Source organism: Arvicola amphibius, chromosome 3 (genome assembly GCF_903992535.2).
Source record: "Arvicola amphibius chromosome 3, mArvAmp1.2, whole genome shotgun sequence".
Classification (NCBI taxonomy): Eukaryota; Metazoa; Chordata; class Mammalia; order Rodentia; family Cricetidae; genus Arvicola; species Arvicola amphibius.
The window spans coordinates 4,254,000-4,324,651 of NC_052049.1; the positions used below are offsets into that span (position 1 = coordinate 4,254,000).

The window sequence follows — 70,652 nt, forward strand, 5'->3', positions numbered from 1 at the left end:
GGATTTGAAATCCCCGCGCGTGCGCACTGCGCCGCGGCCCGCCAGGGAGGCCGCGCCTCCGCCCCGCCGCCCCCGCCGCGCCGCCTCCCCGCCCCTCATTGGAGCGGAGGCGGCGGCCCCCGTCCCTCCCCGCGCCCGGCCGCCGCCGAGGGCGTCTTTCCGCCGCCGCGCCGCGCCGCAGGAGCCCCGTGACGGACTGACGGCCCGGCGCGCTGGGCCCGCCCCCTCGGCCGGTCGCCGCCCCTCCGATGGCCTCTCCCCGCCGCCCGCACGCAACGCCGCCGCCGCCACGGCCCCCTCGCCCTCCCCGCGCCTCCTGAGCCGCCCGGACCGCAGCCGCGCCGCGCGCCCCACCGAGCGCCGCCCGCGCCCGCCCACCCGCGCGCGCACCGGAGCCGCGCGCCTCAGGCCCGTCCGTCCGTCCGTCTCGGTCCGTCTCCGTCCGTCCGTCCGCGCGGCCGGCCCGGGGCGCGGCGGGGGCGGGGCGGGGCGCGGCGGGCGGCGCGGGCCCCGCGGGGGCGGCGCGTGGATGGATCCGCGCGTGGCCTGGATCCAGCCCGAGCAGAAGGGGCCGGCCAATGCCCTGTGGATGCAGATCTGGGAGACCTCGCAGGGCGTGGGCCGCGGCGGCTCCGGCTTCGCGTCCTACTTCTGCCTCAATTCGCCGGCTCTGGACACGGCGGCCGCGCCCGGGGCTGCGGGACGCGCAGCGGCAGCAGCGGCAGCCACCACCGCGGGAGGCCCGGGGCCGGCGCCCGCCGCGTCGCCTCCACCGCCCGCGCCCGGCCCCTCCGCGCTGCCCCCGGCTCTGCTGACGGCGCTCGGGCCCGCGGCGGACGGCGCGCGGCGCCTGCACAAGTCCCCGTCGCTGTCGTCGTCGTCTTCGTCGTCTTCCAACGCCGAGTCGGGCACCGAGAGCCCCGGCTGCTCGTCGTCGTCGTCCTCCGGCAGCACTTCGCTCAGCCGCGCCAGCGCCGGCCGCACCTTCTTCAGCTTCGCCGACGGCGCGGCCCACGCGCATCCCGGCCCACGGGGTCCCACGCCCGCCGGCTCGCCGCCGCAGCACCAGTTCCACCCGGGCCGGCGGAAACGCGAGAACAAGGCTAGCACGTACGGCCTCAACTACCTGCTGTCGGGCAGCCGCGCGGCCACGCTGAGCGGAGGGGGCGGCCCCGGGGCTCAGGCGGCGAGGCCCGGCACGCCGTGGAAGAGCCGCGCGTACAGCCCGGGCATCCAGGGGTGAGTGCGCCCGCCCGCCCCGCGGGGCCGCCGAGGAAGCGGGCACTTTAAAAACTCCGTTAGGACCAGACCTACCGGACCGGGGATTGACAGTTCGGGATGGAGGCCCGGGGGTAGATGGGGAAGCCATTCTCGGCTTCCTCCCCCTCCGGGGTAGGGAAGCCAGGGGAGCTTGCTGGGGAGCTCGTTCTTTCCTGTGAGTTAAATCGTGTATTTTAGATTTTGGTGTAGTCAGGTTGAAGGTGATGTGTTTCTTCCATTTCTTTCTTTTTCTTTTTTCTTTTCTTCTTTGGTAGCGATGGAGCTTAACCATCGGTGGACATTTAGAAGTGGGGTGTTATGTGTGCTGAGGTTACGAGCTACGTATTCTGGGCAGACATTAACAGAAAGCATCACCTGGGGAGCCTAAAAGCTGCCTAATAGCTCTCAGAATTTTTTTCCCTGTGTACTCACAGGAAGGTATCATTTTCATTTAAAAAATTTCCACACGTCCCAGAAGACCTTTAGGGTTTAGTGTCCCCAGTGACAGCAAGGTGGGGGGTGCTGGATTGGAATTGCCCCAGGTGAGACTGCTCTTGTGAAGCTATTCATTCAACCCATTGGCATTTCTGAGCGTCTAGAACAAAATATTCGTGTATACTTTGTGCGTTTCAAGGCTGGTGAGCGTGGCTTGCCTCAGTTCCTGCAGATCTAAAAGGCATCGAGCCCCCACCCTTACCGGTAACCTCAGTCCCAGGCCTTCTCAGGGAGCCAGATCTGCCCGAATGATTGCTAGACCCTGAGACTCCTTTGAGGTAACTGCTTAGGGGGCGGTTTGCGGTTTGTGTGTGTGTGTGTGTGTGTGTGTGTGTGTGTGTGTGTGTGTGTATGTGGGCATACCGATGCCCTTTAATGGGTGTGTGTTACAGTGTAACAGTTGCCCATCCTGCAACGTGTTTCACCTGGTATAGCATGCACTTCAGACTAGGAGTCGTCTGGTTTCTTCTGCCCTCTCTCCACAGTGCCAGCTTGTAGAACTTTCTGAGGCAGGTGTCAGGGACCAGATTGTGTGTGTGGTGGTGAACCTGAGGGAGGTTTCTAGACTGTTACATAACTCATGGAAATGGTGTTTCTCCTGGAAGATGGCTTGACCCCCGACACTTCTGCTTGTGTGCTTCTTAAGTACCAGCAGTGTTGTCTGTTCCTCAGCGATAGCTGTGGCTCTTGAAGTGGCCCACGTGGTGGTTTGTAAGCTGGTGGGCCTCTGTATGTTCTTCTGGGTGGGCCAGGTGTTTTTAGAGTCTGGGGTGGAGTTGAACTGGGTGACATGTAGTCTTACTGATCCCCAGACCCGGGCCCTCCTTTGAGTACCCCTTCCTGGTATACTGGTATACTGGTGTTTAATGGTATACATTGCTACCTAGGTGTTTATTCTTGGCTCCTGTCACCCTTTCTCTCAAGTCCAGTCATTGAGCAGATGCTGTCCCCTGGACCTGTGTGTCTCTTTATACCTCAAGCACATTGGAATCATCCCTGGTGGAGGCTGCCTGAGCAGTCCTAGCCTGGTGTCTTCTGTAACTGTGGCCTGGATGTGTCATTGGTCAGCATTGTCAGTGGGATGAGGTGCTGCCAGCTCCCAACTCCAAGAAGACTATCATCCCGTACCCTCCCCTCCCCCATGGGCCCCCATCTCCAAGAGAGATGAAGGCCTGAACTCAGGGGTGCTTGGGCTCTGTTACTCCGTCGCCCTGGACTCTGCCTCAGTTGGTCACTATGGTATAGAGGTCTTAAGAGGACTCTGAGCCAGCTAAGAGGTTCGCCTTGGTCCTCACTGGACCAGGAGATGCTAACCACATCTCTTTCCCGTGCCTGGTGACTCTTCCTTGTCTGTTTCAGGTGCATGTGTCCTGACTTTGTTGGGTGGTGAATCCTGGAGGAGGAGCTCTCTAGCTAGCTTGACCTGCCTGGGAGGGCAGGGTACCTCTGTCAGGTTCCTCCTGTGGGGAGGAACTAGAGAACCAGGGCAGCAGTAGAGCTGAGCCTGTGTGTTAGGACTAAAGGTGGCCCCAGTGACTGCTTCCATGTGGCTGATTGGTCGTATGTGAACCGACCTTGGGATGGCGTGAAAGAGACCTCTCTGAATCTTGTCTCGTCCACCAGCTTGTCTAGAGTGATGTGTGGGTCAGCACCAAGTCTTTGTGCTTAGCAAGAGACCGAACTAAGGTCAAGTGCTAGCTGAAGTGTGGCCCAGTTAACGGTTGGTGAGGGGCTGCCGAGTAGTGTTCTTTCTAGTCTTGGGGTGTGCCTTCCCTAGGAGACTCTGCAGACCTCCGGAAAGGAGGATGAGTGCTTTCACGGTGGGTGAGAGTCTGCAGCTCTTGCTGACCCCAGCTGCTTCTCCGGCTGGTGGGCACATAGCACCTGCGACATCCCTCAGCTCTGGGAGGAGCCTGCCCTTGGAAACTGCTTGCTGGCCTGGGTTCGTGGGACTGCTAGATTGCTTCCCACCTCGAGCTGGATGAAGAAAGAGGACGGCTTAGTGCATGAGCTTGGGGAGTAGAGAAGGTGGATCCCAGTGTGCGAACTGCTCCGGGCACAGGTTTAAGTTGAACCGTGAGACCTTTGTTTAGGACATGGCATACGTAAAGTCAGACATGCCCTCTGCATGATCTCTCCTAGAGATGGAGGCAAGTGTGGATGAGCTCTCTGGGTCCTCTTTCCCTTTTTAACCTGCTTTGCCCTGAGTGCTCACCTCTGACCCACAGTTTTATTCCTTTGCCATGGTCAGCCTCAGTGACTTTAGAAGTTGCCTCAGGTTAAAGGTAAAGCAAAGCCCTCTAAGTGTAGTGGGAGTGTGGTCCTCATGCATTTAGTCAAATCCTCACAGGTGTCTTCCAGCAGGAGTGCAGTTGGACATGGAAGGCCTTTGCATACCCATGACCTGAGTTGACTCTGTGAAGGTTGTGTCCTTCCAGGTGTGCCTGAAGTGACAACAGCCATGTGCAGCTCCTTTGAAGCTCTCCTCACCATGGTTAGTCTTTCAATGTGCTCTGCACTTGGTGATGGGGACTCATTGTCTTTGTTGAGCCTGAGAAGCCTCCAGATCAGCAGTTACAATGCAGTTGTGGTTGGTGATGCTCACAGGGCTCCATGCATGTTCTTTTTGCTGTACTCTTGGGAGAGTCAGAGCTTGACGGAGCAGCCAGGTTCCTTCTCTTCCTGCAGGGTTCCTCCTGCTTGACAGAATTAGCGGGCCTGGGAAGAAGGCAGGTGAGGGCCAGCGGGGTGTACTGTGGAGCACGGGTGCAGTCACCTTTGCCTTCGTCTCTGTCTTCCTGGGAGCTTGGGGGGGGGGGATGCTGATGCCTGGAAAGTTGGGAGCACGCCCTCTGCAGGTGACGGTGGCACAAGTGGGCATGCTTTATGGATTTCTTGCGCAGAGATCTGCCTTGGGTTGGAGAGGGAGGTGAGAATGGTCATGCTGACACATTAGCTCCTGTGCAACACTTCTCCAGCTGCCCCCATGCCAGTCTGCTAGGGTGGCTGCTAGGGTGGCTGAGGGGGTCCTGGAGAACCGCTGAGCCACTCGCCTCTCTAGTGCACCGTGGCTTGCTCGGGTTGGCTACCCAGGAGGACAAAGCCAGTATATTTTTTGGACAAGAATATTAAACAAGCTGGCACGGTGCTTTGGAAAAATGAGAGGCCTTATGGTTGGGGAGGCTCTGGGTTTGGTTCCTAACATCAAGGAGAAAAAGAATAGAAGGGAGGGGGAGACAAAAATAAAACCAGAAGCCGTGAGCGATTTTTAAACAGAAGTGGCTTAGTGCCCATGCTGTGGAAGGTGGGTCCTGGGGTCTTGCTGCCGTGGTCTTTGGATGAAAAACAGTGCTGTTTTCACTAGAAACAGCATGCTTACAACTTAAAGTATTTTTAAGTAAACTTTATAATTTTTATCTTGTTACTATATATTTTTAGTTTTGATTTTTGTGTACGTGTCTGAGTTTTTGTGCATCATATGTGCGAGCATCCACATGTCCACATTCGCTGGAGAAGGCCGCTGGGTTCCCCTGGCACTGTAGTTACAAGCAATTGTGAGCAAACACATGTGGCTATTGGGACAACCTGGGTTCTCTGGAAGAGGAGCACATACTCTTAACCAGTGGGCTGTCCATCTGGCTCCTTAAGTAGACTTTTAAAAGAAAAAAAATACATAATTTTAAGGCTTGTGCTTCAGTGTCTTGGATAGTTTTTGATCACAAATGTGAGCTTTTAGGTGTCATCTTTAAAAAAATTCATACAGAAGTGGCCTTTGGGAGCAGGGGTCCCAGTGCCCCTTGGAGTAAGAGGCTGCACCTTGGTGAGGTGGTTTGGGTCATCTTCAGGTTGTACAGGAAGAGAGCTGTACTTAGAAGGTTATCCAAGATGATCAAGTTCACACAGTTGATTTGATGGTGCAGCAAGAGTTGAAGCAGCTGGATGATCACCTTCCTGGGAGCCCTGAGGCCAAGTCCGTCAGTGTTGCATTTCCTTTAAGCACAGCTGGATGGCACGCTAACCCCAAAGGCTGCTCAGGAGGCGCAGCCTGCCCCAGTGGGGCAGCCATGTCTTTTTCCCACCTGGCGTGTGCACTGACCGCCCCACTTTTCTGTGGTCGGGTAGCAAAGTGCTGGGAACGGTTGTCTCACTAGGCACGGTCTTTGAGTCACATTGGGATAGGTTGGGTAGGCTTTCCACTCAGCTCTTACAAGGCAGGGGTCTAAGTATCAGGTGGCATGTGTCCTTAAAGCATACTCAGAAGCACATTTCTGTCCTTGTGGTACTTAGGCTCTCTCCTTTTCTAGGGGCTCCCTGTATTTTGGGCTTTTGGTCCCTTCCATCTTAAAGCCCACAAGATGCCTTAACCCTGATGTCTCCTGCAAGTTAGAGGAGACCCCTTCCTTCCAAGGGCTCACATGACTGGGTAGACCCATCCAGACACCCTGTCTTCAGACTAATGCAGTGTGATTCAAGGACTGTTTCCTAAGAACCACAAGTTCAGTGATTGGGCACTGACTGCCACATATGTAGGCATTGTTTAGTGAGGAGACAGCGCTGCTGTGGGAAGAGGAGGCCAGGGTTTGTCTTTTCCAATGTTCTGTACTTGGCTTGGACATCAGCCCATTGCAACGACTCTTGCATATTGCCTGTCCTCTGGATTGATCGTTACTCCTAGGAGATGACAAGAGCAGTGTGGTCTTCTGTGCCTTTTGCAGAAGGATCATTCTTTAGTTTCTTATTTTAAAAAAGTTTACAGAAGAACCATGTGATTGCAAAGAAACTGTATCTGAAAAGTGCCAGCCCTAAATGTCCTGCATTAGTCAGGTTGTCTTGGTGACCCACTTAAGTTGCCACTCGATAATTACAAAGTAGCCCATCATTGTTTAGTTTAAGATGTGGGCAGCACCTGATCTGCAAGCAGGTTGATGGGAATTGTGGTTCACCTATGGCCTCAGTTGCAGAATATGTGCCATGTCCTGGAGGAGCAAGAAGACCCCTCACAATTCTTTCCTTGTCCCTTCCTGACCCCACCTCTGCATGTTTAGTTCCTGTGGAGTTAGCTCCCACTGCCCCAGCCTACACTCTGTGGAGTTAGCTCCCACTGCCCCAGCCTACACTCTGTGGAGTTAGCTCTCCCTGCCCCCAGCCTGCACTCTGTGGAGTTAGCTCCCACTGCCCCCAGCCTACACTCTATGGAGTTAGCTCCCCCTGCCCCCAGCCTACACTCTGTGGAGTTAGCTCTCCCTGCCCCCAGTGTGGAGTTAGCTCCCACTGCCCCTAGCCTACACTCTATGGAGTTAGCTCCCCCTGCCCCCAGCCTACACTCTTTGGAGTTAGCTCCCCCTGCCCCAGCCTACACTCTGTGGAGTTAGCTCCCCCTGCCCCTAGCCTGCACTCTGTAGAGTTAGCTTCCACTACACTAGCTTGCACTCTCAGCACCAAAGACATACTAAGAAAGAGGCAAAGGACAAATAGACTTTGTGTGCAGAAGTGAAGGAAACTTTAGTTTTTGTCTTAGGCATTTTAAAGATTTGCCTGTGAATTCTGCAGTGGATTTAACTGCTGGACTGTTTTAGTTGATGCAGGAAAGCATGGCTAAGACCTGCAGAGCAGGATAAAAACATTGCAAGCACACAGGATGGAAAGCAAGTTGCAGAGTCGCAGGTCGCATCCAAAAGGCTTCCCACTTGGTTGTAACATTTTCCTTTTTTAAAAAATAGATACCAACAGAAAAGTTACAAAACTTGGGTAAGTTTGGAGATTAACTGGGGACCTGCTGAGTGTCCCTAGTCACCTGTGCTGTTTGTTGGCAGCCAGTGTGGGCTGGGCTACACCGAGGCTTGACACATGGGTTTCTGCACAACCCTTATCACTCGCCTTTCTCGCGTGGGTCGTGACACTCCTTTGCATTTCCACAGATGCTGCTTCACACAGCTCTGGGTTTGGCCAGTGTTTGTTTCCTGGGGGACAGCGTGGGCATAACCTTCCAGTTCGGGTCCTGGGAATGCTGAGGTCGGTTAAGGGAAACACAGAGTCAAGTTATTACTGTTTTTTCCTGAATTTGTTTCCTGTATTGGGAAGCATGCACTTGGCTTTGAGAACCTGCTGTGTCTGTCCTTTAGTTTCACCTGGGATCTCATTCCCAACTCAGCTTCTCCACCTGAAAAGTAGACCCTGTGACATCTACCTCATAGCAGTCGAAGACTTGAGTCAGCTTGTGAGCTGGTCTGCATGTGTGAGAAAGGCTGCTCCTTCCCCTGTTCTCCCCTCAGGAAATAGAAACCCAAAATGCGCTTTGTGTTGCCAACAGGAAAAGCCTTCCTCTTTTTTTTTTTTTTTTTAATAGGCAAAACTACAGACCCAAAGTTCCACGTCTTAGGGAGGGGAGGAGGATGTAGACTCAGCTGAGACCAGTGTTGACACTGGGCAGTTCTGGGATAGCTCCACCCCCCAGAAATCTGCAGTTGTATTTTAACTGCAGACAGCACCTTAGTGAGTCTGTTCTGTGTTGTGTGCATGTGTGGTATAACTGGTGGTCGGTGGGTTATGAGATCTCAATCTTGTGCTCAGAGTGTGTGTGGCAGGATATGTCCCTCTTCAGTGGGTTTGTAGGGAAGACACAGCAGGGGCTGAAGTCCTGGGCAGAGGACGGCACACTGTCTCTTGTGGGTTATGGGCACTGGCTGGGTGTGCTGGCCAGCACCAAGAGAGTGGCCAGTGCAGGTGAAAAACTGAGTTGAAATTTAATTTATTGATTGTTTTGTGTAGTGGCGAATCAAGCTGAGCACCTTGAGCATGCCAGGCAGATACTCCGCTAGTGAGCACCCTCCTGAGCCCTTATTTAATTTTAGTTAAAATTTAAATGGCCTTGTGTTTGGACAGTGCTGACTTTGTGCAGCTCGACGTTCCGTTTGAAATAGTGTGATTCAGTCAGTTGCTGAAATAAATTGAAACTCAACAGCAGTAAAAACTGTGTTGCTCAGCAAGTTGCTATGGAGAAAGCGCTAGAATCCATGTTTCTGAGTTTCCAGTGCAAATCTTTTATGAAAGGCTGATGATTTCATGACTCGAGCAGCGTGGAGTTGGAGAGTGTGATGGAGCGACTCTGAGGGTTGGAGCACTGCTGGTTCAGCATGCAAAAGATGTGATGCCTGTTGGTATTTTACCCCGGGGTCACCGATAGCCTTTGTGGTCTTTCCCTGTCTCAGCTTCCCAGTCCCATCTCCCAGCAGCTCGTGTGCACAGCATTCTTGGAGGCTAGTGAGCCCTGCACTTTCCTCTTTCACTTTCTGGATCACAACCAAAAATGGGCACCATTTCTTGTGTTTTACAGTCACGGGCACAGCCTAGACTGGCCAACATGGTCTGACAGAGAGCTCTGCACGTGGACATACAGGTCAGTGCTCTTGATGAGGGAGTTAGCTTCCTCCAGGCTAAGGATTTAACAAGACACTAGGCAAACCCGAAGATAAGTTCATAAGGGACCGTGACTGTTCCGAGGAGTCCCTTTCCTAATGAAAATGGACGTGTTCAGACCCTGCCTGTGGCTCCTCTTGTGTGGGTACTTGACTGCAGGGGACAGAGGAAGCACTTCAGGACTGGATCTTGCTTCCCAGGCTGTCTTAGGGTTGATGTAAGGTGCTGACTTGCAGACTTGACTTCCACTGGAAAAGCCGGGTATTCTGCACTCCTCCTCAACAGCTCGTTTTAACGAGATGAGAGAAAGTTTTGAGAGACTGTTAGATCTTGTCCAAGGATCACCTAAGAAGTGGTAGAACTGGGCTCAGGCTCCTTGCCTGGCAAGTCCATATACTTCATCAGTGCTTCCCAGAGAGGGTGTGGGAGCATTTGACTGCAGAGCCAGAGGCATGATTTGGTGACATGGCAGAGGCAAGAGGTATGGTGAAGTGTAAGAAGAGTATTTTGGTCACAGGCATCTTCTCTAATCTAAGCAGCATTTTAAGAAGTGAGAGACAACTACGATGTGGCGTCCAGACGTGAAACAGGCACTTGGCATGGTCCGGGAAATAGAAGGAATTCTGAGTGTAGCTACCAGTTTCCTCACGCGTCAGTCACCAGAGACTAGTGCGCACACAGAAGCAGGGTGGCTAGAAGGAATTGTTACTGGCCCTGCTGACCTACACCTGGGTCAGGCCTGTTGTCCATGCCTTTATTCAGTGTTTCCTGCTGTCCTTCAAGATGCTCCCAGGAGGCATGGCGCTAAGCAAAGCAGTCCACCCAGAGTGGCACAGCTAGTGCAGCAGGCTGTCAGGGCAGCCCGGGCCCACTTGACAGCTAGGGTTGCCAGAGAGGTGAGGCTGACAGGGGCAGTACCTGTGAGTCCTGGGCTCTGGCTCCTTGGAGAGAGGCCAGATGCGGCCATGACTGCTGGGCTTAGAGGGCAGGACTCTGAATGCAACTTCTCACAGATCCAGTGCACGACTTGGCGCTGTGCTTTGCTACTAGAGTGGCCTCCTTCCTTGCTGCCCAGGTTACGGATGGCCCTTCAGAGCATTTATGCCCATTCATTTAGTCATTGCTTTTTAAGAGTGGACCTCAAACTTGGGGCTGTTCTCCTGCCTCAGCCTCCAGTCCGCTGGAATTACAAATCTGAGTCACCATATCTGGCACCAATTTTAAAATAATGATGTTATTTGTGAAGTTGATTCATTTTCTTAAACGTGGGAGCTTTGAAGTTAGTCCCATCACCCAGAAATCACCAGGTGACCACAAGTATAGATGGCATTCTCTCAGATCCTGTAGATGACACTTGGCGCCATCAACAGCAGATTCACTAGAGCCATCTTTATTTAAACTTTGGTGAATTGTTTCTCTTGCTTCAGTAAGAGCTGGTCAGTTTCAGATAGAAACACAGGTTTCTAAGAGCTACTGCCAAAGCTCAGAATGTAAACTGAAGAAACAAGGCACTGATTTGCTCTCTTTGTGGACTGAGACTTCTGGGTCTTCCTGCCTACTGACGGTACACAAGGCATTGCTGTGAGTTTGGTACATCTACTAGCATTTGTTGAGCTCTCACTGAGCCAGCATCCCAGGCCCTGTTCTCAGGACTACCTGTGTGGATTCTGTGCAGATTCCAAGTTGCTGTCCTCTGTTGCTTTCATTAGCTTGGCAGGGTCTGCCCTGCTTCCCCGAGGCATCCATGTATTCTGGCTGGGTTCTGGGTTACCATGCTCTGACCGTGTCTGGTTTTCGCCTGCTGTGTGGCCTGGTGGTACTGCACAGCGGCCACTGCCAGTACTTTTTTGTGTAGGGACTAGATGGAGCATTTTTGAAGAGCGGGTAAGGGCTGCTGCACTGCCTGATGGGTCGCTTGGCTGGCTTTCCATCTCAGAACAGTGCCACCACCACCAGGACCTTGTCTTCTCTGGTCTGAAGATAGATACTAATTGCTCACCTGTCCAGAACACCTCTGTCCAGTGAGGCAGATTTTTCTGGACTCAGATGCTGTGCGCTGCAGACTGAAGTTGCCCTGCAGAGTAGGGAGGGGCTCTATCATGTTGCTGACACTACCTTTCTGGGGTGGCAGTATCTGATGTCTGTTCATCCTTGGGTGCCTTGTTTTGACCCCTGACTTTCCCCTACATTAGTGATAGGTTCTTTCTGGTTTTTCTGTGGAGCTGGCAATGAGGTGGTTTTCTCTGTCTTTAATTTTTTCCCCTTCGGGGTTGACTGTTTTTATGATACCATTCATCTTTCCCTGCCTGTGCACAGCGTACTTTCCCCCACTGCTCATCTTGATACTGCCTTGCTGTGGATCCTGTGGGAGTAGCTCCCATCCTTAGTCCACCTGCAGTTCTGAAAGTCTGCCTGTGCCCGGAGGATGATCGTTCTGTGGCCTGCAGGGCCCAGATACTGGGCGGCAGAGGTGCAGACTGAGCTTTTTCCTGGGACCTGAACTTGGCTTTGAGTTGTTTCCGCTTTCCAGGGCTCAGTGCTCTTGGCTTCTCCCTGGACTTCCTAGAAGGCCTGGTGGCCTCTTGTTTACAGTCAGCCCCTGGGGACAGAGGCTGCTCCAGGGCTCCTGCACTCAGACTGTGATGTAGGGATGCTCCTCCCGGCAGGGTTTCCTTGCCTGGGGCTGCTGTTCCTGTCTGACTGCTGCTTCTCCTTCCAGCCCCAGCCTCAGCAGCAGCTCCTTGGAAGGAGGGCCCTGGCAACTCATCCTGAGCCACACAGCACATTTTGTGTTTGTTTTTTATTCGTTACCCCTCTCCACGAGGAAGCCCCTTCCAGGAGAGCAGAGTGAGAGCAAGGGTCTGGTTTGTCCTCTGCGGTACCTGCCACAGAGTAGGTCCTCACTAAGTAACTGGAGCATACAGGTTGCTTCTGCTTTTGGTTCTGAATATTGGCAGAAATCTTTGGGCCTCTTGGGTTATTTTCTTTTCCCCTCTCTTAATCCCTGCTCTTTCTATAGTTTTGGTAATTTTCCACCCTGATAGGGTCCCCTTTTTTCTTACAAGCTTCATCTTGTCATCTTGCATCTCGGCTAGGGGCATGGCTGCAGTGGGGCTGGTGCAGAGTGGATGCCAGTGATGCCAAGTGCTCCACGACCAGTGTCGCTCACACTGGCGAGAGCAGCGCTCATGTTCAACCAACATGCTTCTTTCCTCAAGTCTGGATGCAGCTGCAGCGCTAGCTAGTCTGCAGTTTCTGGTCTTACGCCTCTAAGGAGGTTGGGCAGCTGGGCTGTTGGGGTGCAGTCTGATCAGCTCAGTGCATGGAATTGTGGGATAGGTTTTTAGGGCCCTGGCTTTGCAAGTGGGATGGGGACCATCTGGAATGACTTCCTATAGTAGTGACCTGCAGAAAGTGTCTGCCAAGTCAGAAGGAACACCACCAGCCAGCTTTAAGGTAGTGGCTACGAAAGGTGGGGTGTTGGTGGAGATGCAGGCCTAAGGGTGCCTTCTGCTTGATTTTGGTGTGCCACTGGCAAGAGTGGTAAAGCGAGGGTTCTATTAGTGTTTGAGGGGATCAGGATCATAAAGCAGGAACTTACTGAAAAAAATTTAAAAGAAACTACCCATCATTCCCCTACTGTTGACCCAAGTGTGTTTGTTTCTATTTTATAGTAGGGCTACTCTGGTAAGTAGGGCTACTCTTGTAACAAATGTGTCATTCTGTGCTTGCTTCTTACAGTCTAGTTCTAGGTCAACATTTCTTACCGTCATAATTGTAAGCTGTTTTTCTTAACTATTGGGAATCAATATCCCTTTGTGTGGAAGGGTTGCTCTGAGGTGGTATTTCTCAGTGAGGTGGGTGCTTGTTTCTGTGTTTGCTCCAGTAGCCATGACATGAAGTGGAACTGAGCTGTGTCCTCAGATTTAGTGCAGTGGCTCAGTTGTCATCTGAGTGCCAGTACCACTGCTGCGTTTCCGTGTGCTCTGGGCCTGAGCACTGGGGCTGATTTCAACTGGTCCTTCTGTAGGGACTGAGGGGCTGTAGCCGTGGCAGCTCTGCCAGCACTGGCAGATTCTCCATGATGTGCCTGCTGTTGAAGCTAAGTTCTTGCTTTGCATTATAAGAAAGAAGCCCGCTGAGTGGCTTTAGGACTTTTGCAGTGTCCTTGGGTTTTCTCTGCCTGGGGTACAGTCTTGGGTCACCAAGGGTACACATGGGCACCTCTCAAACCCTTGGTTAGACTATGGAAAGTTCTTGGACATCGGTTTGTTTAAAGTCAGACTGACAACATTGGTCACAAAGCTGCAGAGCCCTCCCTCTCCATCCCCTGTGTATACTAGTTGGTATTAACAGGTTAGAGCCTAGAATCTCCTGATGTGGGAATTGCCCAGATCAGATTAGCCTGTGTGCATGCTGGTGGAAGATTGTTTCCTAGTTAATTATGTGGGAGAGGTGCCCACTGTGGACAAGCCGTTTCCTGGGCAGGTATTCCTGGGCTATATGAGAAGTCTAGCTAAGCATGATCCTGAGTAAACCAGCAAGCTCCCCTCCCTCTGGCTGCTGAGTTCTGGCTTGATGTCCCTCACTGATAGGCTATGACCTGGAAGGAGGGCCACATAAACCCTTTGTTTTGACTTAGAGTGTTTTATCACAGCAACACTTGACCCTGGCCTCTCTTGGTGCCCACAGGGAGTAGCTGTTGCCTGGAGAGACCTTCCTTCTCTCCTGAGCTTCCCGAGGTCAAGCCCTCACACACCTGTAGTACAGCTGTCATCCTTCCCGCTGCTTGTGCCTTCCCCTTCCTTTCAGAGCCCCCTGTAGAAGATAGGTACCAGCAGCAAGTGGGAGTTCTCTAAACACCCATGGGCCCAGTTCCAGGCGACTTCCTTCTACTTGTTTTGAGCCTGCAGTTAAAAAAAGGTGTTTGATAGTATGAGTCAAGATTTCCTAATTTGTTTCTGATTCAAAGTTTACCAAATTTGTCCAGATACTAGTTGTCTTGTGTCATAATTAAATAAGTGATTTATAATTAATTCATTAACTATGCTAGTTAATGATGCTTTAAAGAAGATTATCTGCTCTCAGAATAGTGGAAGTGATTCATTCATTCTCTCATGGATACTTGTACTTCCTATTTTCTTAGCAGTCCATTTCTTCTGGTTAGTAAGGAGGTAACTGCAGGTCAGTACTATGTGAATCAAAGAAAGCTGCAAGACCTGTCCTATCTGGCTGCTCTGTGTACACCAGTCGGTGTTAACCTACTGTAGTCAACTTTAATTGTTAGCTTCACAGGGTGTGTGTATCAGTTAATTCCAAATATTTTTACCAAGGTGCTGTTTCCTGGCTAAAGTGGTGCCTAAAGGAAAGGGTTTTGGTTTCTCAGAAGCTACTGATTTTAAAGGTTTTTGAGATTGGGCATGGTGGTGCACACCGTTAAGGTCAGCACTTGGGAGACAAAGGCAGGTGGATCTGTGTGAGCTTGAGGCCAGCTTGGTTGGCATAGCAAATTTCAGGTCAACCAGAGCTATGTAATGAGGCCATGTCTGAAACCAACAAGAACAAACCCCTAAACAAAAGCTTTTGAAGACTAAAGTTGGAGGAAGGGAGAGAATAATTGATAATTGAGGACTGTTGCCAGTGTTTTGTGTTGGAAAAGACCGGGAAGGGAAATCAGCACTTGAAGTCAAGTACGGTCCTAACATCACTTTCCAGCAGAGCTGGGAGCTGATGACTGATGGGCTCTCTAGGTAAAGGAGGCAAGCGTTAACAGTTGTAGAGCTTTGGACCTTTGGGGCCCAAGAGCTGTGTCTAGGCAAGTTGAGAAGCCATGGTGCTAGCAGCTCACAGTTTGTGTGTTAAATGCTGTGGACACATCCAGGGAGGGTCACCCATTAATCTGTGTGTGTTCTTTCTCATTTGCACACACTTTCTTTCTCTTTTCTCTCAGATTTACCTTATGTCTTATGTATATGAGTATCTTGCCTACATGGTCTGTACACCATATGGGTCCAGAAGAAGGCATCGAATTTCCTGGACCTGGAGTCCAAATGTTTAGAAGCCTCCGTGTGGTGCCGGGGACAGAACCTGGGTCCTCTGCAAAAAGCAACAGATGTTCTTCACCCTTGAACCGTATCTTCAGTTCCAACCCTATTTTTGTTTTGGTAAAGGCACTGCTGTCACTCAGCATTTGGGTGTTTTCTTTGTCCCTTCTTCCTGTGGCTGTGGTGTCTAAGCCACCCTTGTTGCATGCCGTGACTGCCTCTGCTGCACATTTCCTTGTGTCCTTTACTCGATGCAGTGCAGCTGCCGGCCTAGGCTTGAGAAGAAGAGCGGCACCTTAGGACAGCTTAGATGTTGTGCTGGTTGGGGGTGGAGAGCCCAAGTCAGAAGCTCTGGGACTTGCGGAGCAGAGAAGGAACCAGCTTTGCTAGGGAGGAGCAGGAGGAAGGCATAGGAATCAGGAGCCCAAGGTACCTGCTTCACCTGGCTTGGATTTGCGAAGATTGTTTGGATGTGGCACTTCCATAGTTGAAGCTGTCCTCCCAGGGTGGCCATTGCTTTCCTCAGTAGCTGGGTTTGATTTGGTTTGGCTTTGTAGCTGTGGTTGCCTCTTCTTACAAACAGCTCAGTAATCTAGGCTCCATGTCCTGATTTGGGTATTAACGGCAGAAACCGATAGAGCATACAGAAGAGACGTGAGAAAATCTGTTATGTTTTCCCTCCGTGTTCTAAGGTGGTGTCATGTAGTCCAGGCTCGATTCGACTCTCCATTCTCATGCTCTGTCTCCAAGTGCTGGGATTATAGATGTGGGCTGTTGGAGGGGGGCTGCTTGTTGGTTCTCAACTGCTCAACCCTGAAATAATCACACAGAAACTATATTATTTAAATCACTGCTTGACCCATTCGCTTTAGCTTCTTATTTTCTTACTCTTTCATCTTGATTTAACCCATTTTCACTAATCTGTGCATCACCACAAGGTCATGGCCTACCAGCAAAATTTCAGCGTGTCTCTCTCCGGTGGCAGCTCCATGGCTTCTCCTGACTTCTCCCTGACTCTACCCTTCTTTCTCCCAACATTCAGTTTAGCTTTCCCCGCCTAGCTCTGTTCTCTTATAGCTCTGCTGTAGGCCCAAAGCAGTTCCTTTATTAACCAATGATATCCACAGCATACAGAGGGGAATCTCACATCAGTAGGCCACCACACTTAGCCTGCCATTATTATTGAATGGATTTGGACTTTCAGGAAATTGATTATAGACAAAAACTATTTTTTTTAATGAACTTTAATTTTCAGTAGAAAATACACAACAAAAGTCTGCTCTCTAGTATTCCCATGATAACTAAAAGCTCACCAAGAAGCCTTTGGTCTGGCCATTTCTGCCCTCTTAAGAACAGCCACAGAGTGCCCAGTTCAGGCACTGCAATGCTCAGTGCAGTCCCTGTCCTCGGTGGACCTGGAGCTGTGCCTGGCCTGTGGGCCAGATGTCATGGTTGGTATCTCAGAGACAAGCATGGTCCCCCTGGTTACAGTGCTCCTTTTCTACACTGTAACAAGAGCAAATGGAGTACAAAAGTCAAGATGCTCAGGGAACCCAGCAGGTGTAGTGGTGGCAGTCACTTCCCAGGCACTGGTGAAGAGGACTGAGACCTGCTGACCTGCTTTCCCAGGTCACGCAGCCTGGCAGTTGGCGAGTGGCAGACCCAGTGTATGAAGGTGAGGTTCTGACACAGTGAATACACAGACCTCTAGCACACCGCTTTGCATTCTTCCTTCTCTGCAACTGGGGAGGCTCCAGGATCTAGGAGTGGAAGTAGAGTCCCACCAGGCTTCCAGGCCATCTGAAACCAAGAGGTTTCTCAGCGCTGTCCCTTAGGTGGCAGCTGCTCACCTACCTGCACAGGGGTGACTTTTCTCACTGGGCAGTGCTGACCACAGGCCTGCTGGACAGCAGAGGATTAGTATTGACTCCCACTGGCTGTGGGATGCTACCTCCATAGCCCAGGAGGGCTGGAACAGATCCGTTTTTCCATGTCTGTTAACAGCTGCTGTCAGTCATCAGGTGTCCTGCCCTCACTGACTCATTGGTGGTGCTGTGGTGACCCTGCTTCCTTCCAGGAAAGGCCAACAGGAGTCTTGGCTTTTGTTGGACTCCTTTGTCTTAGTTACTGTTTCTTTTGCTTTGCAGACCATGACCAAGGCAACTCTTATAAAGGAAAACATTTAACTGGGGCTGGTTTACAGTTTCAGAGGTTGGTCTAGTCTGTTGTTGTCATGGCAGGAAGCATGGCAGTTTGTAGGCAGATATGGTGCTGGAGAACGAACTGAGAGTTCTACATATGGATCAGTAGGCAGCCAGAGGTGAATTGGCTTGAACTCCTGAGACCTCAAAGCCACCCCTTAGTGGCACACTTCTCCTAACAAGGCTAAACCTCTTAATAGAGCCACTTCCTATGGGCCAAGTATTCAAACCCATGAGTCTATGGGGGATTTCTCTTTAGACCACCACACCTTCATCTCAGAGGAGCTGAGGCAGTTCAGCGGCAGTGTCCTGTTCTGAGAACAGAGCTCACATTCTTTTTTTTAAAGATTTATTTAGGCCCAGAAGAGGGCACCAGATCTCATTACAGATGGTTGTAAGCCACCATGTGGTTGCTGGGAATTGAACTCAGGACCTTTGGAAGAGCAGGCAGTGCTCTTAACCACTGAGCCATCTCTCCAGCCCAAAGCACGTTCTTGAACGACTTTTCCCCAGAGCAGTGGTAATGTTTGCATCTAATTTGCCATGATTTCAGACAGATAGAGTGCCTGTTCTCCTCACTGATAAAACCACAGCACTGGAATCAGGACACCTGTGTTCTGCAGGGCACCACTTCTTGCTCGGGCACCTGGGTAGGTTGTGGACTTCTTTACCTTGGAGAAATGCTGGTCATTCCCCCTTGGCCCTGAATGAGTGATCAGACATCCGACCACACTGTTTTACTGATGGGGTGCCTGCTGTAGACCAGAGGACTTGTCCAGCTGTCCTCTCTGGAGTATCAGGGACAGTCCTCTAGGTAACTTCACCTGAGGGAGGAAGCCCGGCATTTGAGGCCTGGGGAGCAGAAAGGTGATTGTTTCATGCTGTTGGTATTTCAGACACAGCTTAAAGAAGGTTGATTGTATATGCTGCTTTGCTAGTGAAGACTTGAGTCACATTTTGGCCATTGAACCTCTCTGTTTACAAGACGTGTGAGTGTAGCCAGCCTGGGAACTATGCATGAGTTTTTAGTGAGTTAGCCTTAGTGTTCTGCTGTGACTTTGGGCCAGTCATTTAATTATCTTCTCTGTCTCTGGGTTGGCCTGTCTCTGAACCTTGCTCTCAGTTTGTGAACACTACTGGTCTCATCCGGAGCTGCTGAGACCTGGGGCTGTTGGGCTCCTGGGGATGGATGTTCATGAATCTTTTCTGTCTCAGGTTGTGGGTGTTGCCTATCATGAGGCATCCTGTGTGATTCAGGAGCCTTGCTGGGGTCTGCTGGTTTGGCTGGCTCTGTGCTGCACTATGTTCATTGGAAACTGCCCTTGCTATGAGTGTGCCTCTCAAACTTACATCATTTTGAATGTATCTTTAAAGGCTAGTCATCAGTACACTGATGTCTGTAATTGACAGGAATTTATATGTGGAGATGAACCATGCTGTGAGCTCTCATGTACTCCAAAGTTTTTATTCTGTATTTTCATAGAAAAGAAACTCAGGGCTAGAAAGATGCCTCAGCAGTTAGGAGCACTGGCTGTTCTTCCAGAGGACCTGTGCTTGATTCCCAGTCCACTACTGTCTGTAACTCTAGTTCCCAGAGATCTGATATCCTCTTAGTAGCTCTGAGAGTACCATGTGTACAAGTGGTACGCAGACATGCCTGCAAGCAGAACTCCCATACACATTAAATAATAAAAATTAAATAAGCTAGATTTTAAAAAAGTTTAATTTTTATTTTATGTGTATGTCTGTGTACCACGGGTGTACCTTTGGAGACCAGAACAGGTCATCAGGTCCTCTAGAATTAGATTTACAAAGGATTGTGAGCAACCATGTGGGTGCTGGAAATCGAACCTGGGGTTCTCTGTAAGAACAGCAAGTGCTCTTAACCACTGAGACATCACTCCAATCCCAGAAACTAGATTCTGAGTAGCTCCAAATATGTTTTCACCTGTAGCAAAAGGTAGGATTCTGTTTAATTGTAACTCTCTTGTTTTTCTTTTTTATTCACCAGACTTCATGAGGAGATAATTGACTTTTATAACTTCATGTCCCCTTGTCCTGAAGAAGCAGCCATGAGAAGGGAAGTGGTGAAACGGATTGAAACTGTGGTGAAAGACCTCTGGCCAGCAGCTGATGTGGGTGTCTTCTGTGTCACCTCACACACACCAGTCAGTGTGAATGCCCTGTAATTGTTTTGCCAGCTGTTTCCACACACATCCATGCTTCCCATTACCCTGGATAGAGTGGCTCTTGAGGCACAATCCTGGGTAGCACCTGGGAACTGTTTAGAAAAGCATTTTCCACTCTGCACTGCTGAATCAAACTCTGGAGTGGTCCAGCCATTGGTTAGCTCACCAGTTCACAGTTGGTTGAGGACCTAAATTAGCTTGAGAAATTAATTCATATTTATATTTTCATTGGCATTTATCTATTCTCTCCCTCATTCTTGTTTTAAAATCTTAAGGTTAGAAATCTCACTCCTGCCTCACCCCCTGCAGTCACTGCATTTTGCAGCATATAACTTGTTTCATTAGAAATTGCAGGTCCAAATGGAGCATGGTGGTGTATGTCTTTAGTTCTAGCACCCAGGAGGCAAAGCCTATGAGTTCGAAGGTAGCTTGTTCTGCATAGTAAGTTCCAGGACAGCCGGAGAGCTACATAGAGAGACTCTGTCTCTAAAAAACCAACACAAGACAGTGTTTTATAGTACCTCACTTTTACATGGATGAGTAAGTATCTGTGGAAATGAGGTACTTGGTTGTAGTTGTGCAGGCACCCTGCAGTTTCCCACCTGACTGGGCAGCTAATAACTGTGCCTGGATTTTGATACAAACATAAACTGATTTTCTAGTGTGTAGCATTCCACCTACTCCCTCCCCTACTTCCAAGCTGGTTTGTTGTTTACTTGTGTTTTGCAAGGTGGGAGCCTGCTGACTCGAATCTGGGGTGTTTTCTTTCAGGTGCAGATATTTGGCAGCTTTAGTACAGGTCTCTATCTTCCAACAAGGTGAGTATTTATTGGGTAGATGGTTCTGTGTGCATCTGAGGCTCCAATAGCCAGCTGGAGAAGGATTGTGGAACACAGAGGGATGCTAGGCAGAAAGTGAATTTTAGATTATTATTAAGGTATCAAATTGCTTTCTTGGCTTTTTTCATCTTGCATTTAATTTTTTATGGAATAGAAATGTTGGGCATTAGAGACAGATGAATGGGAACTGTCTTAGTCTCGTGCTACTGTAATACCATAAATACCACAGTCTAGCTGAATTGTAGACACTGCTTTAGTCTCCTGATACTGTAGCATAGTAACCACGGTCTGGCTGAATTGTAAACATTGTCTTCACTCTCCTGATACTGTAACATAGTAACCACAGTCTAGCTGAATTGTAAACACTGTCTTCACGCTCCTGATACTGTAACATAGTAACCACAGTCTGGCTGAATTGTCAACACTGCCTTAGTCTCCTGATACTGTAACATAGTAACCACGGTCTAGCTGAATTGTAAACACTGTCTTCACTCTCCTGATACTGTAACATAGTAACCACAGTCTAGCTGAATTGTAAACACTGTCTTCACTCTCCTGATACTGTAACATAGTAACCACAGTCTGGCTGAATTGTCAACACTGCCTTAGTCTCCTGATACTGTAACATAGTAACCACGGTCTAGCTGAATTGTAAACACTGTCTTCACTCTCCTGATACTGTAACATAGTAACCACAGTCTGGCTGAATTGTTAACACTGCCTTATTGTTAACTCCTGATACTGTAACATAGTAACCACGGTCTGGCTGAACTGTCAACATTGTCTTCAATCTCCTGATACTGTAACATAGTAACCATAGGTTGGCTGAATTGTAAACAATAGAAGCTTATTTGGCTCTCAGTTCTGTGGACTGAAAAGTCCAAGATTCAGAGGCCACAATTGGATCAAACTCTTCCTTTCTATAACTACCCCACCCATTTGTCAGTGGTCTTGATATCACAAAGACAGTGCCCAGAATTGGTTTCCCCTCAGAAAGGTCATCATGCAAGAGTCAGAGACAATAGCACAGCTGACTGGAAAGCGGTATCTGTTTCACCCCTGTGGTTCTGGGGGCTTTGAGGACCTTTTCACTCTTGCTTTTCATAGTTACACGAGTCAAGCTATGTTCAGTGCCCAAGGCTTAGGTCCTTAGTGGGTTCTGCTGCTGCCTTCAGTATAGTGGCCACATGCGGTTGGGCTGGCCTCCCACGTGTGGTGTCATTTCCTGCTGAGGTGTTGTGACCAGTGTATGTTTCTCTTCTGTCCAGTGACATAGACCTGGTTGTCTTTGGAAAGTGGGAACGTCCTCCATTACAGCTGTTGGAACAAGCCCTTCGAAAGCACAACGTGGCTGAGCCATGCTCCATCAAAGTCCTCGACAAAGCTACAGTGAGTATGGAGGCCTGACACCTCCACTTGAATAGGAGTCCCCACATAGTGCCAGCATCCTCTGATCTTCCTGGTCATGGTTACCGCCCACATTTAAAGATTGTCCTTTTGTGGTATATACATGAAAGTGATCATCTTCATGCTTGACCAGCTGAGAAGCTGTCCAGTGATAACTGGACTTTTTGACATTTGTGAGATCGCCACCCTTGATGCTAAAGGACAGAATTGTGTCCATGTGTGTTCGAGGAGTAAGAAGAAGAAGAGGATAGCTTAGGAGAAACTAGCGTTCCTTGTTCTGTTGTTGGAGTGCAGCTTAGGGATCTGTGTGGCTGTGGTTTTCATGTGGGAAAGACAACATGCTAGCTTACATTGCAGGATAAAAACCAAGAGTTCCCTTTGCTACCCAGAGCTGTGTCTGCATAGGAAGGGCTCCCATCGTAACAGCTAGAAGGTGGGACTGTGCCTAAGGCTTTCCAGCTGCTGCAGGGTGGCTCTCCCTACTGACCATCCTCCATAATATCCGTGGGTTCAGATCTTGGCGTGCAGGGGCTTTGTGTGTGGTGCAACCTGTGTGTTTGCTGCAGCTGCTCCAAAACAAGTATGGCAGTGTTGCTGCTTACTGCTCCGTGTGTCTGACCCTGCCCCAAGGCTACCGAGAAGAAATGGTGTTTATGTGTGGTAGTGGTTTCTTAGAGTGCATGTGCAGGTCAGGCCTTCCCACAGGAGTCTTCTTTTTCAGGCTCTTGCTCCCCTCTGACTGTCCCACTTCAGAGTCAGCCTACAGGAGCAGGTGCCATGGGGACCTGACGTGAGGACAGTGGGGGGGGGGACACGTTGGACGTCTTTTGGGTCTCTAGTGACCACTGACAGAGCCTTTCTCTTTAAAACTGCCCTTGAGGACTGCTGATTCCCTTTGTAAAGAGAGGAAGGGGAATGGCTGTCTGGAGAATGTAGATGCCAAAGCCGCTTTTTAAATTAAATCTTCGCAGGTGCCAATCATAAAGCTTACAGACCAGGAGACGGAAGTTAAAGTCGACATTAGCTTTAACATGGAGACTGGTGTCCGGGCGGCAGAGTTCATCAAGAACTACATGAAGGTACTGCTGTTACAGGTCCCATGTGGGATCCTGTTACTCCTTTTTCTCATGAATGTTAAAAACCTTGGAATGGGGCATTGTTAGCAATACAGAAGGTTCAGTTATGAGTGCCCTGTAATGGAGTTTCTAGAGGTACTTGAGAAGCATGTAGCTGTTTTTCTGATTTACTTTGAGTAACCACTTCCTAACATTGAGTATCATTTTAGAGAGCTTTGGGGAAATGTTCTTTCTGTTAGTGCGCATCCTTGCTCCTGGCTCAGGGCCACATTCACAAGTTTAGGTCGACATTCCTCCTGTGGGTCCCCTCCCTTTAGAGGCCTCAGTGTTGGGGAATATTATTTTCAGGTGTGTGACTTTTGTTTATGCTGCATTTGTTTAACTCTGTGAAGCTGTGTTACTGTGTCTGTCTAAAACACCTGATGGTCTAAAGAGATGAGTGGCCAATAGTGAGGCAGGAGCAAGGGTAGGCAGGGCTAGCAGGCAGAGTAGAAATAGGAGAAAGGAAGAAGAGAGGAGCAAGAGAACACGCAGAGGAGGATACTAGGAGCCCACCAGCCACGGAGTAAGAGTGGAAGTAAGAAAAGGAAAACACGCAGAGGCAAAAGGTAGTCAGGACAATTTGAGGAAAGTCAGCTAGAAATAAGCCAAACTAAGACCAGGCATTCTATTATAATATAAGTGATATTAAGCCTCTGTGTGTGATTTATTTGGGAATGGGGTACCCCCCCCCCGAGACAAACAAAGTGATAAAAGACAGTAACACTCAGTGCTGGGGAGTATGAGGATTGGCTTGGTGCTTGAGCTGGTGTCTTCTGGAGCTCTGACCAGGCCTGTCTGGCTCCCTCCTCTCTGTCTTCCACTTTGTCAGCTCCTCTCCTTTCTCATCTGATCTCAGCCTTTGCACCCCTGAGAAGGCTAGATCAGCCCCTCTGCGCATGTCCTGGCCTCGCTGCTTCCCCTTTGTGCTGCTCGCAGCCCGAGTGCACCTGCGTGCTCCTGAGTGCTTGGGATCTGCTGGCAGTCCTGCTGTGCCCCTGATTGAGTCACTCACTGCTCCAGGGAAAGGCGTTCTTATACTCCCTTCAGCCTTGGAGACAGTTAAACTTGGAGACGGTTCTTTTTTGGAGGTGGGGGCAAGAGGATGGATGAGCAGTTCTTTCTTTTGTGAAACTTGCTGTCTGCCATCTCTTTAAAAGCAGACCAGCTGACCTGTATGCGTCTTCTTGCGTTTACAGAAGTACTCGCTACTGCCGTACTTGATTTTAGTGTTGAAGCAGTTCCTCCTGCAGAGGGATCTGAACGAGGTCTTCACAGGAGGAATCAGCTCCTACAGCCTCATCTTAATGGCCATCAGCTTCCTGCAGGTGAGTGGACCTTCTGTGAACTTGTTCTCTCAGCGTAAACGGCCGCCCTCACCACTAGTCAGTCCCCTCCTGCTTCTGCTCTGGCTCAAAGTGTGGCTGTCTTGGTCAGCGTCATTCCTGCATCTTGATTTTGTGGCTGGCTTCTGTCAGGCGATGTCTGTCTGGTTTGCTGGAAGCTTTTATGTTGAGACCATGTGAATTGTGTATTTGGAGCAAGAGTTAGTTGGTTTATTGCTATATAAACTATACAGAGCCCTTTCCATTGTTGCTTATCTGTAATCTGTCCCCAATCACTTCAGAATGAAGGACGGGCACCAGCATGGGGAAAAGATGGAGAAAGTTTCTTCTGCGTTTTTCCCATTTTGCTTTTGGAGATAAAGTCGCTCTAGTTCTGGATGGCCTGGAGCTAACTGTAGCCCAGGCTGACTTGGACTCATGGCAGTCCTGACACAGCTCCCTAGTGCTGAGGTTACATGTGTGGGCCACACTGCCTGCCAAGCCTTCTGTGATTGGTGTCTTAAGTTACGTGTCGCCATTGTTTGTTCTGGTGAGTGAAGCATAGGAGAGGCCAGTGACCCCAGACCTCACCGTGTGGTCCAGGCTGGCCTTAAACTAGCAGCAGCTTTTCTGCCTTAGACTCCCAGGCATGATCTCTTAAACCTGTTAATGATGTCACGTATATAAAGCAGTACCCGAGTTAATTACAATTTTATGACATTTAATGTTTGCTTGAGAAAAAAAATTCCTGTGTATTTTAGCCACCCAAGTATATGTCCCCATGTACATCAGTGATTTTCTTTGCACTGTGCTTGGGGAAGGTTATCATTTCCAGCGACATTGCTGCCCTATAAGTTAACTACAATGCTGACTGTGTGTTAGCTTTGACTCCCAGGCTTGTTGCCCCTGAAGCTTACGTCCCCGAAGTATGACAGCAGAGAAGCTTTTGGTGTTGAGCCCACCCTGTTCTAATGTGATGGTGCAGCCTCCCAGCGCACCAAGCATTGCCATCACTGTGAGCTAAATGGCTGTTTTTGTTTCTTGAGTGCCCCTGATTTGAGGTGACATTTCAGTTATCTTGTAAGGACAGTTGTGATGTGCATGTCACCTCCTGGTGTGCTTGTTCCTGAGGTCCTTGCGGCTGTGAGACCTCACAGGGCCATCCAGACGGGATGGGATTGCTGTTTCCTCTCCACCTCTGTGCCTATGTTAGAGCCCACCAGCCTCAGGCTGGACCATCTCACAGTTGCCTGAGGGAGAGGCCAGGCCCTGGACTGGACTGACTTGAGTGTCTGATTTGATTCAAAGGCAAGGGAATAAAGGCAGACAGACAGACTGCCCTGTTCTTTGGCAGAGGTTCGATCAGGAACCCAGAGTTCTGATGTCACAAGGGAGCCATGCTTCCTGATTCAGCCACTGTGCGCCAGGACTTGTATGTTGTTGACACTTGCCTGTCGTGTTGTAGAATTGTGCGGAGGACAGAGTTCCCTGTGTGGCTAAAGAGACTGTGAGCCGTGAGCCACATACAACCTTCGAGTGCTTGGAGTGTGACCAGTGAGACTGCAGGTGCTTGCTCCTTAGTGTTGGCCGCATGTGGGCAGTCACTGGTGCAGAGTTGTTGTCAGGACAGTGGGCGAGGGGCCGTAGGAGGCTTTGGCTTGCTTGCTTGCTTGAAGGGAGTGTGGTGATGAGCTCTGCCTGACAGTGGTGTGTCTGGGAGCAGGATGAGTTCCCTAGGCAGAGTTAGCTTAGTCCACTCACATTCTGGTTCGTGCGAGGTGTGATTCTATTCAGTGTTGTTCTGCCACCTATTGGTGGCATTTCAGGAGGATGAGATTAATGTGAAACGGTGCATCCACCATCCATTTGACAGTCGCACAGAATATGGAAAACTTACCTACTGTCGGGCAGCATGGGGCTAATCAGGTGTCTGTGTTTGGAAGTCATAGTCTGAGTGACTGACAGAGGCTGGCAGGTGCACTGGGGCCTCCTGGACACGGCTCACACTTTCTTAGGGGCTGTTGAGTGGGGACTCTGAGTCTCTGGAGAGGCTGCTAGGGACGTGTCTTTAGAACGTATCCCTAGTTCATACGCTTTGTGGCTGTGCTACTTTTACAGTTACATCCAAGAATTGATGCCCGGAGAGCTGACGAAAACCTTGGAATGCTTCTTGTAGAATTTTTTGAACTTTATGGAAGAAATTTTAATTACTTGAAAACTGGTATTAGAATAAAAGAAGGAGGTGCCTATATCGCCAAAGAAGAGATTATGAAAGCCATGACCAGTGGGTACCGACCATCGATGCTGTGCATTGAGGACCCCCTGTTGCCTGGTGAGCTCACTCCCTCTGGCTGGTTTTGTCCCGCAGACCTTAGCGGTGACGCTGTCAGGAGTCCTTGTTCTAACTGGCTTACTGCATCCTCCAGAAACCATTCACTCCTGGGAAGAAGCACCAGGAAGGGTGGGGTCTCCCATCCAGCAGCACTTTCTGCCTGGCTTTCCTGTGTCATCATGAATGTTGCTGTTGTTTCCATGGGGGCTGAGCCAGGGCTCTCCCAGCCTCACTCCCCTTGGCTCGTGTAAGGGTGCTCGTGTCACCGTGGTTAACAGTTGACCTTTAAACCTTTGCCAGTCTGGTAAAACCATGCTGCAGATTCCTGTTTAACTCTGTTCTTTTCAGCTCTGCACATGGCTTATTGAGCACCCCTTGGGTGGGAGTCAACGAGGGCAGGGAACAGGGTGGCTGTGCTCTGTCCTATCTCATAGGATTGCAGGCGTGAATGCTGAGTCTGCTGAGCAGGTTCCTCAATGGATTTTTATCTTAGGGGAACCTGTCCCACACTGCACCCCACAGCCCTGTGTTAGGGGAACCTGTCCCTCACTGCACCCCACAGCCCTGTGTTAGGGGAACCTGTCCCTCACTGCACTCCACATTCTGTGTTAGGGGAACCTGTCCCACACTGTACCCCACAGCCCTGTGTTAGGGGAACCTGTCGCACACTGTACCCCTGTGTTAGGGGAACCTGTCCCTTGCTGTACCCCCACATTCTGCGCTAGAGGAACCTGTCCCATACTGCACCTCTACACCCCAGTTTGTGGTTTTATTTGTCTTTGTTCCTGTTCATTATTTGTTTTATTATCCTCATATTTAATGAGCATTTTAATAGTGTTTCAATGCTTCTAGGATGTGATTAATTTCTTTAAGAATCTATTGGAGAAAATGTCTTGACAGTTCTTCTCAGCTGTCTTTTAAGCAGTCTGAAAGATTCCATAGATGGGAGGTGCGGTTTTCCCGAGTGTCTGTTGGACCAATGAGCTCGTGCCTCCAGGTGTCTGTGTCAGTGTGCCTGCATGACTGCTGTGCTGTAGTTGACTCCAGTGTCCTCCCTAGAGTCCGCACCTAGCCTGCAAGAACGTGTGTAGGAACTGAAGTTCCTCTTGCCTCTAGGGACAGCTTCATTGGGGTTGCTCTGAATTTAGACCGGTAGCGCTCTTCCTTAGAGTGCTCACTCCCCACCAGCTCTCCTTGTGTGTTCAGGCGACTCCCCTCTCATGCTGTGGGACACTGTCAGGACTTACCACTGAGGTTATTGATCATGCCAGGGCCACACTGCTTGTTCGTGCTTAGGATGTTTTAGATTTTCTAGTGGTGGGTGGTTCCTGTGAGTATTTTTCCTTTTTCTTTTCCTGCTACCCTGGGACTTAGGTGACCTTGTAAACGCTCAGGATCCCTGTGATTGCCCCCTTTGCAGTCGTAGCAGTAGACTGCTGACGTGGCATCTGGTGTACACTGAACCTGTGTGCGTTCGCATACGTGAGCTGTGTGCTGCAGTTGGCGGCACTTGGCGCTGTGTTCTCTTGCCTGTTGCATGAGCTGCTGAAGTCGGAGGCCCCATTCCCAGGACCTTGTTTGAGAAGTTGGGAATGGCAGGGTGATGCTCAGGCCTGAGGCAGTCTGACAGTGCCTTTTGTTGCAGGAAATGATGTTGGGCGGAGCTCCTACGGGGCCATGCAGGTGAAGCAGGTGTTTGACTATGCCTACATCGTGCTCAGCCATGCTGTGTCGCCCCTCGCCAGGTCGTACCCCAACCGGGATTCTGAAAGGTGAAGGGTCTTGGACCTGGGTCCTGGGGAGTGGCAGCTCTGCTTCTCCTAGTTGTGTGTTTCTGTGATATTGGTGGGTACACTGTCATTGAGTGGACCTTGGTAATAAGGATTGGGATTCAGGATGGCTGTTGGATGGCCCATGGTCTAGGGCTGAACATTCCTTAATGGGGTGGTATTTTACTGGGGTATTCTGTGTGGGGGCAGATCCTGACTTCTAAACCCTGGATTGGTGCTGGTCCAGCAGCCATTGGGTGTGCACGCTCTGCTTGTGAGCAAGGTCCATCTGAGCACATGCTCTGCTCCAGTCAGACATGTTTATCTCTGACTCCAGGTTAGCTGCCGCATAGGTGTAGCATGTGGGGGTGGGGAGCAGACAGCTGGCAGGGAGGACGGGACTGCGCAGCCTGCTGTTGGGAATGGCACTGTGGCTTTGCTGCAGGCCAGCACTGAGGTCTTTCCTACCCTGCAGTGGGAAACAGTCCGCACTCCGCGGCTGCTGTGAATGGGGGTCTGGGCCCCTAAGAGCTGGATTGGAGCCGTCATCTTTCATAGACAGATCGTGGTTAAGGACCTCCTTTTATCATGATCTCATAGTACACTTGAATGTAAACACATATAACTCATTCACTCAGCCTGACTTCTTTTGTCCTTCATGAGCCTCACACCTGACACATGATGTCTGTGTCCAACCTTGTTCTTTGCAGTACTTTGGGAAGAATCATCAAAGTCACCCAGGAAGTGATTGACTACCGGAGGTGGATCAAAGAAAAATGGGGTAGCAGAATCCTCCCATCTCCAGACCTGGGTGAGGGACTGACACAGTGTGAGGCTCGGCCCTCTGCCCTTTAGCACAGAAGCATCTCTTTTTCTGACAGACAGTTCATTCTCTAAGACCTAAGCTAATAGAAGTAGAGCAGAAGGTGCAGTAGGAGTGTGGGAAGGGGCAGGCAGAAGTTAAGGTTGATTGGATTCCAACATATAATGGCCAGAAATCATTGAGATAGGTATTTTTTTCGTTTCAAATCTTAGAATTCCAGTGTGTCTTTGTATTTCAGAATTCTACATTTCTATTTTAAATACTTGCTTTATGTTATAGTTTACAAAAACTACAAGTAAGATTTACACACCCAGTGTTGGACAAATATTTTAATGCTTTCTGATAACTAGTTTAATATACATTTAAAATTAGATTAATTTAGATTTAAGATTTGGTTTGTTAGTTGCACATGCGACATTTCAGAGCTCCGCAGCCCTGGGCTGCTGGCACATTGCATTAATTTACTGAGCTGGGCTTTGCTTTCCTGCCCCAGACAACAGGATTAAGATAAAGGAGAGAATCAACACTTGCAATGGGGAACAGATGCAGAGCCGGGAGCCCGGCTCCCCCTACAGCCAGCGCTTGACTCTGTCCCTGTCCAGTCCCCAGCTGCTGTCCTCAGGTTCCTCTGCTTCTTCTGTGTCCTCGCTCTCTGGAAGTGATATTGTGAGTGGGTTTTTGCTCTTGACTGTCTCCCTCACCTGTGGGGTGGTTGGTGTCCTTGTTATCTCTAACAGGGAGTTCAGGACCTTTTCCTCCGTCTCAGTCCCTTCCTGGGTGTGCATGCATGCGAAGTCTGTGCTTGGTGTTTTTTGGTATAGGCCTTAACCCCAGGCTGTGTTGCTCACACAACCTATTGATCAAGGTAGTAATAGCACTCAGCCAAGCCGTGGACTTTTTTTGAGTGTTTTTTTTTGTTTTGTTTTGTTTTGTTTTTTTAAAATCTGGTTTAGAGATTTATAAACTGAAGTCCACATGTTTCATCTGTATTTCCTATAGCCTGGTCTTTCTCAGTTTTGAAGTAACTCTGAGGAAGCGGGTACACTTGGACCATCTGTTGCTCAGCCTGATTTGCTCGAATGACCTTTTCTGCTTGTCTCCCTGAGGGTGCGTTTTGAGACCTCAGTGACACCCTGCTCACAGCTCTCCTTGTTTCTGTGCTGGACTCTAGGACTCCGATGCGCCCGCCTGCACCACTCCCAGTGTTTGTCAGTTCAGCCTACAAGCACCCACTACCCTGATGACCAGCCTGCCTACAGCCTTGCCAATACCCAGCAGCAAGCCTCAGTCTGCTGCTCCCAGAACATTGATCATGACAACGAACAATCAGGTACAGGCTCCCTCCCCAGAGCCAGCATCCGAGCCAGCAGTGCACTAGAGTAGATCAGTGTTCACTGTAAACTGACTCCCCTTCAGGCGTGTTTGTGTCCTAGGAACTGACATGTTTGGGCGGCACTAGAACACAAGCCTGGTCATTCTGTAAGACAGTCTCTGATTTGGTGGAATCTGATGCGGTTGTGTGGGTGCCCTGCACACAATGTCTAGGTGTTATCCAGCGTTACCCACTGCTGGCTGCAGTAGACGCTTGTCTTCTTTCCCCCAGAAATCAGTGTACAGACCCTGAAATGTCAGCATGGAACTTGACTCTTCTGCTAATTACTCAGTGTTTGGGAATTTTTTCTTTTTAAAATTTGTATAAAATCAATCTAAAATATAAATATTCAATTTTGTGTACACACTCCAATTGTATGTCTTGGATTTGTAGCCATTCAGTACATTGTTTGCTTGAAACAAAAGCAAGGTGTGCACACCTTTAATCCCAGCGTGGGAGGCAGAGGCAGACCGGTCTCTGTGAGTTCGAGGCCAGCCTGGTCTACACAGTTAGGTCTGGGACAGCCAGAGCTACACAGAGAAACTGTGTGTCAAGAGGGGCAAAAAAGAAAAAAGTAAAAACAGCATTTGAAATGGAGGGCAAGCACAAACAGTGCAGAAGATAGAGATGTGTCTCCTGGAGTCGCGTGGCCCTGCTGCGATCATCCCAGGCTGCTCTGAGTCATGAGCTGCTGAAGCACACGACTGCAGTGTGGGCGTGTCTGACACAGTTCACCCAGCCGTGTAGACTAGTGCACACGCACACGGGAGCTGCCCCAGGCAGTTGTTTAGGAGTTAAGTTCTGTCCCAGGTCAACTTGATAGTCTTCTTCTGATAGGGGCATTGGTCCCCACCGCCTGCTCTGGAAGCTCATGCTTACCTTTTCCTTCTAGACCAGGTTTACCATCCCCCCGCCAACCCTCGGAGTCGCCCCTGTTCCTTGCAGACAGGCTGGCGTGGAAGGAACCACGTCTTTGAAGGCTGTTCACCATGTGACTTCCCCAGCCATCCCCTCGGCATCCCCCAATCCACTGTCCAGTCCCCATCTGTATCACAAGGTGAGTGCTGTCTGTCTTGCCTCGGGAGTCACCGCAGCTGGGCCTGTGCCTCTCAGAGAGACCAGAAAGTTTCAAAGGGGCCTTTGTGTCTGCCTGTGCAGCTCACCTCTGTTTTCCTTTGTAAGCAGCATCTAAAGTGCTGGTCGGTCTGCTGTGACAGTTTAGGCAGTGACAGCACTTCCGTTCTCCCTGGTGCTGCAGTGGGAAGGAGAGCAAGGCTTTCAGTGGACTCCAGTTCACTTTTGGTTTTTAAAATCAAAAGGTAGAGCCAAGCATTACCCTTGCCACAGCCTGTAGTGGTACCGTCAGCCAGTCTACTGTTTTCCCCGCCCATGGGGAGCTTTGTGCTGAACCATGCTGGGATGTCTTGCCAAGTCTCATTAGCCATGGGAGTACTTCATGCCCTGAGACCCTTCCCCATCCTCTAAGGCATCAGATATAGCCCCTGACCCATGCAGGGATGGATGCAGTACTTACTAAAGTAGCTCCTCCTGCTTTTCCCATCCCAGTTGGCCAGTGTGGTTTTGTTCTGGAGGGGTCACTCCTCATGGGTGCTGGCATTGGGGATGCAGAACTCCTGCCCTCAGCACTGCTGCCTCTCCACCTGGTGGGTTTGCCCAACTCTTCCCGGAAGCATCTCCTGCTTCTCTTGTCCCCTTTGCGGTTGCTTTGGAAACGGCCCAAAGCTTTACTGCTGCCTGTAAAGGCCCTGAGAATTAGGTAGGCATACGTGACTCCCATGTATGCTTCCGGTGACAGTGCAGATTTACAGGGACCTCCTCATACCTGTGACGGAACAGCAAATCAGAACTCCGTATAGGATGTGGAGCGAAGTGACGCTCTTGTATGCCCACTGCATGCACAGCAGGGACGGCGTGGCTGTGGTTCTTGTCTTCTCATGGTCCGTGTGCTGCACTTCAGCCCTGCTCTCTCTCTCTCTCCAGCAGCACAGCGGCATGAAACTGTCTATGAAAGGCTCCCACAACCACACCCAGGGCGGCGGCTACAGCTCTGTGGGTAGTGGAGCCGTGAGGCCTCCTGTTGGCAACCGAGGACACCACCAGTACAACCGTACCGGCTGGAGGAGGAAAAAGCACGCACACACGAGGGACAGCTTGCCTGTGAGTCTCAGCAGATAATGGCTCCTGGCTGCTCCCACCCCAGACTGCGCATAGGCCTCGGGTACCGCAGGGAACCGAGACCAGCATCCAGCACCTCCACCGTGGGCTGCCGAGTGCCGCCCAGCACAGGTCACTCTGCATGTTCGTGTGGTGGCCGCACCCATCCTACAGAGCAGCTCCCTGTGCTCATCTGTGAAGCCTTACGAAACGTGGATGTGCGTCTGCGCCTGTGCCCAGCAGGGTGGCTGAGGAGTGGCAAGGACTGCGTGTGCTCCTGCGGTTTGCAGCCCGTGTCTGTCTGTCCCAGGCAGAGAGGTCAAGCCCTGCTACATGTCTTTCTCACGGGAGTGTGCAGGCTGCCGTTTTACTGCCCTCATGTCTTGTTTGAAACTTTGGGACTGTTTTTCTATGTAAATATTGAAAACTTATGATTTGTGCAATAACTCAGATATTTTTTATTTAATTTCATATTTTCACATAAGTTATATTTAAGGGAGGAGGGAATTTTTTTTAAACACGCTTAGATCCTTTCCCAATTTGCATTTTCTAAGTTGGGTTCCTCGTGTCGGCTGTTGTCTGTTAAGTGTTGTTACCTGAACACCGTGAGGTGGGGCTTGCGGGTTTTATTTTCACGTCTTTTCTTTTGGTCGGATGCAGTGAAGGAGCCAAGTCATCATGATGGTTTTGTGAGGCGTTCAGCTCACAGGCCTCCAGCGCGTTCCTGGCAGCCTTGCTGTAGGCCTTGGGCTGTTGTCCTGCTCTGACCACAAGTTCTGACATTTTGGTTTGGGTTTTTAAAAACTAGACAGCAAATCCAGCATTTAAAGTGCCAGAAGTAAAAACCTCTAGGGAGCAGAGGTGGTCACACCATACGGATTATAAAGTACTGTGGCTGTGACGTGCTATGGTCCGGGGAAGTGATGTGGTCTAGAGCCGTGGGCCTGGGGAGTATCCTTACAGACAATGGCACCCAGATTAGGAATGTGGAGAGAGGAATTTCGTTGATTCCGTTGAGGAATCTGCATAGCGGTATGCACTGTTCTGTTAAGAGCAAATATCGGAAAAGTACCTCCGCGGTTCGGGGCACGTGGGGAGTATTTTATTGTATCACAGGAGAGCACAGCCCAGCCAGCGTGGGCCCAGGAACGGCTGGTGCCTGACGTCAGCAGCATACAGGTATACTATGCAAGTGTATTCTGCCACAACAACCACTGTCTTTGTTACTTGTTTTGAACAAGATTATATCCATCGCCTAAACCCCGAGTCTCTGGAGCACCACGGTTGTCCTGGGAGTGCTTGCATCTTGTAGGCCCTCTGGCTTCCATTTCTAAAATGGGGGTTCTGGCCCTGCTAAACACTACAGGTAGGTCGGTCTTTAAGTCCACTGGTAGAGAATGTCAAGACAAGAAGCTGATTGCTGTGACATCTGATTGGCATGCAGCAGTGGGAGTTGTAGATTGATGCCTAGCCAAGGACAAGTCGTGCGTGTCTGGGTCCCTCTCGCCGCCGCTGCCGTGGGGGCTGCTCTGCTGACTCTGAGACAGTCCTGAGCAGAGTAGCACATGGGGTCTGCAGCTCATGAGGATTGGAATCATCCAGAATATTTAAACGATTTAAATTGTGAAACCTGTTGCTAAGAACATTTAGGACACTGGTCCACAGGCCTGTACTAATCACACATGAGCAGTGTTGACTATGTCTGCATTAAAGAGCCACCTGGGGCCGTGCGAGTGACCCGCAGATGTGCGTTTTAAAGTTCTGTCCAGGCACAGGTGTGTGTCCATCCCTGTAATGGTGAACCAAATGAATTGGTCTGGCTACCGCTGTGGCCACATGCTACAGGTTGACAAAAGCTGTCATGCTTCAATTTTGTGTGTGGACAGCAATGTGGACACTAAAATTGACATATTTTTATGTAAAGTTTTTCTATTCTTTGATTTTTAATAAACTTTAGAAACCAGCTTTGTGTTGATCAGATGCTTTCCTCTGAAGGGCGGGGTGGGGTGGTTTCTGCACTAGCTGCTTACTGGGGTTAATACGATCCTCAGGTCAGCCCTGTGGCCAGGTCATCACATGGGGTCGTGCCTGCTGCAGGAGTTTGAGCCCCACATGTGGGTGCTTGAAGTTTCAGGAGCACTGTGTGCTCCCCACTATGCTGTGGTCTGGAGGACGGCATCCCAGGGTAACGTGCATGCATGCAGATCAAGGCTGCCAGACTTCAAGCTCCCAAACATGATGCACCTGAAGTTTCTGGTGTGTAGGGAGTTTGCTAAGCTGCCTGTAAGTGACAGGACACTCAGCTGCTCAGCCCATTCAGTGTGTGTGGTGGGACACTGTACTGCCTACTGCATGGGCCGGGAACAAAGCACACATCCGTCCTAACACAATCGTTCTTTCTCCAGTGACTGAGTCAGAGAAAGACCAGTTCATGACCTTAGAAGCCACAGTGAATTCCAGGCAAGGTAGGAAAATATACTAGGCCGTTTTCCCTGGAAGGTGGTCTTCTCCCCTCGGGCGTGAGGCCTGCTGTGGTGTGGGCAGTTTCTGTTTCTGCAGAGCAGTCCGCTGCTCCTATTCACTCTCGCCCACAAGTTCTCAGGCAGTGGGGACAGATGTGACCCCTACTTCATAACTGTTGGCTCAGGTGTGTGGGCTTAGTCATAAAGGTGAGGAGTCAGGCCAGATGCTGTGGTGCCATTCTCTGCCGCTGAAGGCCACATGCAGATGAGAGGAGCTTCACGTTGTGACAGAGCCCCTCTGAGTTGTGGTGCCCATGCTTTGCGGTCCACATGGTTGCCTGACAGGGAAGCCGGTGCTGGAGGTCAGTCTTCTGCTACACAAGGTAGGCACTGCCCTCCAGCCAGTTCCAGCAATGTTCGCCCAGTGCTGCCTGCATGCCTTTGCACCTGGTTTCCTGTCCCCTCTGGTTTGCCCAGCTTTGAGGACACAAGTCAGTCTCTCACCGAGCTTTTATCTTGACAAAACAAATAGGCTCATCTGCTAGCCACCTCAGCCCTGAGCTCAGGAAAAGGGATGCTGCAGTTACTTAAGATGCAGATAAAGGACAGAATCCTCTCCAGTGAGGGTCAGGGGAGCCCGTCAGCTTCACACCTCCGTGCTTCCAGGGACAGCTCCAGCTTCACCTGGTCAGACTTGGTGTTTGCCTCAGCCCCAGACACCCTGCTCTTAATATCCTGAAAGACCACTTCTTTCTTGAGACTGCCTGCCTCTCTCCTTCACTCTCTCCACTGCCTCCAGCTGGTGCTGCTGGCCCTGCCTCGCTTGCTCAGCCTGATTCCGCCCTGCAAGTCCTCTTCACGGGCTCTCTCCGCATGCTCTCCCCAGCACTCCTCGTCCGGCGCACTGGCCGGGTTGCCTGAGCACTTCTGGCTTGGGCCTGTCTTCTGAGCATAATATCTAGACGGGCTTTCTGTATAGTTCCCCACCCCAGGCTGCCAACTCAGTGGGTCTCCAAGCTCATCCTCTCTTGCTCCCTCAGCCCTGCAACCACCTGCTTCAGGTGACCTCCTAGTCAGGCATCATGGCCTTGAGATCCACTTTATTGGCAGGTTTTTAGCCTCTGCTGATTTCTGATTGCATTCCTTCGCCACTGAGAAGCTTCCATCCCTGTATTCCCATTGTCTCCCTTTTGGGTCTCAGATACTCCTCACCCACTGCATTCCTCCAGCCCCTTCTGTATCACCCAGAAAACCATCTGTGAAAGACACAGGTAACTCCCTCACTGCCTGGGGTCCTCAGAAGAGCATTAGAACCCTCAGGTGCTGGCTTTCCCCTTCACTGTGTTCACCGTTGCCATGGATGCCTTGACCTAACCATGTCCAAGTACACTGTACTGAGATGCTCTTAGAAAGGAAATCCGTAGGGCTGGGGAGATGGCACGGTTCCTAAAGCACTTGCATTATAAACATGAAGACTTGAGTTGATAACCCTAGCACCATGTAAAAAAGCTGGAGATATGAGGGCAGCAGGATCCCTGGAACTTGCCACCGGTCCAGCCTAGCCTAATTGGTGAGAGCCAGAGCAACGAAACACACACACACACACACACACACACACACACACACACACACCCTTTATGCAAGAAGCCAGCAGTATGGGTAGCTAGTGTTGGGTGTCAAATGAAGTGCAGTTCAGCTGAGGACTTTACCCTGCCAGCCCTACCAGTGACAGCCCCAGCCAAGCCCAGAGGGACTTGGGGACCCAGAGCCGGCAGAAAGGGACTGAGCCTCTAGAAGGACAGTGTTCTTAGCGTGTTCATGCAGCCATGGAGGCCACCCACCCAGGCTTCTGTGTGTCAGTCTATCCCAGTCGACCCCTCCGCATTCATTTCCTCGGGCTATAAAATCACTCCTTATACACACAGACAGCTCTGAACTGTCAGACACAAAGAGGGCCCTGGTCAGCATAAACTGGTGTCAGACCCGAAGGAGTTGCTATATGGAGCTGAGCCACCAATTTAAAGGGTCTAATTTATATGAGGAATTAATTTATTATAACAGGCCAAACAAAAACATTTTAATGCCTGGGTCTCCCCTCTTTCTTACATTCATTTATTTTTAGTGTTCTTTCATATTGAAGATTCTTAGGGTGTTGGGTAATTTGGAAGGGGAGTATTTAGCATGGTTTTTAAAATGTCATTTGACAGTCTGGTGCAATGATTTATGAACTATTTAGGCGCAGCATAGTAGATACAGCCATTGACCCAGTAGCTGTTTTATTTCTTAATAGGTTTACTAGTTTAAAGTGTGAAACCTGAACTTAGAAAGTGAGTGATATTTGGTGTTTTCAGATATCAATGGATAGTTTCGTTGGGTGCTCTGTCTTGTGTTGGGCTCAGTTTTGCTTGGGGAAATCAGGTGCACAGGAAATGTCCTTGTGCCCATGGTGGCCATGCAGACAGATCTCCTCAGTGAGTTACAGCAGAGCAGAAGGTAGTTCTAATTTCTCATCACGTCTTTACCCATCCGGATAGAAGGTAAAGCGTGTAGCAGGTCAGGGCTGGGTGGCTCCCCAGTGCTCTATTCCCAGCTCCTCAAGGTACTTCATCCAGACTTCTGCAGCCTCGTGCTGCCACCTCCTGGCTCCCACCCCATTCGATGGGACAGCTCTATGTGGCCTACTTGCCTGGCCATATTGAACCCACCCTAACATGAAGTGTGCATGTATGCTGCATGGGCCCTTTCTCAGTGTGTGACTCAGGAAACTCATTCCTGCTTGCTGATAACCCACCGGCTAGAATGCTCCATGGGAATCCTATTTGATAATTGGCTCAGGATCCTTTTCTCTCTCTTTCTCATGTTGCTGTCCCCATAGGTGTCTTGTAGGCAGGCTGGATACTTGTCACAAGGACCAAGCATTGAACTCTCATTTCCATCTTCTGTCTCTCCACCTCTGAAATGGGGCTGTCTGTCTCAAAGATCCTACAGTACAATAGGTGTGTTTTCTTTTGACAGAGAATCTTCTCTAGACTTTGGTTTCCCCCTTTGATTCTCGGTGATGCTGAGAAGTGTGGCAGCCATCTCAAACTGCATGGTGGCATAGGGAAAGTGATGGAGGAGGAAGACAGGAAGGCCCTGGAACTCCAATGGGGTGCTAGAGCTCTTTTTGAAGGCACAGGTGGGACATTTACATGAAGATCAAACCTGTGCCTGGCACTCTGAACTCTCAGTTGAACACAATTTTCAATTTTTAAAAAGCATCTGAAATACAAGTTCACCTGCAGCCCTGTAGGAGGTACTCTGGCTGGGGGAACAGCTTCATTTGCCTGAAGTCCTGCCTGTAAAGATTTGTCACTTGTATTTGTTTAATAAAACATTGATTGCCTATAGGTAGGGCAACCAGACTAAGGGAATTCTGGGAAGAGGAAAGGCAGAGAGTCAGTCACCAGCCAGATACAGAGGAAGCAAGATGAGAATGCCTTACTGAGAAAATGAACCAAGCTACGTGGCTAAAGATAGACAAGAGCTAATTTAAGTTGTAAGAGCTAGTTAATAATAAGCCTGAGCTAATAGGCCAAACAATGTATAACTAATATAAACCTCTGTGTGTTTCTTTGAATGCTACAGGATGACCAGGTGGCACAGAAACTTCTGTCTATATACCTTCCTTCTGGGTTTGGGGGGATATGAAGCTCCTAGCAGCCCATGGAACACAGTTTTAAACCCGCAGACCAAACACATTCAATTCACCCCCACCTTTCATTCTGACTTCTTAACAACTTCTTCTTTTCACCCCCACCTTTCATTCTGACTTCTTAACAACTTCTTCTTCTTCTTCTTCTTCTTCTTCTTCTTCTTCTTCTTCTTCTTCTTCTTCTTCTTCTTCCTCTTCTTCCTCTTCCTCTTCCTCTTCCTCTTCCTCTTCTCCTCTTCCTCCTCTTCCTCCTCTCCCTCCTCCTCCTCCTCCTCCTCTCCCTTCCCCTTCCTCTTCCTTTTTTACTGAACCCACTTGGTTCAAGCTAAGGAAGGCAGCTTTCACACAGGCTCTGAATCTTGGGCCTGGAATTGGAGCCTTTGTCCTGGAAGGGACAGCTCTCTGTATTGATGGTTGCACACCTGAAATATCTGGAGAGGCAAATCCTTATCCATCCTGGTTTCTTTCGTGTCTGCCTCCTAACCCAGTGAAAGCCTGGGCCCATGATCTCGGTCAGGGGACTTCCTCCTCTGCCCATTCAGGGCTGGTTTCTCTGCTTCCCCCTCTGCAAAGCTCCACATCACAGCTCCACCTGAGCAGGCAACCAGCAACCACGTGGGCAGCTGCGGCTGTGGCTCTGGGATGCTGTCCACAGGATCATGTGGCTCCTACAGGCGGAAGTGTCCCTTCATGCCCCTTACCCCCCATCTGGGCTGGCATTCAGAACCGGCTGCTGTTCCTGCTGCAGGAAGCAGTGTCCCCGAGAGAAGAGAGAGGGCAGCCTTGTTCCAATCTTGCAGATGCTCAGCTCTGCCAAATCAGAGAGTCAGAACTCTGGAGCTCCCTTTTGCCAGGCTGTGTGGCCTTTGACCTCCAGGCAAAGGTGTTCTCTATGCACTCTGAGTTAACGTTTAATAAGAAACCATGCCGGGCACACAGGATTTCGAAGTCCTCGGGAAACGGGTCTGCGATGTTCTCTGCTGAGGAACAGAGAGGACTGAGGCACGGAGGCATGCTGACAATGAGGATGCCTGGGGATGCTGCTTCTTGGGGGCCATGGGTGTTTCCAGGTTGTTCATTGAACGGACCCCTTCCCCAGAACCTGCTGTGGAGTTCTCATTCTGAGTTCTGGTGTGGCCAGGGCATCGGTGATCATCATGGTCCCCCATGTGCTGGGAGGGGACTCTGACTAGCGCTGTGTTATGTGGCTGTCTTTTGGAGGAGGATGGTTTCCTCACACTCAGGGCCCAAAGGGCTGTGATGAGAAACATGGATTGCACAGACTTGAGGATGGTGTCTAGGATCCCTGTCTTTGCTCATTGCTGTAAGCTTCTGGCAGAGGACGCTCTGCTCTTTTTTTTTTACCTGTGTGGAGAGGAGGTGGCCCACTGTCTGGGTGTGTTGGAGAAGGGGGCAGAACCCACTGAAAAGCACTCTGGAGGCAGCACCATGCTCAGCCAGCCTCCCCCGCCCCCCAGAGATGTCCGTCCGTGGCTTCTTGGCCTCCTCCCTTCTCTCTCTTCCTTTCTGGTGCTGTCTGCCTGGCCGGTTTGATGCAGGCTCTCGGGAAGGTTACATATGCAGGGCTACATATGCACTACTTCACTTCTCACTTGAGGATGGGGGAGAGTGACGGAGGCTCCATGCTCTGGCTGGGCCAGAAACTAGAGTGTGGCATAGCTGGAATTATCTGTCCTCGGTGGGCCTTTGGGGGGATGAACAGCACATGGGTTGCCATGGAGCCCAAGCCCTCATGACAGAGACACCTTGCCAGCCACAAACACGCTGTGGTGGGTGGGCAGTGTGAGCAGGGGCAAGCAAAGCTGCAGCCTGGGGGCAGGGAGGGCTCCCTACAAGGCCTGCTCCCGACCAGGTCCAGGAAGGGATTCTGGGCTCTGACTATTTTGGTGAATATGCCATGGCCACATTGAGGGAATAGCAACTTGGTGAATGGCCTGTAAACAGATACAGCTTAAGCTAATGGTGATGAAACATTCCAGATTTCATCAGTGAATGAACTCCAGACATGCTGTTCTGTGTCTTCTGCCCCCCGTTTGCCCATCACGCCCCATCCTGGAGGCATCTGAACCACCACTGTTCTTCACCAGCCAAGCGGAGACCATCACAGGGTGGCCATTAGGGATCACTGTTAGGGTCTGTGTCCTCCACAGTTCTGGCAGCTGCCCCTCCTCTCCAGTGGGTGTGGCCCAAGCAGTCCTATTGAGGCTTTTGTAAAGTCTAACTGCTTCCTCCTCAGAACGTGGCTCCCCATTCCCTGAGTTCAGTGTTTGATACACCTGAGGGCATACAACCCATACATCTAACCCGTGGCCCATGGACCACACTCACCCCAGGATGTCTATGAATGCGGCCCAATATGAAAACATTATAATGGTCTTTTGTAACTTTCTTGGTAACTTGATTGTATGATTCTCAAATGTAAACTTCTTAGGTGACACTGTGTCCTTATGTCCAAAGGTTGGATGTATCTTAAGCCAAATTTCCACGGGAAACATTTCATTCCTTTTCCAGCTTCTCCTTGCTCTTGGGGATGCTATCAAGTCACAAGTCCTATGTGCTCCCCATTATCCGTGCCGCCCACTTTATTTTCCCTTGTTCAGTACAGGGAGCCTCAGGTCAGGGAGTCAAGTTGGAAGGGTGATCCCAGGACGGGGACGGGAGGAGGACAGTGTTGGACAGTCATGCCTAAATGACTCAGAGACCAGTTCTAGCAAAGGGAGAACTTACTGACTTCCCCAGAGAGCAGGACAGTCCAGGCTGCCCCATGACACATTAGGGTGGCTAGGGTCTACACTGGTGTGTGCCCTGGAGAGTCAAGGCAGGGAGGAGTGTGGCCAGCTGACTGAGGTAACTCCAGGGCTCTGGACTGTAGGGGTGGCCTCTAATGGCTTGGCACCTGTCCTGGGACAGTGTAGGCAGGGGATGTTGGCTTGGGCATGAATGTCAGGCAAGAAGTTGGATGGCTAGTTTGCATATGGGAGGTGAGCTTCAGCCTAGCCGCCTTGCTGGAGGGGTCACCCGTGTAGGGTGATTGTTTTGGGATTAGTGGAGGCCAGGTATGCACGGGGAATCACAGCAAACACAGACAGACAAACAGACAGACAGGAGAAGGCTGTTTGGACAGGAGGGGGCTTTGCCTTTTTAGGGAGTGGGAGCTGATGAGAGATTTTGAGAGGAGACACAGATTTCCAAGTTCTCCGCCATGAAAGCTTGTGGGGACGTGTGCGGATCCTGGTCATGTTGCTTTTAAGCACCTTGAACAGACAAGAGAGCTGGAGGACACAGCTCTCTTGGCCCAAGGACTCCCAAACATGGGGACATTCAGCTCATTGGCAGCTTCTTGAACAGGATGGCGTCTGACCGGGTACCCTAGAGCCTCCAAGGACAATGACCTCAAAGGACCCTAGGCTCCACATGAGAGACACCTGGAGTCAAGAGTGTCCAAAAGAGGACAGCAGGGGCTGACAGACTCAGAGAAAGTGCTGAAGCTGCTTAAGGCAAAATGATGTCATGTCCTCAAGGTAAGAAGTCCACACAGAGCGGAGGGGGGGAGCGCCATTGGTGGAGATATTGCTTAGCGTAGTATGAGGCCATAGAGCCAACATCCAACACCTTAAAACAAACAAACAAACAGACAGACAGACAGAAAGGCTGTATCTACAAAAGAAACATTTCCCTACCCTGAAGAAATGGTTAGTCACGAGTCTGGGCCTGGCTCCAGGCAGCAGGAAAGTAGGAGGCAAACAAGGCCACATCTCACAGAGCTGAGCTCCAGACCACAGTCCCATGGGTCACGATCTCTCTGGCCTGCTTATGTCACACACTTCCGCTGTGTGTCTCTTTTAAAATGCTATTTCTTTTTTATTTCCGCGTGTTGGTGTTTTATCTGAATATCTGTGCTCCGCATGCTTACAGTACCTACAGCAGCCACAAGAGGGCATCAGATCACCAGGAAATGGAGTTGGAGACTGTGATGAGCTGCCGTGTGGGTGCTGGAATCAAACCCAGATCCTGTGGAAGAGCAGTCGGTGCTATTGACCAAGGAACCATCTCTTCAGTATCTCTCCCTCATCCCTCTTGCCCTGTTCCTGCCTCCTCAGTTTGTATGCTTGCTTTGTGGGCTGCGGGCTTTCTGCTCTTGTGTAGGTAGGGACTAGGGAACCAAGCTATGCCTTCCTGTGGTATCTTGATGACCACAGACAGGGAGCCTGTGCCCCTTGAATAACCCTTAGTCTTTGAAATGGCTTCACGAGCATGGTAGTTGTGGGTGAGTGTGGGCTTCTCTGGCTTATCTGTGTCTCTCAACACATTTCCTCAGGAAGGGCAGTCTTAGCCCCTCTGGCTACCCTGCTGGGAACCCGGGGGTCTGCTCTGTCCCTCCCCCTTCCGTGGAGACTCTAGTACTTCAGCAGGGCAGCATCTTGTAACAGTGGAAGATTTGGGAAGAGGGTCCTGACTTGCCAGTCCACATGGCTTTGGACCGAGTTCCCAACCGTCACAAATATGAATACGGGTTCTCAGCCTGTGTGGATCCTGCACCCCTCCTGATGTTTTCTCTGAGATGAGTTGAACATCCATCACTGGCTTTGTGACAGTATTGGGGCTTCAAAGGTCACCCCAGTTTTCAGCAGTTCTCTGAGGACTCAGGACATGATGCGTACCCACGCACTACTGGGCTGTCGCAGTGGAAGGAGACTCACACATATGGTAGGGAGCTCGGAAGTGGTACCGGACTTCCCGAAGCCTTTCCACTGAAGTCACTGAAAGTAGGCTAAGAACAGGGGAGGACAAATCCTTCATGGAGAAGAAAGGAAACATGTCGGAGGCGAGCAGAGCTGTTCCCGCCACCGATCTCTCTCAGGAGAGGTTCTGTGTCAGCACCTCACCGTGCCAGTCAGTCCCCGGGCAACAGTGCCAGATCAAAGGTAGAACAGTTCCTATTCTCCATACCGCAGAGCGCTTTGCCTGCGTGATTGCTCAAGGCTGCTCGGGCGTGGAGCTCTCTGCTGCTTTGGATTAAACAGTTCTCATCCTCCCCAGGAGACAGGGAAGATGAAATGCATGCGGCGGAGGGCAACAATTCAGTAAGAGAATTACTCCACGGACTGCTCGAGCTTCGTGTGAGACGCGACATCAAACCATTCCTCCAGCGCTTTCCAAGTCAGCAGATAAAAAGCGTGCTGCAGGCTGCAGGGGATTTTCACACAGGCGGCTGAATCGACTTTTCTAAGATGCAACATGGGCTCGTGTCTATGGTCTGTTTCGGGGGGTGGGGAGAAATAGTTCGCATGGTCCTGTGAGCCTGCCGTTGGGCCCAGGAGGAGCCCTGCGTGCTTCTCTGAGCTTGGGCCCAGCTTCAGGAAAGCCGGCTCCACGGGTCACCGGGTCACAGTGGGCTGGCACTTCCAGCATGAGGGGCTAAAGCATGCTGAGGGAGGGGGTGGGCAGGTGACTTCTAGTTGCTCCCTTTCTTCACTCTGCCACCTTAATGAAAGTCAGCGACCTAACCCAGTATCAGGATACAGGTTTTAAAGATCTACTTTTACCCTTATTTATGTGTATTTGTGTGTGCGTGTGCATACATGCATGCGTGTGTGTGTGTGTGTGTGTGTGTGTGTGTGTGTGTGTCTGTGTCTGTGTACAGGTGTCCTGGAGGGCAGTAGAGGACACTGGATCCCTTGGAACTTGAATTATTTGTGTTTGAGAGCCACCTGAAACGGAAGTTGAGAGCTGAGCTTGGGTCCTCTGGAAGAGCAGCAAGCACTCCTAAGCACTGATTATTTTACCTAGCAGAAGGTGCTTCAGGCACCAGGCTGGTCCCACCACAGACCTAATCCAATCCCTGCCCTAAACCTAAGGCGGTCTTCCCAGTCCACACTGCTGAAAGGCTCTCCTAGGCTCACCAAAAGGTTCCATTCCCAAGGAGCCTGGGCTTTGTTTGTTCTTGGACTATGTCTTTTCTTTTGTGGCTTCTCTGTTCATATGAGTTAAGTTTGAGTTCTAACTTGGGGGCCAATCCCTTGGCCACCTGGAAAACGCCACTGAGGACTTCTTCCGTTGGAAACTGTCAAGAGTTTATCTTCAGCCAAGGTAGTTGCTTCCCGTCCTTTTTGGAGAAGTCCAGGCCCTTCACTGGGTTTTCTTGATCCTCTGTTCACCCGCCCCTCCGCCACCATGGTAGCCTCATTGTGCGGCAGAGTTTAGAGGAGCTGATGGACACTTCTGGACGTCTGCTCCATTCTCTTATCAACTACCTAGCTGTGAGAAGCGGAAGTAGGGAAAAGGCTAAGGTCACTGACTGGGTACCCAGGGGAGGGGCTATTTAGGTGGCAGTCAAAGCATGTGGGGGCTGACACTTCCTGTTGCTCTTGACTGATGCCAGAGCGCTCCAGAAACCTTTTGTCCCCAGTGTCAGGGTCACCAAATGGCTGCCATTTCCTCACTGGAACAAAAGAAGGTGTGCTGTAGAATATTATTTTAAGGTGTGTGACTTTTGTTTATGCCACATTTGTTTAACTCTGTGAAGCTGTGATCCTTTGCCTGTCTGAAACACCTGATAGTCCAATAAAGAGCTGAATGGGCAATAGCGAGGCAGGAGAGAGGACATTGGCTGGGCTGGCGGGCAGAGAGAATAAATAGAAGGCAAACAACGAGGAGAGGGAGCAAGACGAAGAGGAGGGAGGATGATAGCAGTCACCCAGCCTCTCAGTCCGTGGAGTAAGAGTGAAAGTAAGAGATACGGAAGAAAAAGAAAAAAGCCGGAGGCAAAAGGTAGATGGGATAATTGAAGATAAGAAAAGCTGGCTAAAAACTAGACAAGCTAAGGCTGGGCATTCATATAAGACTCTGCATGTGTGATATATGTGGGAGCTGGGTAGTGGGCCCCCAAAAGAGCTAAGAGGAAAAGAGTAAACAGCAGAGGTGTCCAGTGTTTTTTGGGCAGGGGCAGTTTCGAGATAGGGGTTCTCTATGTAGCCCTGGCTATCCTAGAACTCACTTCTTAAATAAGGCTGGCAGGCTGGTCTCAAACTCAGATTTGCCTGCCTCGGTCTCCCGAGTTCCGGGATTAAAGGCATGTGCTACCACCACCTGGCTGGTGCCCAACCTTTCAATATGACCTTATCTACGTTCCAGCCATCCTAGGATGGATGCGTGTACTCAGGAGACCACTGGTTAGACATGTAGCCTGGATAGATGGGACGCTTATGCCTTCCCACAGTTTTTATACTAAAACCCAGCACTCCTACTAAAGGCATTAGGAAGGAAGGTCATTGGGAGGGCAGAGCCTCACAAAGTTGATATCCTGTTAGACAAGGCCTGACAGAGCTCCTTGCCACCTGTGTGTGCAAGGGTGCGCATGCGTGTGTGTATGACCACGCACATATATGGTCACCTCTGTGTGCAAGTATGTACATGTGTGTGGGTCAGCATGCATATGTGTGTATGACCACACACATGTATGGCCACCTCTATGTGTGCAAATATGCAAATGTGTGTGGGTCAGCATTCATGTGTGTGTATGTGACCATGCACATGTATGGCCACCTCTATGTGTGCAAGTATGTACATGTGTGGGTCAGCATGCATGCATGCATGTGTGTGTGTATGACCATGCACATGTATGGCCACCTCTATGTGTGCAAGTGTGAGCATGCGTGTGTGTATGACCATGAACATATATGGTCACCTCTATGTGTGGGTCAGCATGCATGCATGCATGCATGTGTTTGTATGACCATAAACATATGGTCACCTCTGTGTGCAAGTATACACATGTGTGTGGATCAGCATGCATGTGTGTGTGTGTGAGACCATGCACATGTATGGACACCTCTATGTGTGCAAGTGTGAGCATGCGTGTGTGTATGACCATGCACATCAGCATGCATGTGTGTGTGTGACCACGCATATGTATGGCCACCTCTGCATGCAAGTGTGTGCATGTGTCCTCTGTACCTAGGAGCAGCCGTAGCCTCTCATTTCTTTTTAACTGCTTGGAGAAGCGGCCGTGAACACCACAGCACACACTAAGCCTGATGGTGGGACGCCATAGTCTTAGAGCTACGAGAAGTTAAGATTTCTGTTGATTAATTCTCTAGTCTGTGGTAATCTGTAATAGTAGCGCCAGTTGATGGAGACAGTGCTTTTGAGCTAGACAGCAGCAAACACCTTGGTGGTTCAACCCAACGTGCTGACAAAGAAATGGATCTAATATCGAGCAAGAAGTCATTCTGTTAAGAGACAAGGAAGCACACTTTCCTGGAAACATGCCACCACCCCAGGAGGGGTCATTGCACACATGACCCTCGCCCTGTTTGTCAAGGCTCCCTGGCGTGAGTAGGGAGGCACGTGAAGTTCATTCATCAAGTGCCTGTCTCTGGTTCATGCTGTCACACTACTGCATTCACCACGATGATGTAAGAAACATTAAATATTAGTCTTTTCTATCTGAACAATGTTTGTTCTTGATGAGGAACTCAACACTATTCACCTTCTCCATCCTGTATAACCTTTGTGCAAATGTTCTAACCCCCACACACGGTGAAAATATTTGCGCAAAGGACCTGCTGCATTTTTGGAACATAAGTTACTCAGTGGCCCATCCCTCCCCACTTTCCTTATTTTCCTTTGCACTTTATTTTTGATTTTTGTTTTGAGACAAGGTTTCTCTGTGTAGCCTTGGCTGTCCTGGAACTTACTCCGTAGACTAGGCTGGCCTTGAACTCACAGAGATCTGCCTCCTGAGTGTTGGGATTAAAGATGTGTGCCATGATGCTGAGTTTATTATTTTAAAACTAGTCAATATCAAGACTGTGGGGTTAAACACCAGTCAGTGGGGGAAAAGACACCGTCTCCATCTGTATTAAAATAGAAACCAGTTGTTGCATTTGGAGAGCAGACCCTGTACCTCATGGGGCAGCACAATAGAGCTTGCCCTGGAGGGTATGGGTGAGCGGGCCCCCTGAGGGCAGGAGAGCAAGGAATTGGCCCTGCTCCTAGCTGCCTGTAGCATTGGGTGAGCTACACAGGGCAGTGCTGGTGAGGTCGCCCTGGTGTAAGAATGAGGGAGAACTGGTGCACTGACCAACCCAGCTACTGCTCAGGCCAGGACTAGGGCTGAGTTGGCTCACCCCAATATCCACCCCATCTAGAAACTGCTGGAGCATATGAAGGGGGCAGTCCTGCAGAATGACACAGGAGAACAACAGCATATCCAAGAGGAGTCCCAGTGAGGGCCCAGAGGCCTAGAACCAGCCCAATGAGTCATTGCAGTGAACACTTGCACGCAAGATGTATGGGCTGAAGGGTGACTCTGTGACTCACTGGGCCACACCACAGCTTTCACAGTAAGGTTTTTTTCTTTTGAACTTTATTTTATTTTATTGGGGGGATAGGTTGCATGGGCAGGGGGCAGATATGAAGGGAAGGGAGAAAAATGGGGTCAGAGAACTGTTGTAGAATATTGTTTTAACTATGTAAAAGTGTGTAACATTTGTTTATGCTGCTTTTTTTTAACTATGTAAAGATGTGTTGCTCTGCCTACCTAAGGCACCTGATTGGTCTAATAAAAAGCTTAATGGCCAATAGCTAGACAGAGGAGGGCTAGACAGGGCTGGCGGGCAGAGAGAATAAGTAGGGGGAATCTAGGCTCGAGAGAAGGGAGAAAGGGAGGGAGATGCCTGGGGTCAGTCAGCCAGACACAGAGCAGGGCATGCAGAACGGCAGAGGTAAAAAGCCCCGAGGCAAACTGTAGATGAAGAGAAACAGGTTAAATTAAGTTATAAGAGCTAGTGGGACAAGCATACGATAAGGATGAACATTTAGAACTAATAAGAAGTCTGTATTTGGGAGCTGGTTGGTGGCCCAAAAGGAAGTCTACTATAGGATACATGATGTGAAATTTACAAAGAATTAATGAAAAGTTAGAAAAAGAAACCCAGCTGTGTTTCCTGTGTGCTTGCTCTTCTGTTTTGGGGTGAAGTGCATCTACTTGATCAAGAATAAATTTTGGGGTGGCTGGAGAGATGGCTCAGCGGCTAAGAGCATTGCCTGCTCTTCCAAAGGTCCTGAGTTCAATTCCCGGCAACCACATGGTGGCTCATAACTATCTGTAATGAGGTCTGGTGCCCTCTTCTGGTCTTCAGACAGAATATTGTATACATATACATAATAAGTAAATAAATAAATATTTTTTTTAAAAAAGGAAAGAAAAGGCAGTTTTAAAAAAAAAGAATAAAGTTTGCCTTGTTGAGACCCTCAGTTGGAGTGGTGGTCCCTCTGCAACCTCGAGCTTATTTCTAACAGTGACAAGGGATATTTTTATCAAGGTTCCTCTGCAGCCTTTCCCCATGAAGATGTCTGTGTTTCTCACATTGTTGTCTGCCTGTGAGGACGGTGTATCAATAAAAACAGGTTTGGCACCAATCAGAGTGGCAGAGCATCCCGACAGATCTGTTTTGGAATTCTCCCTTGAGAACACTCTTCAATTCTTTATGCCTGTCTTATGCAATGAAAACACCAAAGTAACAAGAGTCGTTAAAGTGCTAACTTTGTTGCTAACTTTCTGCTAGCTAGTTACGCCAGCTTGGCAGGAAATTGTGGTAGCAAATTCTAATTGGTCTTAATAGTAAAAACTGGAGTCAGTTATTATGGGTAAAAGCTGAAGGGTCAGAGAAGCAGAGCGGCCAGCCACTAGAATCCTTACTTCTACCAATGCGCAGACCAAAATGGTGATCCTGTCTGTAACGAATCCTCAAACTGCTCTCTCTATGAAACCTCAGACTGCCTCCCTAGACTGAATCCTCAGACTGCATCTGAGCTTGTCTCCTTCCGCCTATATTCCTCTCTCCACCCAGCCATATCACTCCTGTCTCCATCTCCCTAGTGCTAGGATCAAAGGCACGTGACCCCAAATGTTGGGATCACCTTTGTGTGAGCTCTATTTCTCTTTTAGACAGATTCAATTGTAGTATGGCCCAGGGTAGCCTTGATCTCACAGAGATTCCTCTGTTGCCTCTGTCCCCCAGTGCTGGAATTAAAGGTGTGTGGCACCACTGTCTGCCTCTATGGCTGACTAGTGGCTTAGCTCTGCCTTCTGATCTTCAGGCAAGCCTTGTTAGATTATAAACAAAAATATCACTATAGAAAACGTACTGGAGGGCAGGCAAGAGGGCTCTTCCGTTAGAACCATGTGCTGTCAGGTCACACGACCTGAATTTGATCCCCAGGAACCTTCATAGACGTAGGAGAGAACTGAGTCCACAAAGTTGTCCTTTTGCTTCCACACGGGCGCCTTGGCACGAGTGCCCACGCTCAGACACTTATAACCCAGGGACCTCTCCCCTATAAACTCGCACTCCTTCTCACTAAGCTCTGACACGGAAGGAACTTCCGTTGCTCTGAGTGGCGTTGAGTTTCCTACCCTAGCATCCCCAGTGCCTGAGTATAGGACATTAATAAAGCATCCCCCCTCCCTGAAGTCCACCCCCAGCACATTCTCTCTGCCGCACCTGCACAGAATCTTTATTGCAAAGAAACAACAGCAAAGACAGGTTGAAGATGGTGTGTGATGGCAACGCACCTTTCTGGGAAACGAAAATGGCCCAGATCCCACCCAATGTTGCTTTTCTCCGAGATGAATATCTGGCTGCACTTGCAGCCTCGGAATGGCGGGGGTTTAGCACAGCACATGGGAGCCAGAGCGTGCCTGCCTCTGCTGACAGACCTGAGAGCCTCTCTAATTTTATCCCGTTTCCTGCTGTGCTGGATCCAATTTGACTTTGAACTTTAAGAAAAACAGCTCCCTGGGTTATGTAACTGGCAGCACAATGGATGTGAGCCGGGATGGGAGACAGGAGCGCTTGGGAAAAGAAGGGAAAAGTTTCCCTTGCTCCAAGGCAGGTGGCGCTGGTGGCTGCTAGGCAGGGTGGGGGAGTGGGTGGCACCCCCCCCAGCTTCTGTTTGAGTCAGGGTTTTTCCTGTTTCCCTTAGACAGGTTGCTTCTGGGCTCTGCAGAGGCCTGGCAGATGAACATGGAACCATTTTAAGATGTGAGCTCTTTAAGGGTTTGCTGCCGGCATCCCGCCGTCTTGGCTGCACATTAGGCTCACCTGGGAGCTTCTGAAAATAAAGACCTGGGACCCTGTGGCAGCGACACAGATTTATTTAAGCTGGAGTGGAGCATGGTGTGAAGTAGGTTTCTGAGCTCTTGGCTGTTTTGATTTACAGTCAGGTCTGTGTTCAGTTGGATGGAATGCATTGCTTTCCCGGACAGCGTTTGATGATGAGCGGGGAAGCCCACAAGCCTCTCTTCTGACTCTGTAACCGGGAGGTGTGGTTTTTAACACCGTCAAGTCCCCTGAGTGCCCTGCATCGTGGTTTATGTGTCCTTTTATGCCTTGGGTCACTGGTATTTCTAACAGTGTTTAGAGCTGCAAACGCTCCCCTCAATGACTCTATAGCTCTGCGCTGTATTTAGAACCAAATGGTAACTGGTTCAGGCAGTGTGTGTGTGTGTGTGTGTGGAGGGGGGGTGGGGAGGAGGTGAAGGGGGTAGGCGTGGTTTCCTGATAAAGTTGTCTGTGTTTCTCATTTGCCTGTTGAGTGTGTTACCTGGAAAACTTGAGTTCCCCATTTTATTTTCTTAATTTCGTTAATAGGAATTAGAACCGGGAGGTGGTGGCACAGACCTTTAACCTCAGCACCCAAGAGGTAGAGGCAGGTGGATCTCTGTGAGTTTGAGGCCAGCCTGGGCTACAGAGCGAGTTCCAGGACAGGCTCCATTTTCTTAGAGTTTGAGAGCAGCAACAGTGGTCAGTAAGCAGCTGCTGGGAGCAGCAAGACAAGAAGAGAGAAAGCCACGCTCCTTGTAACCAGCTACATTGTGATGTCATAGTAGCCCAGAGTCAGCTGTTCAAATGGGGGCCTCAAGGGAAGAACTGCCCAGGTCAGAATGACCCATGGCACATCTGTGAGAGATTTGCTTAATTGTTTAGGCTGCTTCCCACCCCAATTGTGGGTTGTACCATCCTCAGGCAGGTGATCCTGGCTGTATAAGTAGGGCAGTTGAAGGTGAGTCTAGGAGCAAGCTAGTAAACGACATTCCCCTGTGGTTTCTGTGTCAAGCTCCTGGCCAAGTTCTTGCTTTGGTTTTCCTTAGTGATACCGTATGTACATGTAAGACAAAATAAAGCCATTTCTCCCTAAATTGTAGTCAATACCTGGTCATAGCAACAGAGACCAAAGGACAAGACCAAAATACAAAGACAATGGACAAGCAGCCACATGGTGGAAGGATGGAGGGATGTGGATTCAGAGAGAAAGACTGAGTTGAGGATGAGGAACATGTGCCCAGGCTTAGGCCAGTGTCTGAAAGAAATAAACAGAAGGAGAGGTTATAGGTTTCTGAGTAACCTGGACAAGCAGAGGACTCCCGTGTCACACAATGGAAGTTCCACAAGTGCCTTCTCCAAGGGAGGGGCTTCTGGGAAGGACAGGTACCTTAGCTCATTAGGGGATAATTATTCCTCCCATATTAGCATGTTTCTAGGTAAAAGCAGCTTTCCTGGGGCAGGTAAATTCCTGGCATGGTGACTGGCAATCCCAGTTGGATTTACTCTTCTCTTTGGAGCAGATCAGAATATTGTGTCTCTACCCAGGGCCAGAGGTTTCCCTGCTTTGACCAGGAGGCCTAAGGAGTGACAGAGCTGATGGCACTGTGGGAACGTGCTTGACAACTTGGCACAGCTGGGAAGAGGGCAGCGGAACTGGAGTGCTTCCACGGTCATGTCTGTGAGTCTGTGAGGCATTCACTCGATCGATAACTAACGTAGAGGGTCCAGTCCAGCGTGGGCAATGCCATCTCTAGGCAGGTGAAGCCTGCATTGTATAAGCCAGGTAGCTGAACAAGGCAGAGCAAGTGAGCCAATGAAGAATGATTCCCTCATGGGCTCTGCTTCAGCCCCTTCCTCAAGGTTCCTGCTTTAGCCTTCCTCAGTGGCAGACTGTAACCTATTAGCCGTAATAAACCCTTTCCTTCTCGAGTTCCTTTTGGCCATGTATCACAGCAATAAAAAGCAAAGCAGTAAACTTTTTATGCCATCTTATAATAAAAGCTGAAAAATCCCTGTTTCTATTTATAGTAAAGCTTTTCTATATGTATCCTTGAAAACAGATTTTATGTAAGATGATAAAGCATTGGATAAATAGATGTAAAAAAAATTCAGTTTAAAAAGAAACGTTTTTACATTAAATGTTTATTTGAAATCAAATGATTTTGTACATAGAGTTCAATAATAAATGAAAAAAGAAAGCAAAGCAGGACGTTCCACGGAGACAGGAGGTGGATGGGGCCCATCCTCAGTGTCCCCCTGCTAATCCCTGTCTGGCTTCCTGTTCTACCCACCAAGATCACTTAGGAGATGGGCTGAAATTAGGGAATAACCGCCCATTTCCAACAAAACAATGACTGTGAAACCCAGAGATCCAGTTCCAAAGCCAGAAGGGACTGGAGTCTCATACACATCCTCACTTGTAGCTCAGGAAGGGGCGCTCCTTCAGGTGCAGGGAGAATAAATCGGAGTTCCCTTCTGGGATTCCTGCCCTTTAGCCAAGGCAGAACCAAGGACATTTGCAGCTTCTGGGAAGGATGAAAGTTCCGCTTTTGGGGTCTCAGCCCTAAGCGGCCAGTTAAGCTTCCACCCTGTTCTGATCAACTGTGGGAATTTGTCAGATGATGGGTTTTCTCTCAGGTGTAAATGTGGCTGTTTCCATTCCAGGATCACTTTAAAGTCACCAAGGACATTCTTTTATTTGTCTCTAGTTTATAGAAAAACTGTTAACTCATTTTCTCCAGCCCTTGGGAACACAGAGCTGGTCAGCACATTCAAGACTAGCGCACGGGGAAATGAACCCTCTACCGGAACTCTGTTTGGCTTTGTGCAACTTGTAGAAGTGTTGGGACCATTTGGAGTCCTGGCCTCCAGCTGCTCTTCCCTGCTAGAGATCTTTACTTTCTTTCTGATTTGAGTTACTAAAGGCTGTGTCAAAGTTGTTTACCAGCTCTGCTTCACAAGCATGTGTTACCTTGGCCTTGAGTATCAGAGGATAAGGTTTTCACCTGTTGGCCCACCTGACTGTTGGGTATGTAAGCCTCCATGGTGCTATTGAATAAAGGGGCTTCTTACCAGTGACTAGAGGTCTGTGTCCCTGTCTCTCTGTCTGTGTGTGTTTGTGTGTTTCAACCTCCAGCCCCTTGCCCCGAAGCTTGCGAACTGTATGGTAGGGCATAGAGCACAGACAGGCGCTGTGTGTTGCATAGAAGGAAAAATGATCATTTCACTTGTTCTTAACGGTGCTGCTTGATTTAAAAATTATGCATAACCACTGTTGAATTTACTGAAAAATGGATACATGGAATTAGCGTTGGGGAAGGTTTGTGGGCACCATTGACTCTCCTGTCGCAGGCCATGGGGCAGGGGCAGGGGCAGGAGCAGAAGTGAAGGACCTAATGTTGTCTTTATGTCTCCCACGATGGGGTGGAGGCAGAAGTGAAGCAGAAGCAAATTCCTCTACTGGAAATGGTGTGGACTATGAATAAAGCCTTACAATAACTAAGGCCATGCTCTCGGCTGCTTGCTCAGAACTCATTTCTTTACTGAAAAAAATAATATATGATGGTTTCTGAAAATCACGTATCTAACGCTATTAATTGTATTCTCTAGTTTCTCTAGGACTGTGGCTACAAGGAAAAGAGAGGAGGGGCCTTGATGCTATAGCCTAAGCTTGGCCATACATTCGGAGCAGGAGATGTCAGTCTCATAACATCTATGCCACTCTGAGTTCCCGTCACTCCCAATCATTTTTAATAGTGTTTTATTAGAACCAGGACCCGATTGGTGACATTGGTTGTGTTCCTTTCTTAGCTTCAGTTGGTCTAGAACAGCTAGCTGCCTCGTGTAGTGGTTTGACTGGGAATTGTCCCCCACAGGCTCATGTATTTGAGCATTTGGTGCCCAGTTGGTGGTGCTGTCTGGGAGGTTATGGAGCCCCTAGGAGGAGGAGGCCCCCAGGGAGATGGTTTATTTCAGCTGCCCCCCTTTCAGTCCCATGTCTCTCAGCAGCTGTGGTTCGCTTATCAGTAATTAAAACTTCAAAACGCAACACAATCACATCCAGGATCCAGACTCCCTGTGTGTTTCCCTTCTTATGTGGCCTCTCTGTAAAGACTTTGTTATTTTTAATGACTTTTTTTTTTTTTTTTTGGTTTTTCGAGACAGGGTTTCTCTGTGGCTTTAGAGCCTGTCCTGGAACTAGCTCTTGTAGACCAGGCTGGTCTCGAACTCACAGAGATCCGCCTACCTCTGCCTCCCGAGTGCTGGGATTAAAGGCGTGCGCCACCACCGCCCGGCTTTAATGACTGTTTTATTTCTATGACTGTCTATACTCCTTTTCCAACTTTCTGAAGCCTATGCACATTGTGAACCACGCTGGAACCAGTTTAGAAGTTGTTTCCGTCTGGACCTACCTTCACTGCATAGCTCTCTGTGTCTGCATGAGGGAAAAAACGGCTAAGCTGTGCTGCCAGGACCTCTGTTGTGCTCCTCCCACTTCGGGTTGCATCTGACTGGGAATTGCATTTAACTTTCCCAGGTTTAGGAATCCGGTGCCTGTGCTGCCACAGGTGTTCCTACCCAGCAGGCTGTTTCTGCTTAGCTCACCAGCACTAGCTTACCCGTATGGCAGTTTCTTAAAGGGGCTGCATCTTTTTTTCTTTTTTACAGCTTTCTCAGAGCCTACCAAGGTGGATATTCCAGCTCCACGTTGGGCACCAGGATGTAGTATTTTTTTTTTCTATTTACTCTTTGGGGGCCCACAACCCAGCTCCCAATTAAATACACAGAGACTTATTCTTAGTTGTGGATGTCCAGCCTTAGCTTGGATTGTTTCTAGACAGTTTTGATAGCTTAAGTTATTCCACCCACTTTGCCTCTGGGTTTTTATTTCTCTTATTTAGTTATCTCTTTTTCTCGTACTCCATTGCTGGTTGTGTGGCTGGGTGGCTAGCCTCTGGTATCCTCCTTTCCTCCTTTTCTCCTTCTCCCTCTTCTCTCATCTGTTTATCCTCTCTACCTGATATCCCCGCCTATCCCTCTCCTGCCTACCCATTGGTCATTCAGCTCTTTATTAGACCAATCATGTGTTTTAGGAAGGCAAAGCCTCACAGAGTTAAACACATGCATCAAAAGAATGCAACACGTTTTTGCATCCAATACAGCACACATGAATGCAACACACCTTAAAACATTATTCTACAATAATACCCATATTCTGCAATTACCCCTGAGCTATAGGTGTACACGTATCAATTGGGACCAGGCATGCCATGGTCATTTATTCTCTGTATTTTGACCCTGTGTGAATTTCTGTAATAGTCTCTAGGTACTGCAAGAAGCAGCTTTTTGATGAGAAGATCTACACTTACGTCTTGGTATAAGGATAAGTATTTAGAATACGGTTTAGAATTTAGAATACAATTGAAAATGGCAGAGGTAAGTTCTCCTTTTGGTCCATAACATTCCCCACCACAGGTAACTGGCTAGATTTACAGTGCCAGGCATGAATTTCCTCCTAACAATTGAGTCAATTAGACAGTTGCTGATCTCCCCTGCTCTAAGATAAAAATGCCATTATTACACCACTGAGGGTATCTTACCAGGCTTACAGCTGCATGTGGCATTAGACTGCTTTTCTCCATTGCTCTAATTGTAGCTGAACACATGGTTGAGAATGTCGTCTGTTGGCGGCCAAACTTCTGAGGTGGAAAAGGACTTGGTGTGAATGTGCCTCTGCCCTTGCATTCCCTGAGTCTAAATCCCTGTGCATGCGGTCCTACTCCCTGGACCTACTGCTGGCTAAAGTCTCCCATCTGCGAGTTCTGAGTTGTTAAAATTTGAAGAGCAGGTCCAAAGAGCTTGGAGAACACCAAGCAGGCATTAACGCTTCTGCTGTGTTTCTTACTATGTTGGTTGATTGAACCCACAGCAGATACTGAGAATACATTATGTTTTAAGCAAGAATACCACAGAGGCTAATCATCTGCTAACTTCAGGAAGAGTTAGGAGGGCTGTGGAAACAATATTAGTGGGAAGAACAGAGTCACAGAGGACTTGGGAATGGCAGCAGCTAAACTTCAAGAGTCTCCTGGATCTTGTCCGTGGAATGGGTGCTCCAGTCTGAGAGTCCTGTAGAGCATGTGCCGACATAAAGACTGGATGCTTGCTTCCTGAGTTAACTGGAAGAACTGTGGAGGGGGTCATCAGGAAGGGAGGGGACTAGAAGCTGCCAGTCACTGAGTGGTCCTACGGTCTTGAGATGGAAGTTGGTGTCCACCAAGGCAAATGCTGTGACATTTCTAGTTTCGTTTCTGTTACCGTGACAAAAACCCCAACAAAGAGCAACTTAGGGGAGAAGAGTTTATTCAGCTCCCAGTTCCTGGCTACAGTTCCTCTTTGTAGAGAAGTCGAGAGGGCAGACCTGGAAGTAGCTGGGCACATCACAACCCTGTCAAGAGCAGAATGCATGCACGTCTCTGCTGAGCTTTCTTTCTTTTCTCTCATACAGTCCAAGACCAAATCCAGGGAATGGTGTTGCCCACTGTGGACTGGGTCTTCCTTATCAGTCAACCTGATTTAGAAAATCCTGCACAGACATGCTCACAGGCCAGTCTGATCACAGACATGCTCACAGGCTAGCCTGATCATAGACATGCTCATGGGCCAGCCTGATCTTGACAGTTCCCCACTGAGACTCTTTTCCTGGGGACCTCTGGGGTCTGTCAACTTAGCAATGAACTCTAACCACCCGGACACTGTGCTGGGAAGTCTCTGGAGCCTCTGGCTTCCTGCTTTGCGTGTGTAGACATGGATGCTACTTGGCTGCCTTTGTGGAGCAGTGTGACTGCAGGGAACCCCCCTAGGTTCTGACTGTCATCTGAGCCTCTGGCATCCATGCTCCGTTGAGGTTTCCTACAGATCCAGCAGAGCTGAGGGTCTGGCCCTTCTGGTGCCCTGTGGTCCTGCGGAGGGACACCAAGGCTGTCATGGAGGCAGTGCAGCTCTGCCCACACTGCACTGACACGGGACAGCTGTCGTTCTGCTGGGACCCAAGGGACTGAACAGTGAAGGTAGCTGTGAAGAAGGCTGGTTAGACAGGGAGACGTCACAGGACACAATATATACATAATCCAGGGCCTTTGAAACAGAGAAGTCACTCAAAAAGTCCTTTAGATAGACATGGAATTGGAAAAATACTTAATGCATTGTAAGATTCTGGGCCTTTTTGTATGCAAAAATTTATTGACTTTCCTTTGTTGTTTTTCCCTAATGGACTATTTTTGGAGCCAATTAAGTTGTTCTGGAAAAAAGCACATAAACTGGCGAGAATTAAAAAAAAAATACCCCAGAAAGGCAAGAGTTTAATTATTGTGACTTAATTGAAGTTTTTAGAAAATGATACCTAGATCTTTGAACTTTAAATCTTTTGTATTTTTTCCATATTTTAACAAGTCACTGAGCTTTTGGAATGAGGAAAAATATTGAGTATATTGGGGAAGAGACCTGGCTTGGCTGATGTTGCTAGGCCTCTGTTTATTTCATGCTGTACGGATTCAGTAATTCGGATTGTTCTGATAAGATGAGAAAAAAAAATGCTGGCTTGTAGGAAATTTACCAAAGAGTGATTTTTTTCCCCCCATTATCTTTGCTAGGCTTTTCCTCAGTGTCTCACGTAGCCCAGCCTGGCCTCAAACCTGCTGTCCTCTGGCCCGAGGGCTGGGATCACAGGCATGCTCCACTATGATTTGCTTTTACTTCCCTGGTTCCCTTTAGGGTGAAATTATAGCGATTTGGGGACAGGTCCCTTGTAGAGGGACACTGGCAGACTATGTGAGGCCAAGTGGAACACCCAGGAAGGGTGAGAGGTTATGGGCCATGATGCAGAAGGAACGCTTAGGGTTTTCTGCATAAAGAACAGGGTACCAGGTGAGAACCACAGACTAGTCCTCCAACATATAGGTTTTCTGTCTTCCTCCTCCCATGGTGCTCTTTCCAGAAGGGAGTCTCGGCTAGGTCTCTGAGAGCATGCAGAGCCGTGTATCTGAGGGTGTGTACACTTCGTACCATGGGGCATGTGGTCAGAGCTGGGAGGAAAAAGACTCATGTGTCACATGGGTCCCCTGTTCTGAGAAATCCCAAAGACCCGCAGCTTCCTGCTTCCCGGGACCTGAAATAGCCACCTTTGGGATGATGTCTTCTCAGAGACAGAGCCACATAAGATGAGCTTAGTCATTTCTGCGGCCCAAGTGGCAGAACTGCAGCCAGGGAAGTCCTCCCAAGACCTCCTGCAGGTACCCTGGCCTCTCAGAGTGATTCCTTGGCCTCCCTGGTGGGTTAAATGGAGCAGAGGCTATATATCTCCACACCGAATGCACACAGGTCTCCTCTGTGTGTTTCTGGGTCATCTCTGGAGATGAGCGACGGGCCTTGGGACTATATGGCACAGTTGATTCTGGGATTGTTTTTTTTTTTTGTTTTTTTTTTTTTAACACATTCAACCCAGATGTATTCGGTGCTATGTATTAGACTGAAGGTGCACTCATTAACCTTTGGCTTCAGCTAAAGTTCTTAGAAAATAAGAGGAGTTCCATTTAAACCCAGCCCTGACAGGCTATGGCAGGCTGTTGTGCAGTCTGCTTGGGCGAATACATGGAGACAAGAGGCAGAGAGCTGGGTGGGATGCGGCCAAGCCTCGGGTGCACACCCTAATGGGGTGCCTTGGTGTAGAAGGAGCGGCCGGCTGTTCCCGCCACCCGCCACCCGGCCGCCGGCTAGCTTTACACCCGAAATAATTACACGGAAACTGTATTCTTTTAAACACTGCCTGGCCCATGGTTTCAGCCTCTTATTGGCTAATTCTCATATCTTCCTTAACCCATATTTTGTCTGTGTAGCACCACGAGGTGTGGCTTACCAGGAGAGATCTTAACCTGCATCCATCTCGGACAGGAGAAGCATGGAGACTCACTATGGCGAATGCCTGAAGCTTCTCCCCAACTCTCCCAGAATTCTGTTCTGTCTACTCCGCCTACCTAATTTTCTGTTCTCTTAAAGGGCCAAGGCAGTTTTCTTTATTAATTAACCAATGAAAGTAACATAGACAGATAACTCTCCTCCATCATTTCCCCTTTTTCTGTTTAAACAAAAAAGAAAGGTTTCAACTTTAACATAGCAAAATTACATATAACAAAACAGTTATCAAGCAAGTATTACAGTTATAATATTTAAATCTATTTTATCTTTTATCATAACTAAGGAAAGCTATAACTATCTATTTATTCTTCAACTCCATCAAAGACTCCAGAAGGATATAATATTACCTAAGTAAACAAGTCATATGCAACTTTCAAACTCTAGAAATGACAGAGACAACTCGCTGCCTGGACAGTCACCCAAAATTTCTCTGTACCGTTGGGGCATCCATCTTCAGCCTACAGGCCCATAAGTATCCAGCAGACATTTCCATGAAGCAGGAAATTCCAAAGACACTTCAGTCACTTTCTGCTGTGTCCTGCAGAACGTCTCGCAGACTCTTTAATGAATCAGAAACCCCAAAAGGCCATCTCACCTTTAGGCAAGTTCAGCAGTCCTCTTTCTGTGGGTTCCTTGTGTCCAGTTTATGCAACAGTCCAGGCAAGAGCAGTTTCTTGCCCAAATGGCTAACAAACTCCATAAGTAGCCTCTTCGATGCCCATCTTCCTCTCGAAGTAGATTGGTGCTGCCAGGAGCAGACGTGTCTCATTGTCATGAAAAACCCTAAGTTATTAAAACATTAAATGCCATATTCTGCAGTCTTTGAAAGATATGAAGACTGTCTATCTAACTGAAATATATCTCTACATATCTAGAAAATCTAATAACATGACTACAAGCTTAACTATTATCAATGATTATCCATTAACAACCTATATTTTCTAATTATACATTACATTTTTAAATGAACTACACAATCACAACAGCTTAATCAAGATCAGAAATACATATACATATAACAAATTGACCTTAAAATCCATACCAATGCAAATTATTCATCTCTATATCATATCCCCCTTTAAATGTAAAAGAACATTTATAAACAATATTTGGGAAAATGGGCGCAGTTTTTTCTCTCCAAACTGCTTCCTGCTGAATGGGGGCGCTGTTATTTAGGTCTTTCATGGTGTAACCTGTGTGCTAGGTTCCTCTCAGTTGGCAGTTGAGTGAAGTAAGTTTTTGAGGGTGTTCACAGCAACCTTTCAGGAGGGCGTGGTCTATCATACCATATTGGGATAGAAGCAATCCACAGGGTGTCATCCTCTGTGAAAACAAAAGAAGACCCTCTTTTCCAAAGCATCATGTTCTTAGATCCAAATCCTGAAGTCATACCATTAAGATGTCCATTCTGGTCTAGATTGGCAGCCCATATAATGAAATGTCTCTCTGTATTTAGCTCCTTTACAGTCAAAAATTTTAAAGAAAACACAATAAAATACATAATCCAGACTCTCTGTGAATTTTCCATTTTTACGTGGCTTATTTTCACTCTATCACTTTACTTTATTCTGTCTCTTTAAAGACTTTACCCTTTTTTTAGGCATTAACTTTATTCTCTGTATTTTTTCTTCTCTCTCTCAAGCATACATACGTTCATCCAACATTGTGACTCATTTAAAAGTCTTTTATGTCTGAATCTGTCCTATTGTGAATCTGTAATTTTTTTACTGTCGAGAAACATGTTTGATTTGAGCCTTTACATTGCTAAGCGCTTAAGACTCTGAGCTGTGACATTCCTAGGTCAAAAACAGGTACTGTGAGCTTGCCCTGCCCAGTCCAACATGGTGGAGCTGCTTGTGACTGAATCAGTTGCATTTCTGGGCTGCAGAGTGGCAAGCTGTTCTGGATATTGGCTCCACCTCTCTCCAATTTCAAAATGGAGGACATACCATTTTCTAGTAGCTCTGGGGCCGCCAGGTAGGAGCCGCAGTTCAGCACTTTAATTCTGAGACTGAGCGTGCAGCACAGAAACTCTTTTCATCCAAGTTACAACCAAATCTGACACACAGAGCACTGCAGTCTGAAAACATCTCTCTCTGTATGGCGGCAGAAATCTGCCATGTTCTCCCGCTTGCCTAAGCCTGATTCCGCCATCTGCCCAGGTGCAGGCAAGGAGCAGGGAGCCATTGGCATGGTCTCAGAGTACTTTCTTTCCGATCCCGAGCGGGCACACAAACACCCAGTCCATAAAAGCCATTGAAATGCTTTATAGCCAGAGTTTGCACTGGCAGCACAGCACCAGGAAGCCACGTTTTAAAGTGACTCAGCTTTTTCTCTGCCGCTATTGCTGAAACAGGAAATCTCTCTACGGCACGTCCAGGCAAACAGCAAAAAGCTGTGTTAAACTCTCTCTCTCCTTTATTTAAAGCTTTTTCAGGTTTTTACGTGGATTTAGTCACCACGTTGGAGCGCCAATCTGTAGAAGGGAGCGGCGGGCTGTGTCCCGCCACCCGGCTAGCTTTACACCCGAAATAATTATACGGAAACTGTATTCTTTTAAAACACTGCCTGGCCCATAGTTTCAGCCTCTTATTGGCTAATTCTCATATCTTCCTTAACCCATATTTTGTCTGTGTAGCACCACGAGGTGTGGCTTACCAGGAGAGATCTTAACCTGCGTCCATCTCGGAGAGGAGAAGCATGGAGACTCACTATGGCGAATGCCTGAAGCTTCTCCCCAACTCTACTTCCTTGTTCCCACAATTCTGTTCTGTCTACTCCGCCTACCTAATTTTCTGTTCTCTTAAAGGGCCAAGGCAGTTTTCTTTATTAGTAATGAAAGTAACACATAGACACTCCTCCATCATTTTATCTTGCATATTGAAACTGCTGAATTTATTCCAGATGACACAGAGTTGACTTCATTGTTTATCCGGGTACAAGATATAATTAGGAATAGGCTTTGTCCAATGTACATAACACACATCCGGTCCCACACGGGTCTGCCTGGTCCTCTAGCAAAAGGTAATGCAGAGATTGATCAATTATTGATTGGAAGTGTGTTGAAGGCCTCAGAATTTCATAAAAAGCATCATGTCAATAGTAAAGGCCTAAAGAAAGAATTTTCCATTACATGGCAACAAGCTAAGGACATTATAAAGAGATGTCCTACTTGTTCTTTCTATAATCAAACACCGTTGCCTGCAGGGAGTAACCCAAAGGGTACTCAAAGGAATGAAATCTGGCAGATGGATGTGTTTCACTTTATGGAATTTGGTAAATTAAAATATGTACACCACACCATAGACACATATTCAGGTTTTCAATGGGCTACTGCCCTGAGCTCAGAAAAGGCCGATTCAGTAATCACACATTTATTAGAAGTTATGGCCATCATGGGTATACCTGCACAAATAAAGACAGGCAATGGTCCAGCATATGTATCTAAGAAAATGAAACGCTTTTCTGATTATTATAATATAAAACACATTACAGGTATACCAAATAATCCTACAGGTCAGGCAGCGAGTTGTCTCTGTCATTTCTAGAGTTTGAAAGTTGCATATGACTTGTTTACTTAGGTAATATTATATCCTTCTGGAGTCTTTGATGGAGTTGAAGAATAAATAGTTATAGCTTTCCTTAGTTATGATAAAAGATAAAATAGATCTAAATATTGTAACTGTAATTCTTGCTTGATAACTATTTTGTTACATGTAATTTTACTATGTTAAAGCCTTTCTTTTCTGTTTAAACAGAAAAAGGGGAAATGATGGAGGAGTGTCTATGTGTTACTTTCATTACTAATAAAGAAAACTGCCTTGGCCCTTTAAGAGAACAGAAAATTAGGTAGGCGGAGTAGACAGAACAGAATTGTGGGAACAAGGAAGTAGAGTTGGGGAGAAGCTTCAGGCATTCGCCATAGTGAGTCTCCATGCTTCTCCTCTCCGAGATGGACGCAGGTTAAGATCTCTCCTGGTAAGCCACACCTCGTGGTGCTACACAGACAAAATATGGGTTAAGGAAGATATGAGAATTAGCCAATAAGAGGCTGAAACTATGGGCCAGGCAGTGTTTTAAAAGAATACAGTTTCCGTATAATTATTTCGGGTGTAAAGCTAGCCGGGTGGCGGGACACAGCCCGCCGCTCCCTTCTACACCTTGGAATGGTGGTTCTTGGGAACTTAGGGAGTTCCTGTGGGCATCTCCTTTTGCATAGAGGTTGGGTTTGATGATCCCAAGAGCTTCTTGCTTCTAGGACTTGAACTAGTAAAGAAGGACCATCTATCCAAGCCATGCTCTTGACTGGACTCTCCTCAGTCAGCTCTTGTCAGGACATGAGCACAAAGTTCTGACCAATGAATGAATGAATCCCCAGTTGTTGCTTAAGACAGCAAAAGTCTTAAGCTTTGAAGGACAAGAAGCAAGGTCCTAATTTATGTCCAGAGAAAATTAACTCAAAATCATAAATATGAATAGCAGATAACTTCACAGACTTCTGTAGATCATCAAAATTATTTTTTCAATTCTCTCTCTCTCTTCCTCCCTCCCTCCCTCCCTCTCCCTCTCCCTCTCCGTCTCCCTCTCCGTCTCCCCCTCCCTCCCTCCCTCCCTCCCCCCCCCCCCTCTCTCTCTCTCTCTCTCTCTCTCTCTGTGCATACAAATACTTTCTTGTCTAGCTGTGCACTCCAGGCATGCAGTTACCCACAGAGTCCAGAAGAGGGCATTGAATCCTTGGTTGGAAGCTGTCTGAATAGGGTGCTAGGTCTCTGTAAGAGAAGCAAGTATTGTTAACCTCTGAGTAATTTCTCCAACCCCCCCAAACTTTTCAGCAGTTACTGATGATAATAATTCTAACATTTCTTAAGATTTAAAAGCACACAATATTGCTGGGGCATCTTATTTGACAAATACTAACCTCTGTGTCCTTTTGCTTCATGTTATGGTTTTATTAGCCTGTATTAATAAAATAATACATCTCATTGTGACAGTTCTATAATGCATGTAGTGTACTTTGGACATAATCACCCCTATGCCCTTTCTTTATCCACCTGCTCCTTCCACCTCTACACTTAAAATCCCCTAACATTTACTTCACTGTCTCTCCCTGTCTAAATCCCCCATATGAGATAAAACACACTGCTTGTTTACACAAGACTGGCCTGCTTCACTTAATGTGGTGATCTCCAGCTCCATCTGTTTCATGCTTTGTATCTTTCTGTAGTTATGCACTCAGAAATAGATGAATAGTAAATTGCATGTGGATTAATAAGGGTCGTGCAGTTTGGGGAGGTTCTTAGCACTGCCAAGAGACATGCCAATGGAAGGCGCAATGTCTGGGGGCAACATGAGCAGCTGTTTGGATTATACAGGAGTACTGAGTGCATTGCTGTTATTCCTGAGTGGCTTCTGGTGGACCTTGTTGGTCCAGAGGATAGCCTTAGATGTGACTTGGTGCTGTTTTCCTGGTGACTTTAGAATTCTTTATCTGTTTTTGTTGTTGTTGACTATTTGACTATATGTCACAGTAAAGATCTCTTGGGGTCATTTCTATTTGGGCTGTGAGAGGTCTCTGTTTCCAATTGTCTATATTTTTACCAAGATTAAGAACGTTTCTTGGATAGGTGAAAAAAATGTAATCGAGTGAATGTTTTAATCAGGGGATGCTTGGTACCGTATGGGAGGAAGCGTGACCTTGCTTAGTCTGCACATACACAAATTATGGCATGATCTTGCTTTGCCCAGGCTCTGTGCTCTGTGAAATGTCTGCGTGCAAGAAGAGAATAACCTGACCAGCCATGAGTGGCAGGCCACTCGCTAGATGCCAAGGCTACTTTCATCTCTTTCTTCTTCACTTGGATGCCTCTCAATTAGCTAGGTAGTTTATCATAGCCTGGGCACCCTGGACCGTTCCCGTGTGTGATTGTGTGTGCAATTGTGAGTTTTCATGGTGTCTGTGGGGAGGAAGGCAGAACTTGCATCTCTCCTTGTGCAGACAGCCGAGAAGCTTCCCCACCTTACCAAATTACGTCTGTACTGAGTCGTCCTTCAGGGAAGCAGCCCTGGGCACAGTCAATGCCCAGTCAAGCCCACTGCACACATCTTGTTTTCATACATGGCTTTCATACATCCTCTTCTGTGCTCTGCTGGGCACCTCACGGATGTGTGGTGGGGGTGGGGACTATTAGGATGCCTTACCTCACTTTTCCTTAGGTGCCACTGATCACCTCCAAGAGCCACTTGAAAAATCCCAGGTGAGGGACACCCTGGATTGTGCCTGTGCTCATCAGGTCTTCTGGAAGCAATTCAGAATGTTGAAACACGCGCTTGAGGTCAGCTGCGGCAGTAAGACCAAGGGTGCAGCTTCTCTGTCTGGACAGAGACCACAGGACTAAAACCAAACTGAAGCACAGATGGTTCAAGGAAGAGACACTGGGAGGCGCTATTTCTCTACCCAGGCGTCCACTGAGCCGCTGGACTCAACATTAGAATGCTTTCTTTCTCTGGCAGGTGACCGTACTGTACTCTCTGTGGTTTCTGCTCTTACCTGGCAGCTCACAGCTGTCTTCTGTCTTTCTTCACACCTGCTCGTGGCTCCCAAAAGAAGGATCCCTGGCTAACCACTGGACCTCTGTGACTTTATTTTAGAGGGAATTTTATGCACAAGCTCTGGACGGGAGCATGAGGTCTGGGCCTCACTTAAAGCCCTCTACCACATCCAGGAGTGGATACGCTCCTCGTCACTGATGAGCGGACCTGGACTGTGGGCCAGCTGGAGCAGTGGTAAGGAGGAACTCACCTGGGCAGGACAGTCCCTAGGGAGTGTGTGGCTGAGCTCACAGAAGACTCCGGAGCAGGGGAGTTTGGGGCTAAGGAACTGGGTGCAGTGAGTGAAGAAGGTTCCAGGTTTAGGGCTAAGGAACTGGGTGCAGTGAGCCGGGGGGTTCCAGGTTAGTTTGTTGCCACGGCTCAACTCCCCTGTACTCTGAGAACACAAAGCATTTAGATGTCAAGCAACCCCCATCCACAGCAGCTAAGAACCAGAGTAGGGACGATACCACTCATGGTTTCCTGCTTAGGAAATAGGGTTTTGTACCGCCCGCCTGTACTACGTGACAGTACGGTATCACTCCTGTATTGCGGCGCCTGCACTACAGGATCATTTGTGAGCCGGGCAAGGGCCTGGAGATTTAAACACATAGACACAGAGAACAAGGGCCGTCTTTGAAACAGGAATGCCCCCTTTATTGTGTCCGGGGGCAGCTTATATAGGGATCCTTAACTGATAGCCACGCCCCAGTCGAACCGACCAGAAACCACTCCCCCGCCATCAGGAACTCCTGAGGGTTTCGTGCACAGAGCAGCTGCAAGCATAACATGTTGTTTACAAGAAATTCGGTATCTGGGCGTTCACAGCTCCCAACAGGGTTTGTGGGGTGTCTAGGAAGGGGTCTCAGTTGGTGACGTTTCTAGCTGTCTTCCCCTTGGCACCTTGATATTATCTCTGATCACGGAGGCATCTTAACATTTTATTCACAAATAGAAATAGGTGGAAAGGTTATTCTTTCTTGGAAAGGATAGTTGAAAGGGAAAGAGGCATTTTCCATGGCCAGGAACTTCAGGCCAGACAGTTTCACCATTGGCCTCCAGGGGTCGCTATCGTCCCACCACAGCCTGATGGTGACCAAGAAGGCTGCAAATCAGAAGACTTTTAATAGAAGAGATTTTAATTGTTTCTACATTTTGGAAATAAAGCAATTTTCATTTGGAGAAAATTTAAAACCTATTGTTGGGGAGCGCAGCTGAAATTCTTCCCTAAATTTAGATAACCCTTTCCTAAAGTGTTTACAGAACTGCATATTGTTTAGAGCTGGCCCGTGATTCATGATTTCTTAAGTGATTTGTGCCAGGCCTTGTTTAAATGAAAACTTTTCTATTTCACTTCATTTCTTTTAATTTATGCCATAGTTTTATTTGGAATGTAAACAACACATTACATGTTATATTTTTGCTTCAGTCAGCACACAAAGCTACAGTTGTGTTGTGGCGTTTGTGGGCTCTCCCTCCCCACCCCTCCCCTCCCCTCCCTCCTCTCTCTTTATCCCAGCTCTGCCAGCCCCACCCCTCCACCGACAGCTTCCTTTGTACCCCTCCTGCCACACATACTCGGTCGCCCCCTCTTTCAGACTCCTCCCCCTCTTTCCTGGTCTATTCTAGTTTCATGATTTATACCCCCTCATGAATTTCTACATGTATATAAAATTTAAAACATAGGATAGGCATATGAGAGAAAAAAAACGGTATTTGTCTTTCTGAGCCTGTATTACTTTTAATATAGTATTTTCCAGACTATACATCCTCCTGCAAATATCATGATTTTAGTTTCCTTTAGGGCTGAATAGAATTCCGTCATGTGCACATATGACGTTTTCTTTATCGATTTATCCAGTGGTGGCCATCTGGGCTAGTGAGACCTCCTCTTACGGACATGCTACTGTTAACGTGACTGCACAGTAGCACTGCCGTTCCCTCGACACCCAGGAGCTCCATGGCCGAGTCATGGGATGATTCTACTTTTAGCTTTTGAGGAACGTCTCTCCTGATTTCCTTAATGAGTACCAATATTGGGAAGGCAGGCTCCTCAAGGTATACAGCACATCTGATTGACTTTTCCAGCCATGAATAAGGGTGTTGTTCATCAGGTGACTTCTAGGGCACACCCCGTTCACAGAACTTTGTGGGATATTTCTTGTTCAGTCTGATAGTGAGACAGAACTGGGCACTTGCCAGCTGGCTGGCCACTGAATCGCCATGGGTTGAAAAACTTGATTTTTTAAATTTTGGGGTTGAATGGAACACACACACACACACACACACACACACACACACACACACACACACACACACAGTGATTCTTTCTTCTGTTTAGCCATCTCATTTGGTTTCAGACTTCATATTCACAGGACAGAACTCAGCCTGAGGAAAACAGGAAGCAGCAGACATTGGCAAGGTGTGGACGTCATAAACTAGACAGGGTTGGAGGTAAAGTGACCGAGGACCTTCCTGTGCCCAGCTTTAATCTTGCCATCAACATGGGGCTACCGGCTGCTTTAGGGTGGGCTCTCTTTGCATCAGCGTGCAAAGCATTGATGACCTTGTGTGGTGCAAAGCCGTCACTAGGCTAGTGATCGACAGAGGCCACGAAGACTAGCTGCCCATCAGCCTTGGCTAACAGCTGCGAATGTCTGTTAAGGAGAGCCAGACAAGGGGCTGAACCAAACATCCAAGAACATCAGGTGTTGATTGGCATGTATCAGTGGCTTGTTGACTCATGAATGTGTGTGACCCGACTCTAAACGTTTGTCCCCACAGAACACTTCAGAGCAAGAGAGGAAGGAACAAATGAACAATGTCTTAATTGCAACCACAGGCTGATGCTTCCAAGCATGACACTTGGATTGATCCAACATTTGAGAAAGGTCTTGTGCCTCCAAGACAGTGGTCCATGATTCAACCTGACTGCCGGACACCCTGCCCTTGTTGTGTTGAGAAAGTGGTGAGCTGGTAGCGTTTGCACAGGAGGAGGAAAACGGCGCAGAAAAACATCCTTTTGTCACCTGTAGAATAGATTGTATTGTGTTTTTGGAATATCATTTATTTATTTATTTATTTATTTATTTATTTATTTATTTATTTTGGTTTTTTGAGACAGGGTTTCTCTATGGCTTTGAAGCCTGTCCTGGAACTAGCTCTTGTAGGCCAGGCTGGTCTCGAACTCACAGAGATCCGCCTGCCTCTGCCTCCCGAGTGCTGGGATTAAAGGCGTGCGCCACCACCGCCCGGCAGAATATCTTTTTATTTACTTATGCTTTTGTATGTGTGCATATGTGTGCACCTGCGCGTTCATGTGTGTATAGATATATGTGCACATAAGTATGTACGGTGACCAGAGGGCATTCTGTGGCATCATCTTTTGGGCACCTTTGACTTTGAGCTGGGACTCTCACTAGCCTAGACCTATGGGCATGCTGGCCACGGAGCCCCAGGCAGATGCCTGTTCCCATTTCTTCCATACTGGGATTACAGGTGTGCACTGCTGTGTTCTGTTGCTGACATGGGTTCTGAGGGACAAACTTAGGTCCTCATGTTTATGATGCATGACTAAGCCATCTCCTCCACCCTGGAGGGTCTGCTTTAGACCAGTCTCTGGCTTCTATATGTAGCACAGCTGTCTCTTGGCCAGTGTGTCTCTGCCGTCGGCCAAGGCCTCTCCCTCAGCCAGGCTGAGCCTAGTCACCTTTTGTTATCTTTACTACTTCCTTAGCCCTCACTAGAGACAGCTTTTCTAAGTGAGTTCTTCTTGTCTGCAGAGTGCCGTGAAAGAATGGCTGTCTACCCAAGGATATTAACCAAACCAGCTGTGTCCATGCTTGAGAGGAAAATTCAGTGGTGGGAGCCCAAGGCTCTGATGGGCCAGTTTCCCCAGCCTGGGTGCTTCCCCAAGGAAAGGACTTTCTATCTCTCCCACACACTGCTCGGTGGTCCCAGGGTCCTGGATAGTTTGGATGGATGAGTGTAAGGAGGAGTCCTGGAGAGATAAACCATGTGCTTCCCCTTGGACTACTTG

General features: G+C 48.8%; 1 protein-coding gene across 5 annotated transcripts; it reads left to right on the forward strand.

Moving 5' to 3' along the window:
- The first annotated feature begins 529 nt into the window (after window positions 1-529).
- Tent4a (terminal nucleotidyltransferase 4A) lies at window positions 530-34,725 on the forward strand. Of its 5 annotated transcripts, none has more exons than XM_038323061.1 (13): window positions 530-1,239; window positions 19,428-19,551; window positions 20,377-20,423; window positions 21,713-21,833; window positions 22,823-22,930; window positions 24,166-24,294; window positions 26,410-26,623; window positions 28,269-28,395; window positions 29,103-29,203; window positions 29,709-29,881; window positions 30,387-30,545; window positions 31,480-31,644; window positions 32,589-34,725. In XM_038323061.1, the coding sequence occupies exons 1-13, from the start codon at window positions 530-532 to the stop codon at window positions 32,781-32,783; spliced, it is 2,373 nt and encodes a 790-aa protein (XP_038178989.1). In that variant the 3' UTR covers window positions 32,784-34,725. The 5 variants fall into 5 exon arrangements, with proteins under 5 accessions (XP_038178989.1, XP_038178990.1, XP_038178994.1 ...); XM_038323062.2 differs by having other exon boundaries at window positions 32,592-34,725; XM_038323066.2 differs by lacking the exon at window positions 530-1,239 and adding an exon at window positions 2,015-2,033.
- Window positions 34,726-70,652: the final 35,927 nt, after the last annotated feature.

Bases quoted from the DNA above. Each gene is read 5' to 3' on its own strand.
- Tent4a (XM_038323061.1), top strand. From the start codon at position 530: ATGGATCCGCGCGTGGCCTGGATCCAGCCCGAGCAGAAGGGGCCGGCC. The intron at 21,834-22,822 runs GTGAGTATGGAG...AAATCTTCGCAG, and splicing joins AAGTCCTCGACAAAGCTACA to GTGCCAATCATAAAGCTTAC. The intron at 29,882-30,386 runs GTGAGTGGGTTT...GCTGGACTCTAG, and splicing joins CGCTCTCTGGAAGTGATATT to GACTCCGATGCGCCCGCCTG.